Source organism: Wasmannia auropunctata, unplaced genomic scaffold (assembly GCF_000956235.1).
Source record: "Wasmannia auropunctata unplaced genomic scaffold, wasmannia.A_1.0 LD336085.1, whole genome shotgun sequence".
NCBI lineage: Eukaryota > Metazoa > Arthropoda > Insecta > Hymenoptera > Formicidae > Wasmannia > Wasmannia auropunctata.
In genome coordinates, this window is record NW_012026805.1 from 1357535 (window position 1) to 1429623 (window position 72089).

At 37.5% G+C, this 72089-nt stretch overlaps 3 protein-coding genes across 9 annotated transcripts in view; 1 reads left to right on the plus strand and 2 right to left on the minus strand.

Annotated features, from left to right (window-relative positions):
- Positions 1-3181, minus strand: part of LOC105448452 (putative fatty acyl-CoA reductase CG5065) — a 31146-nt gene extending 27965 nt beyond the window's left edge. The window contains exon 1 of the mRNA XM_011686997.1: positions 2884-3181. The gene's annotated coding sequence lies outside the window, so the exon portion shown is untranslated. The remainder of the gene's footprint in view (positions 1-2883) is intronic.
- A 6512-nt stretch (positions 3182-9693) lies between these two features.
- LOC105448454 (phospholipase D3-like) lies at positions 9694-22707 on the minus strand. Of its 3 annotated transcripts, none has more exons than XM_011686998.1 (11): positions 22439-22707; positions 13999-14235; positions 13077-13198; positions 12228-12570; positions 12021-12155; positions 11556-11747; positions 11321-11449; positions 11095-11234; positions 10720-10885; positions 10493-10634; positions 9694-10323 (listed from the first exon to the last, which is right to left on the minus strand). In XM_011686998.1, the coding sequence occupies exons 1-11, from the start codon at positions 22448-22450 to the stop codon at positions 10103-10105; spliced, it is 1839 nt and encodes a 612-aa protein (XP_011685300.1). In that variant the 5' UTR covers positions 22451-22707; the 3' UTR covers positions 9694-10102. The 3 variants fall into 3 exon arrangements, with proteins under 3 accessions (XP_011685300.1, XP_011685301.1, XP_011685302.1); XM_011686999.1 differs by lacking the exon at positions 22439-22707 and adding an exon at positions 19386-19663; XM_011687000.1 differs by lacking the exon at positions 22439-22707 and having other exon boundaries at positions 12228-12587; positions 13999-14075.
- Positions 22708-24847: 2140 nt separating this feature from the next.
- Positions 24848-47653, plus strand: LOC105448455. Of its 5 annotated transcripts, none has more exons than XM_011687001.1 (13): positions 24848-25504; positions 36016-36116; positions 39995-40124; positions 40231-40304; positions 40418-40678; positions 41217-41319; positions 43656-43786; positions 43881-44136; positions 44223-44290; positions 44375-44449; positions 44584-44838; positions 44935-45177; positions 45553-47653. In XM_011687001.1, exons 2-13 carry the CDS (start codon positions 36017-36019, stop codon positions 45678-45680), a joined length of 1824 nt encoding a protein of 607 aa, XP_011685303.1. In that variant the 5' UTR covers positions 24848-25504; position 36016; the 3' UTR covers positions 45681-47653. The 5 variants fall into 5 exon arrangements, with proteins under 5 accessions (XP_011685303.1, XP_011685307.1, XP_011685308.1 ...); XM_011687005.1 differs by lacking the exon at positions 24848-25504 and adding an exon at positions 25533-26078; XM_011687006.1 differs by lacking the exon at positions 24848-25504 and adding an exon at positions 29249-29288.
- The last annotated feature ends 24436 nt before the right edge of the window (positions 47654-72089 follow it).

A 72089-nucleotide genomic window follows, 5' to 3' on the forward strand; every position in this document is an offset into this window, starting at 1 on the left:
TGTAAGTATTAAAAAAGTTGATTAGTGATTAATTATTTATTTTTATTAAAAGCATTGGCAACAGTGCTTTTAATACTTAAAATAATTAAGCACAAACCAATTTTTAATATTTACAGTATTTAATTTTTCTAAAGATAAACTCATCCTCTACAATTATTTATATACCAAATGTTCCAAAATTCGCATAGTGGAATGCACAGTGCAATTCTCTGTGACAGAAGAGCAATTCTTTTTTCTGGTAAAATTACGCACAAGCAATTTTTTAATAAAAGCAATTAGAAACTAATGAACGAATGTTTATATAAGTGTGACGCGCGCTCGCTGACGCTGTTTTATTATGTATCTAAAAATTTTACGACTACCGTATGCTATTTAAAGATAGCTATTTGCTTGATATAATTTGCTTAATAAGAAAAAATATTCTAATCTTCTGATATCTTTAAAATAATAACTGAAAGTAGACGTGAATAGTCTTATCCAGCTTGCATGAGAAAGTCTTACTCACAGAACAAACATATATATATACAAATAGAAAGCTTGTATTTCGCCTTAAAACGTTTAATTAGCTCTTTCAATGTCGTAGACATCTTTAGAACATTGAAATAACATCTTGAATCTAATTGACTTATTTTACTTTTGACCTTGTTGCTTCAAATATATCAATTATAAAATTTTCTAGATTATTTTCGAGTTCTTGGCCAATAAAATAATAAATAATTCCTTTAAAAAGTAATTTTTCTAGAATTTATGAGTAATGTCAAACAATGAGGTTGTAAATGTAATATTAAACTGTAAGATTAAGTTAAAAATAATTAATAAATTTTTCACGGACTAAAACGCGCGTGTAAGACCCCCGTGCACATCCGCGTTGCTGCCCGTAATTATTATTTTTATTGCGCTTTGCTGCCTCGCAGTTCCAGCATCCCGTAATCTTCACATTAAGCCGCTCTATTAGAGCGTACCGGAACCGCCACAGGTGGTTCCCCGTTACGCGAAAAGTAACCGTTGTCGAATGACACGCCGAATAAAGAGAGGCTGTATCCAGGAGGCGGAGGAAAACGGGGGTGGCTGAAATGTGTACGTGACTGTGTGCAGGCTACGTGTCGAAAAAGATTCCAAAGATATGAAGCGAGAAAAAAATGTGGAGGATGCCAAAATTCGCCAGCGTGACTCTGCACGGACTACCGTTATCGATAACGCCACGATGAGATAATATTTATTACGAACTCACGTACGTAGCGCACGCGATTAGAGTCGTGCAACGTCGTTGGAAACGTTAAGTGCGCTAATTACATGCGCCTAACTCAAGATGTTATATTTGTAAATTCGTAGAAGTTACGAAATCAAAGAGGTTTTCCAACCGCTCGGGCGACAGTTAAACTGTCGATGCCGAATAATATACATTCCTCTTAATCCTAAGTTTCGTAAAAACAGTCGAACCTCGATAACTCGAACCTCTACAACTCGAAAACCTCTGAGACAAAAATTTTGTTCATTCCCTTCCGCTGCACTGCAGAAAATCTCTATAAATTGAAATAAAACGTATCTTAACTTGAATTATTTGTCAAATATTTAAATGTATTATTTTACCTCTGTAATTCGAATTTAAAGTAGCTAGACCTCTACAAGTCGAAGTTCACCTTTATAAGTCAAATTTCTATTGTCGCTGCCTCTACATAATTCAAAGTTGTTTAATCATGCAGAGTAATAGCCTGATATTTTGTTTTATGATTACATTTATTATATGTATGCAACAAATAATTTATTGTCAAATATTGATTTTTTTCCTTTAAAAGCCATTATAATCGGAAAATTGTAAACTCTCGTACAAAGCCTCCGTAAGTCGAATTTTAACTTTGTTTTACTCGAATATCGATAAGTCGTAAATTCTATAATTCGAAGGGTTTTTCTCTTCTCTTGAGATTCGAGTTATCGAGATTCGACTGTATATACCTATACGTATAAAATGTCAAAGCGAATTCTGTTTGCCAATTAATTCTATAACGTCTGCATTTAATACATTTGAAAAAAAAAGAATACTCGAATACATAACTCAGAGAAAAGAAGATAAACGACAACGAGAAAGGAAAGTGGATGCCGGACGTAAACGCGCGCGTGAAAGAGAGAAATCAAATACAAAAACTATGACAAATAAGTGGAATGGTACGATTTAATGGCAAATACTTTGTAACTCCCGTGTTTGTTTGGAAAGGAGAAACGGCATACTTATTTTGCAATTGATACCAAAAAGATATGCTGCAATAGCTCGATTTCCGTTCAGTACTTTTTTCCCTCGACTCATCGGTTTCGATCGACAAAAAGATACGTTGGGTTTTCCGTTCGATTTCACCAAAGGAAGAAAAGAAAAAGAAAAAGAGGAAGACTCTTTTAATTTACTTTAACCGACGTAAGTCTCGGTATTTAATGTCAAAGTTTTTTAAATTATAGAACATACCAGACTTGCGTATAAATAGAATCGGAATCACCGAAAATATAGATTAGATTTAAGTATAAAAGAACAAAATTTTTACGATAAAACACTTTACGTTCTAGCGGCGCAATATATTACTTTTGCGAGATTTATAATTTTTCTAATACATTCTAAAATTTAGCGAAGCGAGATAGCAAGACCTTATAAAATTGCGTCTGTTAAAGGGGTGCGTTTCAACGAGACTTACGCTGCCAAGATGAAGTTGCGTTTCAATCGCTGACGTCTTGCGCCGCGGAAATAGGGAAGTCGACTGGATAACTCAATCGAGGTAACGCGATTAAATGAAGCTATGACTAGGAGAAAAAAAACGCGTGTCGCGGATTCGCTGCGTCGACAGATGCCGCGAATACGTGTCTCGCATATCGAGCGCAATATGTTAATTTTACACTGACCTTATTGAATGCTGAGAGAGATGATCGAACTAAAAGAATCGGATTGCAGCGGCAATGACAGCGGACGAGTAGGCCAGGCAGGCAGGCAGGTAGAGGCAGGCACAGGCAGACAGCCAAGACGAGCGAACGCGCGCTGGCAGGTGCTCAGGCAAAATAGGCAGGCAATCAGGCGGACGTGAATACCGGTAGGTATATATGTAATAACTTTCTCCTCGCGCGCGTGGATCTCTATCGATCCTCTTTTCTGCCTCGGCGACTTTTCACGAGTAAAACAGCCCGCATTTTGTCACTCCGGTCGAGCCGACGCGCGCGAGGTCCCACTTTTCCCACCTCCGTCTTTTCGTACCCCTTCTTCAGTGGCACCTACATCCTACCTTCTGCTTATCTTCCTCCTCCGCCTTCACTACGTCAGCGTTCGTAATATGATAATAAAAAGAAAGGACGAAGAGATGTACGATATCCTCCCTGTTTAAAAGATCCGATAGAATTAGATAAGAAGAAATCTATGCAATTCTATCATGTTTCTGGTTTGTAAATATCAGATTGTTGTCTTTTTTCTCTATTTAGTATATAATTTAAAAGTCACTTTAAGTAATGGTTATCTTTGACCATATTTAATCGAAATTGATATTATTGTACAATATTTTTAGTTTATATATGATTATTATATAATATTTTAATTTTAGAGATTTTGTGTCTTTTATATATATAAATTATTTTAATATTTTTTATAAATATTATAAAATATGTAACAAATTATAATTTTCAGTTTGAATTAGATAACTCGATAAGTTGTATACAAAAACGTATACGTTCCAATTTGTATTTAAGTGTATTTAATGTTTAAGTAAGATATACTATTGAGAAACAATAGAAATAGATAACTTCTCTATAGTTTAAATGTGAGTCCGATAGAAACGATAATTTTAATATAAAACTTGATAAAATTTTAATAAAGTTTAAATCTATTTCTTTATCATTATCTATCGAATCTTTTAAGCAGGGTTAGCTACGATTTATTCGTCGCGAGCGCAAGCTCCTCGAGATTTAAAACGATACCCTAAAAAACGCGCGGAAACAGTCAAATGTTAAATTAGTTATTAATCAGTCGTAATAGTGTAGTTTCTCGGAAATGACCGAAGTAAAATCAGAATTGTCAAAGCTTTTATCGTTGTATCGTAAAGCAGATTGTATTCCAATGGTAATTTGTTTCGTTTAAAATTTGCAAGAATAATCTCGTGCATTAAATGAAAATTTTCCTAGAATATTTCCATTAACTCAGACGCAATTAGCTTATAATCTTTTATTAATGCACAAGGTGAAATTATCGGTTTGTTATTATGGCAAATGTAAATAACCTCATTTTTTCCTATACTAGCACTACAAACGCGCGCTTCGCGCGCGCTATTTAATATTTCTTACTATAATTTACAATTACATCAACCTCAATACACACAATGACACAGCCGCTTACACGAAGTAAACGCAGCGAGACAACCAATCAGCACCGCGGAAAAGCGACAACAAATAATTTCGAGAAATGCGAGTTATTGACTTTACATGCACTTTTTTAAATAGGAAGAGATATACTTCTGCATGGTAGTTAATTCTAACACTATTTATCATAATTATAAATAGCAAAATGAATGTATAAATAGTAGTCAGTATACATATGAATTGAGTAAATTCATATATATACTACGTAACGTAAAATTATATATTATAATTATATACAGTATATTGTCAATGGAGACTTTGTGTTTTAACGTTTGATGTCTACTAAGATAACTTTATCCATTAACATTAGGCGCGTATGATTTTGCAAAGAACAGATTTCGAATACTGACACAAAAATATATATAACTGCATTTTAAACGAGTCCTTCAAATCTATAATTGAAACTTTATTAACGATTAGAAAATAAAATAGGATTTTCAATAGAAATTAAATTTATCTCTATGAGATAAATCTCACGATACAATTCACTCATCTATTCCGAGTTAATTGTATCATGAGATTTATCTCATAAAGATAAATTTAATTTCTATTGAACAATCCTATTTTACTTTCTAATCGTTAATAAAATTTCAATTATAGATTTTAAGGACTTGCTCAAAATGCAAACAGTTATATATATTTTGTATCAGCATTCGAAATCTGTTCTTTGCAAAGTCATACGCCTAATGTTAATGGATAAAGTTATCCTTGTAGATATCAAACGTTAAAACACAAGGTCTCCATTGATAATATACTATATATAATTATAATATATAATTTTACGTTATAACATAGAGGCTTCCGCATTTTGATTACACTTATCTATCAAGAAAGACGATATTATAAAATTCAAATAATAAATATTTGAACTTTGGAAGAACACAGCCCCTGGAGGCTTGAATATCTTTAAAAGATAAATTTGATGGGGTATCCTCGGGAATCCCGGGATTAGTAGTCACTAATGTAGATGAAGCTTTGAATTCCCCGATAAAGAAGAAGGCACGGTTGCGTTACCGGTACCGCGATACCGGTTTCATGAACATTTTGACCGATTAATAACGGTTACCCGGACGTTGCGTCGTGGTAGGGATTGGACCCGTTCACGGGCCAACGTAAAAACATTCTCACACACATCAGAAGGTTCTCAGTAAGAACTAAGTGACCTAACTGCGGTTTCGAACTACCTGAGTCACATACTGTTTCTTGAGAAGATTATCGAGGATACGGAACAAAATAAAGAATAAAAATAAGTTTACTTGACATTTAATATTGTTAATTCAAATAACATTTTTACATACATTTCACGTGTCAATGCATCACTTGAATCATCGATAATTTTTCTTTTTCTTTGCTAAATTATATCATCTTTCTTCTCACTGTCTGTATTGTATGTGCTTGTAAAGATAGGAATTATAAAAATTATTTAATAAATTGATTTCTAAACATGTTAATGTCGAGAATTGCGCGTGGAATTTTATTTCGTTATGAATATCATAATTGTAAATTCTATGTTTTAAATAAAATATAAAAACGTAATTTATATACAAATTATTAAGTATTCTATATTTCTGCAAAAATTAGCTAAAGCAAAAGAAACGTAACAGAATAAATAAATAAAATATATTAACAAATATTTCAAAGAACATTGAAATGTTAATGCATCCTAGTTTAAATTATTTAATAATTTACATTGACAATCATCTGAATACAAAAACATACTTTCTTTTATTATAATTTAGTTAATTTTATAAAGATTTATTGAAAATTATTAACTTACAATATATGTTAATGATTTTTCATCGGTAAAGATAACGATAATATATCATCGCATCTCTCTATAGCTAAAAGTTTGTTTAAATTTAGAATCTTTTAAGCTAGAAATCACTTAGACATTTGCGTACTTGTTTTTTCTCTGAGTAGAATTTTTACTATATCGGAACTAATATTAGTTGTTATTTTTATAAATGCACAAGCATATGTATGCGAATAAACAAACATTTAAAATTTTTATACATATAAAAGAATTCTTTACTGTATATATGCGTATAGACATACAGAATCTTTCAATTCTAAACTGGAACAACGTTTTAATAATAGAATAATGCATATTCATGACTTCACTTCCTTTCAATGTTACACTTTCAATTACAATCACTTTTAATCACAATTGTAGCACACACTTTTAATTATTTTCTTTAAAACTATGTCATGAGTTTTTCAGACTCGAACACTGCAAATCCTAGTATATTTCATTTAAAGAAAAATGTCACGAAAACAAAGAGTCTGTTTTTGTTGTGCTATAGGAAAGATAGAATAGACATTACTTCTTACACTTTTTAAGGTGAGAAATCCAATAGTGCTAATGTTGAAATTACATCACATAACTGGAAATACAAGAAATTGAGATTGAATCTATAAAGCGCATAGTATCGCAGTCATTCATTATTTAAGAAAATCGCTACGCTAATATATGTATATTCATGACATACAGTATAAACGTCATCTGACATAAAAAATATAGAATATTTTATTATAATGCTGTATGTATTTGAACAAAAAGTGAGAAACTTTCCGTAAAGGAAAATTTTCATGCGCTTGCTCTAATGTATGTCTATATGATATAATCGCTAAGTGGAATAAATCGACTCGAACGTGTAACCGCATAAAAACACGCACGTCACGTTTTATCGATTTAAACTTAATTTTTTATATTCTTAGTACGTTTCCGATAACTTTAACTAGCACCACTGAATTTTTCTTATCATTTTTAAAAATAATAAGAAATAATATTTATTTTATTTGCCATGAGTAAAGCGAAAAAACAGATCATTCGCAACACTCTTTTTTAATTAGTAAATTTCATCCCTTATCAGAGTGGTGATATTTCTACTCTCTAGCGGCCGGTAGATTGGGAGAGTTATTAAATGTGTCATTTTTTTACGAAATTATATTAGACTTTTATGATTAATTTTCTTTCATTATCCTAAAAAATTTTTAACTTTTATCACTTTTCCATCAATGGAACGATATGTGTGTGCGAAAAAAGGAGAAGGGTGTGGGAATTCTTTTATATTAATTTATACAAAATTGTGGCAAAGCTATTAAAATACATCGTCATTTTTATACAATTACAGCTGCGTTCAAGGAGCGTGCTGTTGTTTCATCGTTAATTATACGTAAAACAAGGTCAAAATAGTGCCACAGCGCTATCAGTTTGAAAAATTAGTACTTGTGTCATCGTGTCTAATTAACGATAAAGAAAAAAATGTAGCTAAAAAATTGTAAAATGTGATGTTTCATGCTGCCCGAACGTAGCTTGTAAGACCAGTTTTTCAAGCAAGGCACAAATATAGCAAGAAAAAGATCTTTATGTATAATTTATATGTTCTTAATTGTTTGCGCGCGCAATCACAATAATATTTCATAAAGCAATTCTTTAATTATCGTTGTTTACAATTGATAATACGCAATGTAGCAGACTTACAATATATATTATAGTGTACACATTATAATGTCCCTTACATTTTTATAAGCTATAATAACCAATAATTTCAGTATACCTTAAATTCCTGTGAGTGTGTATATTCATGTGTGTAAAAGTCGATTAATTATCGTGAAATAATTCGACATATTTTTTTTTAATTTTGAAGGCGTAGATCGGTATGTGTATTATACATCTAGTTCGTCTTAAACCTATATCATTTTTTGCTTCATATCAATTCCAAAACATAATATGGAAGGTAAATCGCAGATTGTCACGATACTGACATTTCCGTCATTAATAGAAACTTTTAGTATCACTTAACGTTTGTATTACTCTTCTTACATTTCATTTAATTAGACATGCATTTTACATTTAATCGTAATGTATATATATAAGTACTGCTTATTGAGGTGCTTAAGATATAGTAAAAGTTTATTAGAGTTTCGACAATGTTATTAGTCTTTTTCCGTTTTATTTTATTTTTTTTTAGTGGCAGGAGAATTGAATGCAATATTAATAATTGTGCACGAAAATTAATACGCGGATACCACTCGATTAATGCTGCGTTCAGCAGAACAAAGGCGGTTCAGTAAACGCTTCTTGATTCTTTAATCTGATTGGTTCTTGCCTTCAGTTCTTCGCTAGATCTAACAATAAGTGTGGAAACCAATAGTAATGCTGCTTTGTCTGCTGAGCACAGCCGGACAAAGGCGATATTGTAGTAGTCATTTTACCTAAACACAAACCATCCACTTAACTATTTTTGCATTTTTTTTTCTCTTCTACACTTATCAAGACATCAATAATCAGGTCCCATTTTTTTTTTGCATATACTAGTAAGAAAGGCAACAACACAGGTAACAAACGGATAAGTTCTAGAGAAGTCACGGATTACATGGAAGAACGCAGAGTCGATGTATTTAAATTCTCGAATGTATAATAAAATCACCGTACTTATCGCAAAGACAATGCTCTTGTAAGGCACGTTTTGTCCGTCTCATTAAACAACATGCGTTTTTCGTTAAGCGATATCTGATACTTGCGAACGTAGCGGTAGCGCGATACGAATAAGATCGTGAGATAAAGAGAGATCAGTATAAAGGAAGAACTGATATCGCCTATTATTTTTAATCGACGGAACCTTTCTGAAGATTTTATCAAAGTGTGTCAGAAGAGACAAATTTTGAGGAGAGAATTCGGGAAAAATACTTAATTGCTAAGAAATGTGTAAAAATGCTATGTATTAAATAATTAAATGAAAAAATATATAAGCTTGATCAAATTCATTGCGAATGTTTTTGTAAACTAAATTCTGAGTTCATGATCAATATTGTAATAATTATTAAAAAATATTCATATAAAAGATAAAATATTAATTTACATGTCACTAGTTGTAACAAACTTAACGCCGTAATATTGTAGTTTACCCTGGTGAAAAAAATTTTTAAGAATTTTAAGACAACGTGAATAAATAAGTGTGAATGAATAAATAATAAATAAATACAAAAATAAAAACTATATTTTATCTTTTTTGCAATTTTTTTTCCAAAACGGAGTAAAAATAAATATATCTTTAAAGGACGTTTTTTTTTAGTTTATCGATCCCATACACGCTCCCGAAGTTTTAATATTTAAATTCAGGACACCTTATATAAAAATTCTAAAAATTAAAAAAAATTTTTACCAGGGTAGCGCTACAAAATATCATAGTTTAATTTCTTAAAATCACTAAATAGCTTGATATTATGCCACGTATACAACATATAAATCCGCACAAGTAGACAGCAACATATGTATATCTACAAAGAATGTTTCTAAAGCTCTGGGAATTGTGTATAAATCTTTTATTTTATTCATTACATTAATTTTTCGATATAGATTCCATTTATTATAGTTCTCCCTTATCCTAAATCACAAAATTTTTCTTCCATCTTCGAAAAATTTTTGACGAGTTTTATCCGTCGACTTATATAGCGATTCCCAGAAACATGAAAACTTTGGAAACATCCCTTGTACGTAACGATTAATCCAAATACTTCAATGATCTATTGTTTGCGCAAAATTGTAAGATGTATGAAAATTTTAGAAAATATTTACAAAAATTTAAAAGCGAAGAGAGCACACGGTTAGAATATAATAAAGAAGTATAATACATGAAATAATTTCAGTTGCTCCGTTGTCCATTGAAAATGGATTCTCCTCGTATAAATCAACATGATGAATGTTTCATGATTAAAATCATTCATTGTGTACGCGATTACCATAATTATTCATGTATATGTCATATGATAAATGTTGATGTAAATTTCTCGATAAATCCCATGAGTTTTCCCATGTCTCGTTTATATTTAGCGGAAAGGAATAATTGGAATACCAATCACGGTGGAAGATATTTTCCAGCTGCTGTCTTATGCTGTCGTTATTCTCATGTCCAACGCTTTCGAACACAGTGCCGATACCTGAAATAAACGTTCACGTTAAAATATTTTTGTAAGAAAAATATTTATGTATGATATGATTTTATATAATTTATTTATAAAAATAAAGTAACGCATAAGTTTTATTACTACTCTAATTTATTTTTTTTCTTATTTTATTTCCGCGAAAATCGATATTTGAATAACTTACCAGCCGTGTTAATGAAGTAATCACCCGACCAATTGCTCGTTCCGATATAAGCCGCCACATCAGTAACCATATATTTATTGTGATTTACTCTCGCGAACGGTATTTTGTCCCAGTGCCGATTGGAAGGTACGATAAACCTCCTCTATTAAAAATCCGATAATTTAACGTCATTAGAAAGGCATACGTGCTCATTTATACCAGAATAACCTTTACGGGAAAATACTCACCACTTCGATTTTGACTTTGGCGTAACTATTCGTCAAGTCTTGTAGTGATTTAAGAAAATACGATTCGGACGGTCTCGAGTGTTTCCACCAAGAAATCAAAAGACGCACTTCTACTTTACGCTCGATCGCCGCCGCCCTCAGAGCATTATCTATTATAGGCCAATATCTGTAAATATAAATATAAACAATACTTAAATTATTAGCAAAAAAAATAAAATAAAAGAAAATGTTATGTACATATAAAATATAACAGTTTATATTCTTATACATATCTATTTTACACTGTATTTTATATATGTATTAAGCATTAATTTATAAAACAATTATATTTACATTTGTGTATTTAAATAATATTTATATTTGTATTATACATACTTTATTTGTGGAGTGTATATCGTTAATGGGAAATAATCCATCACAGAGATGTAAATGAACTTTTCCGCTTTAGCAATACAGTGCATAATCGCGTCTAGATCGCTGCTTCTACCTTTCGGTGAAAACGGCGGAGGTGAACTCTGTAACATTTTAATATATATTTTTTCTACAATTAAAAAAGTTTATTTACACACACATATAACTCGTTTATTAAGACAATACTAACCGCGATAAATAATTTGTACTTATTATCCATGTACGTAAAATTCAAAGGATTATTTATATTTATCTTTGTGCTAAAGGAATCTGGCCATGTGGAAGGCACTTTACCATCTTCGCCTAACTTCCAATATACCTGTAAAATAAAGGAGGTCATCAATAATTGCATGAATTTTCAATTCAAAGATAGTAAACATAATTATTTACTGCACATTTCTATATAAATTTACTTCACAGCTTACATCGAATATTTTGGCGTAATCATTCGCTAAGCAGGAACAATTCAAGGCTATCAAGCCGAGTTCCTTTACTTGCGAAAGGGATCTCCAATCCATATTCGCCGAGCCAACATATACATGAGTACGATCGATCAGCCACAGTTTCGTGTGAAGTACACCGCCGCCCAACAACCCAGCGAAATTTAAGCTCCTTACCTGAATTCGAGTAAAAATACATTGTTTTCTTAAAAATTATGCACGGCAAAAAAACGATAAAACTGTATCATACTGTGTCGCGCAATAAATATTTAAAAAATAAATAAATGCTAATAAAAAATTAGTAACACTATAGGCAATGCTTTATCGCTAAATTGATAAATTTAAATATAAATACTAAATATAAAATTTATCTTACAATTCATACGATTATTTAGCGATAAAATGTAAATATTTTAACCTCGTCAAAATGCACACTATAATATATATTACCTGTGCGTTAGCCTTTTTGGCCAAAATTTGCGTGTCGACGTTCGGAGACAAGCGGGAGGGAAGATTCTGTGCGATTTTTAGCGCAATGTGTCTATCTCTCCCGGCTTCTAACAGCGACTGGAACACCTGTTCTCCCTGTAACAAGGCAATTTGTTAAACGGATAACGTCGAACGATTGAGTGTGCCCTACACTGCTACATTATTTACCATCTTAGCACTGTCGTCGGGAAACACATCGTCCCTTTTCATTGTCCAATATAGCGACGCGATCTCGATCGTGTCCTGCGCCATTCCGATGAGATCCATCCAAGAATCGTAGATTGACTCGTGCTGCGCCGTGTCATTGCTATAATCCAAGCCCACGGGTATAGATTCCACCAGGGATATACTGCAACGATCCATGCACGTCGATTCCCCATCTAACGCGGCGTTCAGCGGATACTTGTCCGCCGCATGATCCAACAGCGGCAAGAGTACGACCAGAACGATCAGAATTAGTATGATCGTTATTGGTATGCAACTGGGTCGGCACCAACCCTGCTTGCCCCACCTTTGACAGAAAATGATCTACGTTTACTGTAATCTAATCGCAATAACAATAGCGTCACAATTTTCTTGCACAATCAAAAATCTTTAAGGCTTAAATAGCTCCTTTAACGCATATTCCATTTTAATTTGTAAAAAATAACTACATTAAAAGCAATTATATTAAAAGCCAAGAGGAATAATAAGCTTCCCTTACATGGAATAATAATTTATTTATCAATCGAGAATACACCGAGCAAACACAGGTTATAACTACAATGTTGCAGCAATATTATGACGTTTCAGCTATATTGCAGAAATATTACAAGGTTGCTGTAATATTGTAATTATAATTTAATATATGTTTGCTGGGCAGCAATTCGAAAGATGGGGAATTTTTATTAAGTTATACTATTTTTACGTAATTGAGAAAATCATGGAAAATATTTACATTTCCTAAAAATTATTGATATCACAAATCTTTGCTTCTGATGTGTCTAATTTTCTAAATTAAAATATATGTATACGTACTTTGCATTCGTGAGAGGATCGTCCACGTCGGTTCTCAACATAAATCCGGTCTGGTCCCATAACTCTAGGTCATCATCACCTCCCGGGGAGTTCACATCCAGCCGTGCGTTTTCGGATACGGTCTGCAAAAAAGTATATCACGCGTGCTATTTTACGCACAGTTATGTTGCAAGCGCGTTACAATGTGTATAATATTATTGATTGACATACTTCATAAATATCTGCTTCAAGAAGCAATAAATACATAAAAAGGAAAAAAACGCTTCTTCCTAGTTCTTACCGCCATTTTTAAGCTGTCTGATTAAAAACGACGACATAAATTTTATCTCATTAATATGATAAGGAGCGCGCGGACTTTGCCATTCCGTTCAAACGGATCCGTGACGAGAGACTTAATCCGCTCGTGATTCATTAGGGAAATAAGCAAATTCGAAGATTTAATCGGGGATTTTTCTTTGACGACAAAGCAAGGAAGTAATCGAGAAGAAATTTTTATTACGTGACGTACGTCGCGTTTTTCTTTTCTAAAAGCCTTATGTCCACGATGCCAGAAATCGTTTTGATATTTTCACCGGAGAAGGAATTGATCATTATCGCATTAGTCAATCAACCAATTGCTCAAATATACGTGATTTAATCTGTACGCGTGTTAATTCTTTCTTTGTTCGACATCTCGGAACGATTTATAGCATTATGGATAGCAAAGCTTAAAATTAGAGAAGAAAATAGAAGCAGATTTATAAGTAAAATCCGTTTCAAGAGTCAATTAACTTGACTTGTTAATAAAATTATTAATAAAATTGTTAGATTTTATACACAACAGTGGGTTGAGTGGGTTATTGTTTTGAGCTCCCTTCGCACGACAGCAGTATAAATTTTAGACGTCTGAGCGCGACGAATACACAAGAGATTTGCAACTCACCGATAATTTGTGCTTGAGCCGCGGCGCCCTGTTCTTGCGATGCGGCAACAACACAACCACATCCTGGTCCTTGTCCCGACGCTCCGCGTACTTCGGATACGCTTTTGCGGCGGTCGCTCCCTTCGTCGACGACGATGTCGTCGGTGTGGTGGAGCCGCCGGCCGTGGAATACTTCGAATAGGCGATGTTATTCACATTATTGCTACCGCCGTAAGAAACGTTGTGCGTATTGTTCACCTTGGGCGGAAAGAAAACGATTTATTTTTATCGCTTATAACACACAGGCTATGTGCCGCGATCAATTGTTCGGAAAGAGGAAATTGAAAGCGATACTACTTTATAAAGCGAAGCTTATATAAACTTGAAATAATACATTTTACGTTGATATCGTTTTAATTTAATTTAAGGCAGAATCTTTTGCGCAAATCTTTAAAGTCAAATGTAAAGAAATGAAAAATCAAGGTGAATAATCGAAAATTCTCGTTGCAGATAAATCGATTTCGAATTCGTAATCTCGCAAGTGCGAAAAAGTGCGAGATACATCCCAATGATTTCTGCTGCGTCATGCGAGCATAATTAATTAAAGTTCTCTCAGTCTATCTGTTAGGAAGAAAAACAATCTAAAAATAGGAAAAGAATAACATACCTCTTAAAGAACAAAGACAAAAAAACTTAAAAAGAGGAATTCCCTCTTGAAGAAAGTAAACAGCGTAAAAGGAGGAATTCCTCCTAAAGAACAAAGTGCGTGAATAATGAGATATACGTCAGAATCGATAAGATTATAATACATGCCGCATCAGCTTATTCAAATGTTACTGTTACATACGTTTCATGATTCATGAACAATGTGAATCAAACATGAAAAGATGACGGGTTTGCCATGCGGTTTTACCGGTTCCCGAAATATACTGAATGCTGTAAATTTCACTTCTTTTTTTCATCTTATACAATAGACTGTATGATTTAACGTCAAGGATAACGATAAATTCAGTTTTGTCAGCAAATTTGTGCCAAATTTTAACGTTCTTTTTAGCATTACAATGCTTGCTCTTTTTTAGTTTCCTTTTTCAATTCTTTTTTAGTTTCAGTGCTATTTTCGATTCCCATAGTACATTAAATATCTTTAAAAAATAAGTAGTAAAATAAATATCTTAGGTTTTGTAATATCTGCAACAGATAATTTAAATGTCTTCAATATCATTTTAAATGTTATCTCCGATTCTATTGAATGCAATATTATTTTTTATCTTCAGTATTCGATATAGGGTACAGTGGGGTAATTTGAATAGTGGGGTAATTTGGATAACAGTAAGCATTTGCAAGAAAGTCAGGAAAATAGGAAATTTTAAGCTACATTTCATTATATCAATGTCTGATATAATAAAATGTATCTTAAAATCCCCTATTTTTCTGAAATTCTTGCAAATGCTTACTGTTATCCAAATTACCTCACTATTCAAATTACCCCGCTGTACCCTATTATTTCTCACAGTATTTTAAATAATATCTTAAAAAATAAATAGTAAAATAAATATCTTAGGTCCTCAATAAATAACTTAAAAATAGGTATTTATACCTATTGTTTTTAATATACATATATCATTTTATATATCATTAACTCCGATTCTGCTGGATAATATTCTATCGGGTAACATTTTGTCAAATACTTGACAATCATCGCAAACATCTCCACCTTTGATCTCCACGCACACAGAGATCGACTCACTTGCACGAGGATGTGACAGGCCTGCGATGCGATTTGAAACAGGCCGTCCTGCAAGTTATGACCGGTGTGCTCGGAACCCCCGCCGCCCCCGCCACCGCCGCCGCCGCCACCCATTCTCCGTCCGAAAAACGACATTTCGATTGCGCCCGACGCACATCCGCAATAACGGATAATCCCTCTAATGCGTCAAGGCCGTGGCGGCGAGCGACTCGTCGTCGATCGAACTCGCGTGCACGCGGAGGCCGGCGTCGCCGACGGCGTCGCTTCCGTTGTCCGACTTTTGCACCATGTTCGACATCCACATCGATATCTGTCGGCAGACAAGACAAGAGAAAATGTCATCCCCGTGCCTTTACGCCCATCGCCGGCACACACGTGCATATGCGTTATGCGCGGCGCGGCATTGATTCCGGCCGCGTTTAAAATTTAACGCGCGTGAGGGTCGAGATCAGACGTAATCAAAGTTTCCGTAATGCCTCTATACTGGCAGTAAAACGTTATATTACATATGGCGACGTGCTATTTTTATAGTTTGCTACCTTGTAAAGTTAGAACCAATTTAGAAACAGCCGAAGAGAAACAAAAGTTTTTATATAATAGTTTAGAATTTCATGTAGTGAACATATAGCGCCAATTTTTCTAATCAAGAAACGCTGGTCGGTTAATATATATATGTTTAAAAGTGCTTAAAATAATTAATATTCCGAGAAACAGCTTTCTCGAGGCTTTCAAAATACTTTTCGAGAAAAAACGGAACAACATTTTGTAACATATAATAATAGAAAGCAGGAAAAACTTTATACTTGTGTTAAAAATATCCACTCAAATGTTTGTTCAATTTTATGTTAAATTTTTTAACATATTAAGTATTAATTTAATATAATGATTTTATTAATTTAAATATTTTGTGTTAAACTGATATTTAACGTTTCTTATTGTTAAAATAACATACACAGTAAAAAATTATTTTGTATTTGTGTTAGAAACGACCCACTCAAGTCCTTGTTAAAATTTTGTGTTGACATTTTTAACATATTCGAGTTTTAATTTAATATAAGTAATTATACAGTTGGAAAATTTGTGTTAAATTTAACACATATATCCCAAACGGTCCACTTAAATTTTTGTATTAATTTAACATGAGTATTGATGTTACTTTCTAACATATTCATCTTGTGTCAAATTAACACAAAAATTTAAGTGGTCCGTTTGAAACATATGAAATGTGTTAAATTTAACACAAATTTTTCAACTGTATAATTTAGCAATAAATGAATAAATAATATAAAAATAATGTAATTTTAAAATGTAAATTATAAAATAAATGTATTTGTTAGTTTAATATATTATAAATGTTAATTTTACTGAAAAAATATGTTTCCACAAATTGTTTCCGAATCAAGTCAAAGTGTTAAATTATTTTTACTAATTTTTACATAATGTTTGTATTTCTTTTTGACGTGTTCATGTTGTATTAAATTAAAAGTTTAAAGGTAAACTGTTTGGTACATGTAAAATGTATTAAATTTAACACAAATTTTCCAGCTGTGTATAATATGTAAAATCAAAATTACAATCTAAAGTATCTGATTCTTAATTTTAAAATAATACAAATCAATAAAGGCAATAAGTCAACACGCAGGACTTGGCGCGTAAAAATTCTCTTTCTTATATCATTTTATTCATTATATTACATATTCTTTAACTTCTTCCTAAATCGTACGTTTCGGTCTTATTCGGGCTTTCTTCAGCGATAATAATTAAATAATTTCCGAATAACAGGCATCGCAATAGCTAAATAATTCCGCTAATAGTCGTCACTATTAGCGGAATTTTTAGTTATTTTATATTATTACCGTATATTTTCGTTTATATATTTATTTCAAAGGACGTAAAAAAATAAAATAAAAAATAACCAAATGATTTTTCTCCGGAAAGGATCTTTAGAGCTCGAGCAGATTTCTTTTGTTAGACTATTGAATTAGCGAGTCTCGTAAGGCTCAACGTAAAAGACACTCCCGTGTTTGCCGTCGCTGGTTTTTATTCCCGTCGTCGGGTTGCAAAGACTACGAGAACGGTCCCGGCGTTAATTTCGACAAATGGAACCGCTCTCGATTGTAACACGCTATGCTTGATTCAATTAGCCACACAACCCCCGCGGTCCGGGACGGTCCTACATTTCTCTCCCAGTCGAGTATCAAATCGTCGGCCGAAGAAACGGAGAAGCTCCTAATGTCCGCGACTCTATACGTACATCACGAACTGTGGCGTTGATCGATAATAAAACGATTAAGCGCCCCTTTGACTCACTCGCAAAATGTCCCGATGACTCGTCCCGCCGACGACGTTTAATTCGCGACCGATCGCGTTGAAACCTGCGGACGTATTGTTTTTTTCTATTCTATTTCCTATTTTATCAAGATCGATTTGATTGCGCGGTCTCCGTCGCCGAGACGACGACGGTGATCCATATCAGGAGGGCGCAAGGATGACAAACGCCTTTCCCAGCCAAGGAAGAAAACGATCGAAACGGTCTCGCATGCCACGGCGAGCACCTGCGCAGAGGACGTCCTCGTGGCCTCGATAACATTCCCGATTGATAAAAGGACACGATTAACCCATTTTCAATTTGTACTTTTGCGCTGCGAGGGATATTTACGTAGTCTTTACATTATTTTAAATGCGCACGACGGAATTTGGAAAAGAAAAGTAAAATTATTCATTTCTTCGAAAAATGATCCTATAATTATATTAACAATTTATATTATAAAATTACATTATATTATATATTATACTATTATATTAACAACAAATTTAAATATTAATATTATACATATAAAATTAATTTAAATATTAAAATTATATAAAATTATACTAATTAGTGTTCATTAATATATATATTAAGGGATAAGGGATAAATTATGTATAAATTATTTATAAAAATGAATAAATTATATACAAGAAGTTATTAATAAATAGAAAAAATTAATTATATTTATTGTATTAAAAGTGATCAATTCATAAAAGCTATATATATGCTGTATGCTTGAAATGTGTGAAGTGAACTGTTTTAAGCGATAAATGTCTTTTCATAAGAATGATTTGCATTCTGTGTTTATAAAAACGTACGTAGAGAAAGTTACAAAAAATAACAATGTATCATATACAGTATTATTGATACATACTGTCCAATCTTCACGTTACTTAAAAGTAATATGAAAGTGATAAAGCGATAAATAGATGCTTGCGTTATTCTGGTGATAATCTGATAATAAGCGTAAAGAATATATATACAAAAAAACAAAGATTTCAATAATTTGATACCTCCGGTATCAATCACGCGTGCATAAAAATACAAAATCATAAGCAATGCATTTCGAATTATATCAGCGACGTTCATCGGCATTTCAAATCGCAGAAAAAAATATCGGCTCGTGACGCCGCGCCGCGACAAACGGGATCCGCGATCCCATATGTTTCAGACGATCGGTGGCTGACGGCATCTCAATTCAATTTGCCCCGTAATCGCGATATTCTCCGTCTCCGGGTTACGTTTCCTCTGAAGCGACAAGCGAAGCGCCGATGCACGTGCCGTTAATTTAACGTGGCGTTACACGGAATATCGCTTCGTGCGTACTGCAGCGACGACGATATTATTTACCGAGCGCATCGACCGATCACGAGCCTCGGCCGAGCACGAGGAATCCAAGCGTGTAGTGGGAACGGGCGTGAAAAGACGACGACGACGACGGATATGCACTATGTAGAGACGAGATTATACATATATTACACGGGGTGAGAGAATTCGCGTGGCAAACGCGGGAATCGGCCAGGCGGCAAGAAACCGGGAGAGAGATCGGTCTCTCTCTCTTTCTCGCGCGCGCGCGCGTATGTCGCGAAACACTTTCGGTGGCGACTGCTCGTTCGATCTGTCATCGCGAAGGAAAACGTCCGCGGCGCGTGCATGCGCGCGGGGCATTCCTTCGGCGCCGCGGGTCAGGTCGGCCGGGACGAATATTCAGCGAAAGCGAGCGAAACGCTTCGTCGATACACGCGATATGCAAGTTACCTCTTCCCCGCCCTCCTCCTTTCCCCCCGGCTATCGATTACAGCCATCCGGAGACCCGCCGTCAGTGCACCCTCGCACACATGGTGTCCTCGTGCCCGAGATCCTCGCTGATAGCTAATTCTCCTTTCGCGGCCGTAAAAATTGGAGCACGTGCTAACGGCGCCCTATCCTCCTATATCCCTTCGAATTACAGACAGATTTTTACGCTCGACCTTTCGAAACATAAAGGTGGAATGTACAAAATTCATTGTTATTAGGTACAAGATACTGTCCGACGACCGAAACGTCAATATTTAGGGGAGAGTTGCCAAATGCGTACCGGTCTCATAAAGCATACCTCTTCAAAATTTTATAAAGTTCTACTTAATAAAAGCAACATTTAGTAACGAAAATATGAAGTAAATAAGAAATGTGTAAGATAGACAAAAAATGAACAGGTTACATCTTGTTTTGTTCATGCTATCAACATTTTAAAAAATGATTCTTTTATCGAAATCTTGTGTTTTTATTTATTTTCATTCATAAATTGAATAGTTTAGAAGGAGGTACTATTAATAAAACTCACAGGTACGATTTAGGCGACCGGTTTGTTGAATCGTTTTGACAACATATTGCAAAAAAACTTAGAAAAAAATTAATCTGCTATTATAGTAAAAGATTTAACATGTAATATTAGCTGCCTTGAACATCAAGCTACAATTTTCAACGTTTGTTTGCATTTTAAATAGTACCAAATGTAAAATATAACCAAAAATATCTTATAAGTGGTACGCATTCGGCAATTCTCCCCTATTTATTTTATGGCATGCTATACATACACATATCGTTAGTTATTTACTTATATTCTCCAAGGATATGTTCCTTTTTGCGTTGCTTTCCAGTTCATGCTATGAATAAAGCTTTGGAGACTGGCCCTCAGGCCAGAACAACAAATTATGATAATCAAAATGACGTTTCAAAAATTATAATAATGATAAAGGATAAATTATATATGTATAATGGATAATTAATAAATATAAAAAATTAATTATATATTTATATATTAAAACTGATAAATTCATAAAAGCTGTACGCCCGAGAAAGATGTTAAATGTATGTTAAATATTATATATACAATATATACAGTATAAAATATCTTTGTAACAATGATATTTGCAGTCTGTGTGTTTACAGATATATATGTTATTACAGAAAATAACAGTATTATATATTTGAATCGTATAACTCAAAAAGTGACTTTTAGTAATCATTTTAACGCTATTTTTATGACTTTTTGTTCTGCTTAGGGCCGTCGCACACATGTTCTCGATTTCGTGAATCATGCATATCTGTCCCAGAAATCCTCGAAAATTCCGCTTTTTCCCTCTTTCACTCCGCTCTCGATGTCCTTCAACTTTTTACTCTAGTTTCGACGAGGATTTTTAAAAAAATTGCCACAGCCGATAGACGCACTTCGTGCGCCGTCAGACTGCATCAAACACAATAGGATCGCCGTGTACGCAAAACGGCACGATCCGTTAGTTTTTCTCGTCCTATATTTTTTTTCGCAGTTTTTTCATTCCTCGTTCCTCATTCGCATAATACGTCTGGGTCGCGTCATTCCGAATAATGAATGTGAAAGCAAGCGTAACAACACTAAAAAGACCGGATCTCACCGGACTGGGACGGGAAGTTTGCAGGGAATACAGAACACGCAGGGAGAAGTGTATTTTATGAGCTGAAACAATTATACGCGGAGTACATGCTCGACTTTTTCTTTTTTTAGCTTTTTTTAGGATCTTTTACCTAGGCGGGGGGTTTCAGGGTTCTCTCCTTTGTTCGGGATTCCGATGAACGGACGCTGGAAAGTTTTCAAAAAAGGCAATATCGATTCCGTTTCCTACCTTTTCTAAAGTGTCTTCCGCGTGTAGCAAAATCGATTCTCTAAAGCTTCCCTTACTTCTAATTCGCAATCCTCGATCTTATCCTCGACCTGTAAACACATTTAAATCTTTCCCGCGTTTCGTAAAAAATGGAGGCTGCGCGGCGTGCTTTCTGAGAAGGCATTCTCTCCCTGACGAGATCAATTTAAGTCTGGCCTGAGATGGTCTTAAGATTTCATCTAACCAATGAAATAACCGTGCAGTTTCTCGAAATTCACATTCAAGACGGTTTTAAATACAAGACCACAAATACAACGCTTCAATTTTTGAATTTTCCACTGATTTTCATTGACAACTGATCCTCCTTCCAGTTTGCGTCATGAAAATTGGAGCACGTGCTCCAGTTATCACAGATCTGTTCATTGTAGCTGAACTCGAGTACACTCGTTGTACTTAAAATAAAATATATATATGTATATATATATATGTGTGTGTGTGTGTGTGTGTGTATACATATATATATATATTTTTGAAGTTTGGCAAAAGCAAGATAGAAAGTTTTAGTGCAGTTCAGAATAGCGACAAAGAACAGGTCTTGAGCCCATATCAGACTATTATACACATTGAAGCTTGAGGATCGTGAATTGGAGATTAGAATTGAAACCCGTTAAAACGAAATGGATTAAAATCAAAATAATCCGACAGGTCAAATTCTAATTTTCCAACTCGCAATTCTCGATCTCCAGTAGTGCATAGTCTAACACAGGCTTTATGTTATTCTACCTGCTCATTCATGATCAATTAACAGAGAGTCTTCGTTACTTCTTCTTTTCGCGTCGAATCCCGGGGTCGCGTCGGCGCGCCGCGTCTCTCTTCGCGTTCCTTTGCGTCGTTTCACGGATCCGAATGCGTCGTTGCTCACGAGGCCTCGTGTGCGCGAGAGGCGCGCGTGCACGGTGCGTATACGTACCGTCCACGTTGGGAGGCCCTCGTCGCGTGGCACTCGATCTGATCGACCGTTCCACTCGCGATAAACAACGCGATCGCTTATCGAGCACGCCGCGCCGTTCTGTACGCCACACGCCGCGCGGTTCGGTTCGATTCGATCGCACGAGTCGCGCACGAAAGCGGAGCGCGACGCGTATACACAGTAGTCGCCACAGTCGCGATGGCGTTACCGTGCCGTCGGAATCATCGGAGTAACCGGCTGTAACCGGCATCGTTAACGCTGATCGTACCGTCCGGCGTCGCCGCGTATATATCGACCGCGCATTCAATTTCGCACGGCCGGCGGAAAAATGAAACTTAACACTCGTATTGAACGTTACGCGAATCCTGTCCACTGAGTCGACGAGCTTATAATATTAAGTTGCTGATGTAGCACGCTGCGACGCGAAATGCGTCGCATCGATGACAAATGCAAGATTCGCTTCCACCCAGCTGATGCGACGATTAAATATTATTTTATAATTGGGAAATTTAACGTCGAATTTTATTAGGATTAATTAGATATTTTTTGGATTTTGAATTTTAGAATAATCTTTCAATAGAATTATTACTATTTTTACTTTTGCCCTCTGCTGGATTGACATCTTATACGAAACTATTGTCTCATAAAGTATTATACTTACGAAACGTTCGTTTAACTCGCGAGACGATCGATCAGATTCTTTTTTAACATTTAATAGAGTATTACAAAAAAAGACGTTTAGAGGTTTGAGCTGCCAAGTTTATAAACTACTATATGCAGCTTATAACTGTATCTAATAAATAGTTATTCTCGAAATTCATAGAATAAATAGGCAATAGCTTACATAAATAGCTCATGAATTGCTTTAGGACTATATCGGACTACGCATTGGAGATTGAAGATTGCGAACTAAAGATTATAGACTTCTCGATCAATTTGATAATTTTAATTTTACAAATAAATTTGAGAGCGCCTTCTACGATCATAGCTTTAATTTTATCTGTTTCGTTCTTAATCAGATAGTCGAATTCTAATTTTCAATTCGCAATCCTCAATCTCCAATGCGTAGTTTGATATAGGCTTAAATTTTCCAGAAAACACAAATTAATAGTAACATCATATGCTACATCAATAATCAATATATTATGTTTCCAACTGTTTGTCTGTTACGTACAACAAGTGTGACATTATATTTATATTGTGTGGAAAATTATATAATATTGATGTAACGCTATTGTTAATACATGTTAACTGGGTAATCTTTAAACAAAATTTGAACTTGAATTAAACTGCTGTAAGAATAGACTGTATACTGACTGTAAACTAGACTATATAATATATATATATAATAAAATCTGAGATCATTGTCGACGCATAATAATATTGTCTCTGTTTAATAAGATAAAGTAGATGACAAAGTACATCGGCATGAGCCTCCGTTTGATATACAAAGATGTAACACGAGAAGTTGTTTTCTGCAGCGATCGGATTCGAGGGGCTGCCTTTTCCGCTGTCGCCCTCTCGGGCGCGCGTGACGGACAGCGAAGTCCGAGACACCGGACGCGTCGGTACTTCGAAAACGACCCGGCTCCTTTAATTTATCGTTCCAATAAAGTACATCCCGTTTTGCCATTTTCGAAGCTGTGATTTAAGCGAAAGAACGAGCGCGACGTGAGCGCGCGATGCAATTAAAGCAGCGACAGTCGTTTCGCAAAAGAGTAAAAAAAAAAGAAAAAGTTTCTGTAAGACGAACGGGAGTCATAAAGCATAGAACAAAAGGAGTCCCGGGAAGATTCCTGCAGGGCGACAAAAGACGGGGGAGGAACGTTTCGCAAAAAAAGGCAAAGAGGCGGTCTCCTCCAGGATTGGCGAAAAAAAATTGCCTGGGACCTTGGGAGACGCACAGAAAGTCTCTCCTTCTTCCTCTGCTCCGTTTGATCGGCTCCGAAATAGGCAGCAAAACGTCGTAACTCAACCGGAGTCTCTTTCGAACCGTAGGTAGGAGCGGTAGGAGCGTACGGTACAATCGCCGTTTCGTCGCGACATCTAGCGGTACGGTTCTCCTGCCACCCCTCCCCTTCCCTGCGTCCGCCGTACGTACGTTCGGAGCACGTCGTACGCCGCCATTGTTAACCCTGCCTGGCTGTACCGCCGCGCCGCCGCCGTGCCGCCGCCACTCCACTCCGCCGCCGCCGTCGCCGGAGACGACGTCAACGACGACGACGACGACGACGCACGGGCGTAACGTCGTGGTGTGTGTCACCGAACCCGTTCGCGTCCCTCTCGCGCCCGAGAATCTCCGCCGGACGCAGGCCGTCGCGGGATCGCGACAGGCGTTCCCCTCCCCCCTGGCCCGTGCCCCCGCGTGTACGTGCGTGTCTGATTTGTCCTCCGTGTGTGCGTGTGCGTGCGTGTGTTGTGTGCCTGGTGTGTCGGTCGCGCTCCTCGCCGTTCGCCGCATTCGCGAGATCGCCTCGTTACGGTCCCGTGCACACCTCGACGCCCGTCCGAGGAACACCTTGTCGGGAGGGCGGGAGCGAGACGAAAGAGCAGGCCGAAACGAAAAGAGAGGCCGGAGACGGACGGACAGAGAGAGAGAGAGAGAGACAGGGGAAGGGAAAAGAGAAGGAAAGAGGGAGACAGAAGCGCCCTGGCCGCTCGCGAAGGATCGTCCTGCACGACGTTCCCTCCTGTCACTTTCGTGCCGAGGCCGATACGGATCGCGCGGCGGCGTCGTCCCGACCGATGCCCCGTCGACGGATTCAGCCCGATAGCGGTCGTCGTGCGGCCGTGCTGTGCGTTCGTTGTTAGTGCATCATGTGATTGCTTCCACGGGGTACTGTCTTCGCCACGGTGACGGATACTCAGCCAGCGTGAAGGTTAGTCAGGCGCCAGTGTGTTTTTCGTTCCTTCTCGCGGTCCTCGCGATCCTCGATCGCGGACTCGTCCGCGCGCGCCTTCCGTTCCCTCAGGAAGTCGAGAGATCAAAGCCTGTTCGCGAGCGATCGCGTCGATCAGCCTCCGTGTCTGCGTGGCTGACCATCCTTTCCTCGATCGTTGTCCCTCTCGTACATTCCTTTCCCGTCCTAACTGCGTTTTCCTGCCCTTTTTTTTTGCAATAACACTAAAACGGTCATGCGACGGTGCGTCTTTAAAAGAGGACACAAAAGGAGAAAGTCCAGTTAGTAGGGTTATATTTTTCGGAATGTGTTTTTTGTCGGTCCTTCTCCACGTGATAACTTCAGTTGCAGCGTCGACAGGAGTAAAAAAAAAAAGGATTAGGGATACCTTTCGCAGGTACGGGTCAGCCCTGACTTAGCAGATTCGCAAAACCGCTACAGTCCTGCCTGTAACGTAGGACAATGAAAGAAAGTTCGGCTGGACCAAGAATCACCCTTTAGTGTGAATTCAATCGTTGTTTGTGGCACATCGCACAGTGATTTTGGAATGCAGGTTTCTCTAGAAAGGCTTTACATTATCCACAAGGCTTTGTATTATTCAATTTGTGTTATTAATGTTTGTAGTACATAAATTAGTATTATTGTTGAAAATAATGGGGAAATAATTCCTAAACAGCTGCTAACAAATAATTTATCGGTATCGCAATATTTTTAAATACATTTCGGGTGATATTGAGCGAAACGTTGGCGCAGTTAATTTCACAATAAGAGAAATATATAATAACCACGTTTTATTGTTATATAAGTAAAGTTCATTTAACTTCAGTTAATTAATAACTGTGTAAATTCCCTTTGCATTTACATTTTCTGCCATTGTGAATGAAACGAGTATATATTCTAATGTGTCACGGATTTTTCACAGTTCACCTTACAGAGTCTTCGGTCAATTTAGAGTTGATGTTTTTATAAGAAAATTTTTATAAGAAAAATCAAAACATGAATAATAAGATAACGGAAAAATCTAAGAAATTAGAGATTGAAAAAGAAGAAAAATTGAAAAAGAAAGAATTTAATTTATAGAAATAAAAACGGATGACAAAATCTTATTTGTTTTTACTTCAACGAAATTGTATTACGTGGTTTTGTTAAAAAGATATTTAATGAATATTAAAATGTTCTGAGAAAAATAATCTAATCAATTCTTCACTGAAGACGAAGCGAAGTTTTTCAAATTTTAGAATAAAAAGTACGAAAATTAGGAAGGAAAAATTCTAGGCACGTATAGAGAACGCGTCTAAACAGAATAAAACTGATAAAAAAACACCTAATTAATTTTATTGACTAGTAAATCTGCTTTTTTCATCGGCACACATTTTACACTTTTTATCCTTAACTTTCTTTCTGCGACACACACCTTCGTATCTTGGACGAAAGAAAGGTATTAAATCGTAACTAAGAAGAGCAGATTTAATGTCGTAAAGTACAGGCGTCCCATGGGGTTGATCAGCTGTATCGATCGCTTTGATTGGCTATTCAATCGTGCCAGCGATATCCTCTTCTCCCCTATTACACACAATCCACCTCATCGTACAATCGCAACTATAATAAAGATACAGAGGAGAGATTAAAGGCCTAACCAACGTCCGTGCAACCGGCTCGACTCCGCGGTTGCCTTTTGTCCTGTTTCGGGTAGTAGTCCACGACGGTTTTCCCTTCCCGACCTGTTCCTGAGTCATTCTCAGGGTACCCGGAGGTACCTGAGCTCGCTGAGCAGCTTCGTTCTGCGAGGCGGGGTATCTTTTTTTTACATTTTTTTTATTGCAGATGAATTATGACTAATTTTCTGATGCGGGCGTAATGTATATCGCACTGTATGTAGGTCTTTGGATTTAAATATCTTATATGTATAAGACCTGATATACCTGCTTTTTTTTGCTAGCAATTAGTATGCGATTTTTCTAGCGAACTAACAGCTAAAAAATATAATTCTGTAAATTATGTATGTATTTTTTTTAAGGTAATTACACTGTTAAATCTATAATTTCAAATTTAACATTATTTAAATCGCCACTGTTCCTACTTAATATATAATTATTTTTAAATAAAGTGGAATTTAACTTAAATTTTAACTGTTTTAAATTATTGAACTCCATTGTTTTAATTAATAATAACTATTTATTAAGTCGGAGCAGTGGCGATTTAAATAACATTAAATTTGACACTAGATTTAACAGTGTAGAATAGTTAAAAAAATACAATTTATAGAACTATATTTTTTTAGCTGCTAGTTTTTTAATTTGCTAGAAGATAAGTTCGCGTCTTCTTCAGTGAAAAATTGATTAGATTATTTTTCTCAGAGCACTTCAATATTCATTAAATATCTTTGTAACAAAACCATATAATATAATTTCGTTAAAATAAAAAGAAATAAGATTTTGTAATCCGTTTTTACTTTTATAAATTAATTCTTTCTTAAGAGAACAAAAAAGCATCGTGGCTTATAAATCAGGTTTAATCAGGATATCATCAGCGTGACTTTTCACAAAATTTGTTGTTAGCATCGTCGATTATATATCTGCGACATATTGTCGCAGTTAATCGTTACACGGCGGCGGTGAAAAATTTCTTTTTATACAAGCGTAATTCAGCCAAAGTTGACACCCCTAAGTACGAATTTTAACAAAATTTATATGGCATTAGATTGTCCAATATTTGTCCATATTTGTCCAATAATAATAATTTTTTGTTCACTCTTGGAAAAAATAAAAAAAAATTTTTTTAACCTAAGCACCCCTAAGTGCGTTTTTTTTTTAAATTACATACGGGATTTGATTGTCCACAATTTGTCCGCATTTGTCCATCAATAATCGTTTTTTGTTTATCTTGCTACAAAAAATTATAAACAAATAAAAAATTAGAGCAATAATCTTTTCTAAGAGTGGACAAAAAATTATTATTGGACAAATATGGACAAATAATGAACAATCTAATGCCATATAGATTTTGTCAAAATTCGCACTTAGGAGCGCCAACTTCACGCAGCTGCGTAATTCGTTAAATATTTTCCTAACGACGCATTCCATTCTCCCTTCGCCAAAAGCTCGTTACATATTATAATTGCTCGTTATTACATGCTATAACTATCATTTATTATTGCGATTATTATTTGATTTAATTAATTAATTCATATTATAATTTCTGTCACCGACATTTGAATTATCTAATTAGTTAAATTGCATCGTAATTATTATTTCTATATCAATAATCGCGAATGTGTGTACTTTTGCGATGGCAATTTCGATAAAATGCGCGACCGACGCGAATGGCGCACGCTACATAAAATTTTGAATGTCAAAGGTCATCATCGATCGCGCCCTAATTGAAATCTAATGCGACCGTGACTGGGGGAAGCCCATTTGATATGATAAATGATCATCGCTGCTATATTCCTAGAATCGAAAGCTCGATTTGTACGTGCGATATATCGGGGCAGTAAAGGGCGCGCATTAATGGCAGCGAGACTGTACGGGCCGCGAACGATTTTAATGAAGCGGTAACGCTCGCCTTTTCGAGGAACCACCTCGTTCGTCATCTGCCTCTCACATACACAACTCTCTCGGAGCTCGCTGCCGCCGCCGCCGATCTCGAGTCACGGCCACTGAATCACGACCCGTGATAAAGAAGGGAGCGAACGGATGAAATTCCACCTGAGATAATCTCGTGAGCATTGCGTCAGTAAGAAACTGGAGCGGCCCGTCTGGAGGTTTATTTACTTTACCCTTTATTTATTCAGCGCTCGGCCGCGGCAACCTTAGAGATCAATAACCGGATCGCATTTAAGATAAATATAATAGCTCACACCGAGTCTCGCCGAACGGGCGAGGAGAACCCGAGAGAGATCTGCGATATATGCCCGTGCTCGCACATCGCGGAACTGCGTCTCGAAATGATCTGCGTAACGTACATTATCGTCGTATTACGTAACATCCATTTTTGCGACGAGATGCGCACTAATTCGAGACATTCTCTCGCGGATATAAAACGGATATTAAAGATTTACAATTACTGCCCGATATAGTATATCGAATATCACACATTTGTAACGCTTTTAATTATAAGCTGATAATGACTTAATGCTTTTAATCGTAAAGTGATAATTCTAACTTACGATACGTTCGTATCGAGTCGTTAAAGATGTAGCGCGGGCGAATATCACACATTTGTAACGCTTTTAATTATAAGCTGATAATGACTTAATGCTTTCAATCGTAAACTGATAATTCTAATGTACTTACAGTACATTCGTGTCAAGTCGTTCAACCGTCAAAGATTAACGCGGGCTTATTGATCATTATATTGTCTTCTGTAATCGATGAAAATAGCTTTACTTTCGAAAAATCCATCTACATCACTGTACCGAGAAAAAATGTTTCGGGTATATATACGAATGAGAAGTACATACGAAATGCACGCCAAATGCATACAATTCCAATCGTACCAATCAGAATTTTTATTATCGTAATTGAATTTCTGGCTTTTGCTCGGGCTTTTGTATACCTATTGATTGTGAGATGAAAGGTAGGTAATAGCTACCAAATGTATTTTGTTTAGTATATTGGTGCAACATTTGATAAATATCATCAAACATAATAATAGTAAATATTACCAAACACAACCGATCGTTTGGTAATAATTATTAAATTATATTAAATGATTAATATTTAAAATAAAATTAGCGTTTAGTTGATTTTGATTATATCAACATTTGCTTAAAATTATTTCACCAAAGCTGCAGCAATTTCATTTAAACTTGATGATTATTAAGACTTTTCTCAGATAGTTAGAACATTCGATAGATTTTATTACAGATATCTAATTTGTACGTTTCTGATTGAATCTATCGGATTTCCAATTTATGCAAAACCAGATTTTTTTTCCTCCGTGTTTATTACGTTGTAGAATAACATTCGGGGAAGGGTGATATTATAGATTTGTCCGTCTGTAAATAAGTCACTCGCGCGTTGTTAACACAAGTGCTCAATCATGCTGATAGCACAAGTTGAATAACTATGGTTAGCGATTCGTTGTCCCTTTCGGAATTATAGTTCCCACCTGCAATACAGGTTCCTCCCACCGCTATCGAATGTCGTTTCAGCCGTGGAGGCGCTTTAGGACGGGCAAGAATAATGGCGATTGCCTTCGATGTTGAGACACCGGTAGTTACGGAATAATTCAATACCGAAAGGACATTATTCTAATTTAAAGAGTTTCGCGAACTGGAACTTTTGAGATAATGAACAGCAGAAGGACACCGTTTTCCGATAGACATTAAGTAAATGTCATCTTAACGAAAATTAAATTTTTTTTTCCTTTTTTTTTTCGAGACTCGTTTTGTTCAAATATTTGACGAACTTATTTCTGAAAGCATCTGAGTCCAATATCTTTCTTCTCCTCGGAATACCAACGATGATTTCTTCATTTTTTTTTTTACGAAATAAATTGAATTAAGTTGTCGCGGTAAACAAAGCTCTCGAAATGTATTTATCGATTTCTTTTTATCGGTTTGAAGAGTAGAGAGAAGTTAGTGGAGAGAAACGCGAAGATGCGGAGAGATGCAAGTCTCCAAGCGTCGCGAGATCGAAAACTTTCGGCTTCCGGCCGAAATGGAACGTCGCGGGATATGTCGACCGATTGTTGCGCGAGGAAAACGCAGCGCGCAAAACGCGCGCGTTCAAATGTGGGCCAACGATGACGCCTGCGACGATGCGTCCCGAAGCAGCAACGACGGGAACGGCGAAGGAAGAGCATTTCCTCGTTCGTGTCGCATCACCGCCGCCGTATAACAAAGCAGAGCGGTACACGTGTACCTTGTTAAATAATGCAACCGCCGTTCTTTCCATTCACGTGGCGATACGTACGTGGTCGTCGCGCCTCGCGGGCCTCTAGCGCCTCGCCGCCGCGCCGCGTCGGGATGCTTATCGCTCCTATAGCCGACGGATCGCCCGCCGCGACTCCGTTCCCATTCCGGCGCGATCGACACGGCCGGTGGTGCGCTTTTAGCGTTTTTTTCCCCGTCGCATCGCATCGTTCCCCCTTTTCCGCGCTCTGCATTTTCGCTTCCGGATCCACGAAAAGGGATACCCATGACGAGAGGCGCCTCGCGAGTGTCTCGGTTGCCCTCGTCTCGGTCATCCATGACGAGATAGCGCGATTTACAAAGCCGACCATCCTCGCTGCCGAACGTAAGATAAATCTTCAATCCCCCTCGTGGAATCGGCGCGCGATCGGAACGCGGACAGGAAATGTGCGGATTTAACGATGTGTTTGTGGTTTTTTTACGGGACAGTTCTTCTACTGTGCTAGATCCTCTTGGAGTGTAGTGCATATGTAGCTGTATACACATATATATTGCAACGAAAGTGTGATAAATTGTGGTGTTTCTACAAAATTATCGGACCACGTCTTGGGACGACGAAAATTTAGATCGAGAAATAAAGATCGAGCACGCAGGTGATTTTTAAGGCAATTAATTAGCGCGTAATTATTTTTCCTTGCGCTTACCTTCGCGAAATTACGAGTTACTGCACGAAGGTCTCAGATTTATCAGCTTCTCATCTCGAGAGTGTTTTCGTACGGTGCGGCGGGCGGGACGTTTAATCCGCAAGTCACCGTGAGCGCGGGATTTGGTTGTTCTCGTTCCAACGTATTGATCTCTTACCCGGCAATTGATTAAGTTTCGATACCCATGGGCATGTATGTACAGCGTGACGTAGTCAGCTTTACCGGACGACGCGGACGGACGTAAGAGGGAGGAGATTTCCCAAACCGTGGAAACGAAAACAATTACACGGCGGAAATGTATGCGCGTCCCCGCACGCGACACATGTCTCTTTAATTCACGGAAAGCGACTGGTCGTCCCGTTTTTCGAGATATCGATTTTATCGAGCACATGATTCATTTACGATAGCAGTGATGTAGCACGTTGCGCAGCGACGACGTGTCTCTCTTTCTTTACGTGTGTCGTGAATGTCGTGATGTCGTCAATTTTTTCGGTGTCGGAATAACCGACGTTACTCCATGAATTTGAAAGTAGATCCAGACATGGTACACAAAGAATTTTATCGCAAGAATTCTGGTGGGGAATAAACGAACGTTGTCCTTATTCCACGGCATCGATTTAATCATCAAGCGAATCGTATCCCGGCGAATTTGGTGAAATGAATTAAGTACGAGTGCGAAATAATTCAGAAGATCGAGCGACGCTATTGAGAGAAATCAATATATTAAACACTGACAATGAGTTTATTAATCGCGCGCGCGCAGTAACTTTAATTATCCCCCTTGGAGCACTTGCTTTTAATAAATCTATTTGACTGTTTTTTTCCTCTATCTGTCCATCAACTCGGGACATTACTTATTCTGCTAGATTTATATCTATTTATACGATTTTTTGTTTTGTCGTGTAAGTATTTTGTCGTATCGTTTATATTTCTTTTTTTGTTATTATCTTACTGCAAATTAATGTTGTTTTATTGTTATGTATACTGTCTATAAAATCTTTTTAGTTTCCCTTCTTTCTTTCCTTAAAGCATTTGCTCCGAGGTAAATAAACCTAATCTACTTATCTTATCTGTTCTATACATCGGGTTATCTATCACCTTCTCCCATCCCCCACCGTTCGGTGCTCCGTGTTTTATCGTCACGAAGACACGTGGTTCGTGCTACTTATACGTGCCGATCTACTTTTAATATTCACATGATGTCACTCGCGGCTATTACCACGTCGGATCACTTCTCATTTCTTAAATATTTTATTTTAATATCGCATTTTATTGCACATCATATAATGTTCCCTCCCGTTAAATTTCATATATAATAATAACTTGTAAAACAAGTAATTGAAAAAGATCCTGGTATATCACATCCTTGCATGCTTCAAAAGTGACATTCAAAATATTTAGATTTACTTTGAAGCAAATGCTTTAACAGAACCACGACTGACTATGCCATTTTTTACATTTTTCTTTCCTACTATCGTTGACTGTAGTTATGCGTAGACTGAATTAGTATTGATAAAAATGCAGTATTTAGTTACCACTTTGTCCACTTATCAAAAAATCAAAAGAATAATATGGGTTATAAATAATCGCCGCGATTTTAGTGAAGGAAAGAAAGATGGAAAATTACAAAATATTACATAGACAATATATAACAGCAAAACAATATTGAATCACAATGATAATAAAAAGATAAATAAATATAAATTAATGACAAACTAATTATATAACAAAACAAAAAATCGTAAAAACTAAAAAGAGAATGTAAATCTAGCAGAATAATGTCCTGAATTGATAGACAGATAGATAAAAAAAAAACTGTTAAATAGTAAACTTAAAAAACGTGATTTTAAAGTTATTCCCATAATTGAGTTAGGTAAACATTGTTCCATCAATCATCAAAAGTGAACTAACTTGACTAAACTGAATTAACTAACTTAACTTTAACTTCTATCTCAACTTTCCTTTCTCCATGGAAAGATATCAAAATCATCACAATTCAAAAAGAATAATTTTTTTAAAGATTATAAAATGAAATTACAAAAATGATATTTTATCATGTCACTAAAAGTATGTTCTTTTTTTTTTGTCGATATTAGTTGATTAGTCAATAATTTTCAAGTTAAAAAGCAGTTTTTCCTCTTTTTCGAAAAATTTAATCTTTTGAATTATGTCACTTTTGAAACAAAAGTACAACATTTGATGAAATATTAAACAAATATTAAGCAAAAATAAGAAATTACAAGTACTTGTTTTACAATTATTTAGTAATAACATTTACAATCCGTTTAAGGCTCCTAACCATTCAGTTTGTGACGTCAGAAGCGAGAAAACGCATAATAAGAATTTTTGCAAGATACAAAATGTTTTTCAATAAAACAACACTTGCAATCAATAGAACAGACTAAAGTACGTTAAAATACTGTCCTTTTATTTCGTTAATCAATAAATAACTGTACAAATTGTGCCGAATTGAATTGTACCGAAAACGAAATAAGCTATATATTCACAGTTACGATAACTGTCAAATTGATATATAAAATAAATATGATTTAATTCCCCTTCTCGAAACAAAACGAGAATTTTCAGTATATTTTTTTATAAGTGTTCTACCGATTGCAAATACTGTTTTATTGAAACATATTTCTTTTTTAATATATTTTGCAAAAATTTTTATTATGTGTTAACTCGCTTTTAATGTCACAATCTGAGATGGAAAATATAATAATAAGTGACTAGGTGCTTTAAATCGAACGCTTTCGTGAACGAATTCTTCATGGCGAATAAAAAAAAGCAATCGATTGAATTAAATAGATTGAATAAATTGCAACATAAGACTATATGATTTTACGATGTTACATAGCGATAATGGGTTCGAATTTGAATATGTTGATATATTAAATATTAAATGTAAACAAGTCTCAAATATATAAAATAGAAACAAGTTGCCAATGACATAAGTCTCCTAAAATAATATCTCCTTATTTCTCAAAAATTAAACGTTGCATTTTAATTCTGATAAAAAGAGCATAATATGTTTAGATGACTAAATAAGTGAAAACCCATAATTTACTGTTTTGTGATTTTTTTTATATAAAAAGCAACTAAAAACGAATTCTATAAATGCGAAAATTAAATTCTTACAATTTTTTTCTGCAAATTGTGTAATTTAAATAATATTGGGTATATTATTGATAATCGTATAATAATAATATAATCGATAACAATCGATTGTTTTATATTTGTAGCTTCCTGAAAATTTTTAATTTATGTTTTTCTCTTTCTTATTTTTCTTATAATCCGGTTTTATATTTAAGACAGACCTAAGGACAGACATAAGCTAATCCTAATCTTTACGTACTGTCGCGTTATTTGTGTCAAACAGTCCTATCAAAGCTGAAGGCATTCCTGTAGAAAACCCTCTCCCCCCTCTCCCCCTCCTCAAAAACTGTTGCTTTACATGTTTGCGTCTTGTGGAAAAACAAAATATACATATAAATTAATAAAAAAAATGTTTTATTTGGACTGAAAAGATTCTAGAAATTCTCATACGTTAACTTGTAAATTTTGTAACTAACTCCTGTGAAAGAAAAAAAAATAGAAATATGTGGCATTACTACCTGCTATGTCAGTTTTGGGGCTCATTTTGTCAGACGCTTATTTTTGCTTATCTTATACGAAAAGGTAAAGTGTTACAAAATTTCGAACAATATTATAAGAAACTGTTGTACCATTCGATAGACTTTCTATTATAGACTGTCATTATTACGATTATATTCGCAAAGGACTTCTTCTTTAAGAACCAAAAATAATACTCCTGGACAAGTGCCTGGACAAGCTAGCCGCCCCGCGTTAGAAATTCATGCACAAACCGCCGTACATAATTCAAACGCTAATGTATAATAAAATGCGTGCGTATGTGTGTTTTTCAGGATGCAGGAACTGGCATTCCCGCGCCGAAAAGGGATCCTCGCCCCGGTATCGGTGTTGGTGCTGCTGATACTACCATTGGTCGATTTACCCTCAGCAAACGGTGAGTCACCTACGAATGCCGGGCCGGCAGTTTGTATGCGTGCTGCAAGAGAGTACATACGTATTATACACGTATTATACACGTATACGTACGTGCGATCGCCGTACGAGCGCGCGTATATATGACGCGCCGCTCACCGTATCTTCGATAATGCGCGAACAATGCGGGAACGGCGAATAATTACGTCTATTCGTCCGTACGAGCGCCCTTGAATGCCACTTCACCTCGCTTCTTCGCCTTGCATACCGCCGCGACGTATCGTGATGTTTACTTGTCACCTTAAAGAACGTTAAAGATCCCCCCTGTGTGTAAAGATTTGTTGCAACGACGTGTTAAGTGCGCGGCGTTATCGAGCGAAGTCACCGCGCGAGAGTAGTCAGCGCGATAGTATGTATCAGTATCAGTTGTTCACGTTGCTCTGAGGACTGCTATTAAGGGGATGACATCTATTTTACTACCTACTTTTTTTTATCTCTCTCTTTTAGAGCTGCATACACGTGTACTAGGGAGGAGAGACGCGCACGAATCTAAAAACCCTCGGTGAAAATCGGGGAAGTTATTTGGACAATTACGGACTCTGTACACCGAAACAAATTCAAATTAACTCGGAATTTGAACGCTTTATTGCTTATATTTTTATTGCCTTTTTGAGATGATAAAAAAATATATGAAATATTAATCATTGGAATGTGTTTTTATTAATTTCGCTGCGTAAAAATGTCATGGGAAACGTCCGCGGTATTCACAGAGATAAACGCGTTTGACGAAGTATTTTCTGTTTAAGAGCGATTTATTTATTCCCTATCGAAATTCAATTCGACATTTTGAAATGGACGGCGGTCCTCTCTGTCCATTTCATCAGCTCGTGAAATTTTAATATCAAACTGCGGGATAATCGCGTTTTAAGACTTTAAGGAGTGACGTTGTTTTGAGACTGATCGAAATAGGTTTGCGTTATTTATGTATCTTCCTCATTGTATATACCCTCGAGAAGAGCAACGCGCAATAAACACCCCCCTTTATCTTAATAAACATGTCGCAGCTCAAGAATGCGTCTCTCGAGATATGTGTACAACGTACTCGTTAAGAGGTAGTCATCTCGGTTTTCACAAAGAAACCGTCGCCACGTGCATGAGAAGTCGAGAAGTGCATTTAACACATTTTATAAAAGGAATATATATTTAAATAGCGGACTTGGACACTCCATTTCCGCTACGAGGAAGCCCATTCGTCATGTTTCCCCGCGGTTAAGTCGTCTTCTTGGGTTTCCACGTGTTCTCGCGCGCTTCCATCCGATTTCGGTGCACTTCGCGGAGCGCGGAGAGACTTCGTGCGCTCTCTCTTTCTCTCTCTCTCGTTCGCGCCGCGACGCAACATACTCTCGCGCTCGTTAGCTCGTTAACGAGTGGTCTCTCCCCCCCCCCCTCTCCCGCTTTTCTTCAGCTTCGCGCCTTGCCTGGGGCGGGCCTCTCTCAAAAAGAGCTGTTAAAGAGCGGAGAAGCGCGAGACGCACAAAACCGCTGCCGCCTGTCGAGCGGCTGTCCGCGCGCCTGCGATATCTGTCGCCGCTTCTTCTCGTCGCCGAAGACGATCGCGACGGAGACAGAAAGAGAGAGAGAGAGAGAGAGAGAGGGAAATGAGAGGGAAAGACGCCACCCCCTCTTCTCCCTCTCTCGAGCCACGTCGAGATAAATGATGTTCCTTCGACGAAAGATGCGTGTCTAAAACGGTCGACGTGCGCTCCTCCTCGCCCTAGCCTCCTTTTCGCTTCGTGCCAGCAGTTCCAGCAACTGCTTTGCTGGCTGCTCGGTTTGCGCGCGCGGTACGCACGTGCGCGCGTACCGCTTAGCATACAAGGTGTCCGAGAACCCCCCGCTCGGAATCGGAGCTAAAGCGCTCAGAGGGGGAGAGGGAAGGAGAATAACTTCCGAGCTAGGGGATGCGATAACTTCCGAGTTACAAGCGAACAAGCGTGAGTCTCGTGTAGCCACTTCGCGGCCCTTCGCCGCTCGAACGGAGGGATCGGATCAGTAATCCGGCAATCGGTTCAATGTTTATTTGAACGTTCGACGAAACGATCTCGTTACTCTTTCCTGACGTCTCTGGAACACTTTAGAACTCTAATTAGAGATGACTTATGTCGACCGCTATCGGGTATAATGGCCTCCCACGAAACATCCCCCGCGGGAAACACCGGCCTCCATTTTCGTCGACGTGCCCGTCATTAATATTAAAGGCTGGATCGGTTCTGGGACACCCCGTAGACGCTGTCGCGTGTGTATCCCATTTCCCTTTGCGCACTTCCCCCCCCCTCCCTCCATCCGCCTTCCCTTCTTCGTTTCCTCCACCCTCTCTTCCCGGCTATTTCTGACGTTCGCCGTCGCTCGCGCCGCGCCGCCGAGCAAGCAACCACCCCGAAATGTACGCACGTTCGATCGAAACGCACTAAACATCTCGAGCTCGCGTTCAAATACACGTACGCATGTCGAACGCGCGTTTCGGACCTTAACCCTTCGTCCAAGGGCGTTTATCGCTCCCAACTCGTGGGACCGCGGTCTATAAAAATATTTTATGAGGATCCCCCAGTACGCGAACGACTTAATAAATTTCATTTTATAAAATTGACATTAACGTTGACGTCACATTTATATTTCACGTTTGAAGCTGCATATGATCGATCTCCATAATTTATCATAACCATGCTGGTCGCCTTGTGTTTATCATTTTGTTCATTTTGCCAGAATATTCTGGAAAATAAAGATCGGGTTCTATCGAGACGAAACGGTCCCAACGGATTGAGGCGCTTGAAACGCTTAATGGTATGTTCCTTTGCCATTTATAACTCTCGAGAACGAGGGCATTCGATCATCTGCACACCGTGTCTGCTCCATTCCGCCTCATGCGCGTCTGAAAACTTTCCGCTAGAGCATTCTCGTCCTGTCTGGCAACTTTTCACTAGAACTCGCTAAATAGCGTCGCTTGGCGGCCGGTGTGACTAAGATAAACAGGCGACGAAGGCTGGGAAAATGACGGGTAACGCGGCCCGCGTGTCGTTAATTTTTTTTTTTTTTTTTTTCCCCTCTAACTCGCGCGTTCCGAGCATTGCTCGTCGCTTCGCCACGCACACGCGACGCGACGCGACGCTGCGCGCAGTTCCCCTTTCTTCATTCTGACTCTCTCACGCCCCGACCGCAGTAATCGTGTTGTATTGGGCCCGATAGCAATTTTCTAATCGTCCGCGCCTCTTAATGAAAGCCCCGTCCACGTGGAGCCTCTTAATTCTCCCAATCAAGCGAGCCTTCGCTTTCGGATACTTCACCTGAATGAATGTAGACTTTGATTTAAAAAGAAATCTTCCTTCGTCGAAGAAGAATCCTTTTAATGAATGAGCGTACTGTTCTTATAAATTATGTTATAACTATAATAGAACAAAATATAAAATTCGAAGTGAGACCTCTATCTTCAAACTTCCCCTATATTAATAATTCAGATATATCCACTCAAGATATTTACACTGTAATATATACAATATTATATAATATTTTTGGACAATCATTAACTTAGATAATATAAAACTTCTTTTTTTAATTTTTATTCGATTAATTCTGAATTTTAGTCTAATAAAATTTTAATATACAAGATTTATTTCAGAAGGATTATTTCTTTAAACATGAAATGTTTTTTTATAAGAAATTTCTTCACGAAGAAAAAATATAATTTTGATTTTTAATTTATTTATTGCATTGAAGAATTTATCATCAAAATTGAGAATGATTGATATAATTCATCATTGAACATCGATCATAGGAATTATTGGCTAGGATATGTTGGAATTCATCATTGTTGTAAGGTGTATTAAGAAGTTTCTCATGTTTCAGGAGCTTGTGAGTTTCCATCGAATTGGTCGGGAGAATGGTATCTGTATGGCAAGAACGGAGTCTTCATAAACACGACCGTTCTCGGGGATCGAACATGCGTCGAAAGAACGGACGACAAATACGTCGTCTAGTAAGTATCATTTAAATCAACAGAAATATTGAATCACCATATGGTCGCGCGTTTCCACCTGCGAAATGATTCGATTTGCACCTACCAATGAACGTTTTGCTTGTAGTTTCAGCGGCGAAAACTGTTATCACTGTATGATCATCAACGGGCGCCATGAGAACGTTATTCAGTATCGCGAAGGTACGTCCATTCTGAATTCACTGATATTAGATATAAAGCTTTAAAGTGCGATTCACGGGAAGAGATTTCATTAAGAAAAAAAAAACACTGACCCGCGACAATCGTTTCCCCAGGCGGCTGGTGCAGCCAGGAGCGAACGAGTTTGGAAGAGATGTGCGCGATGATTACCTCGGACGATCCGCTCATTTCGATGTTCCGCGCGAACTCGAAACCGATATCTTGCCCATTCAACGGGGCATCGTTCACATTCACGTACAATCGGGGTTCCGGCGAGTGTGCCATGCCTATAAGCCTCGCGGAGAAGTGTACTGACGAGAGCAAGCTCCTCCTCAAATACCAGGCCTGCCCGGATGTCACGGGGACCGAGAGTAACAGTAAGTCGATCGTTGCAAAAATATTGTCCGCGTATTGGGTTTACCGTAATAACTTGGTTTATCTTAATTTAACATTACACCGTACTTCTACAGCACGCGTGTGAAATACTTCAACTTATGTTGCGAGCAATGTTTGTAATTAATGTTACTGTTATCTAGAGTTCAATAGAATCAAGTAAAGATATGTGTATTGTAAAAGTAACCGGTAGAATATAATTATAATTTACAATTAATTTCTTTAATTTTTTTTAATTTCTATTATTTTCTTATTTTAATTTTTTTTAATTTTAATATTTTCAATATTTTGTAATTTTAATTTAATTTTTTTTACATTTCTATGATTTGGCTGGAGATTTTTAAAACATATTTTAGTTTTATGCAATAGAACGCAATAACATTTTTATAATGCTCTACTAACAATAAGATAATTCATAAAATCTGTAATTAAACGTTCGAAATATATATTTTATAATAACTCAAATTTTTTTTTTTAAATAAAATATACATATAAAGTTTTTGTACATTTTATTACTTACAGCCGAGGAACTACAATGCCTTGCCAGTTGGAACGACGGTCGAAATAAGTATTTGGTGGGAACCTTGAAAGAGAGGAACGCACTGGGTGATGCTAAAATCTACAGGTGAAACATGTTATTTTAATTCCACGTAACGTATTACCCAAGGTCCGTGACGGCAGTGGCTTTTGTTACGATTTTGTCGCGGTATACTTATGTACCGTGCGCATCAAAGTTTGCTTATTTATCTCCATTGCACCTGTACGCCAGATGTTCATGTATTGCGGTTTAAACATGTCATATTTCGTGGCGCATTGTTTACGGTGTGAAAAGACTAGCCGGACTTGGTAAGGTGAAAAGATGGTTAACCGCTCATTTGTCATCTTTCACGTAGCCATCATTATCATTATTATAGCTTTCCGTTTTCTCCATGAAGCGTATATAGAGATATAGATATTTATTACTTTAGTTTACACATTGCCAAGAAAGGACTTGGTTTACAAAAAACACTTAACCTCACATCCATCCATACCTTATTATAGCGCAGTGTATGTATCGCATGCTACTAGTTCATCAAATCCTCCATCCTATTTTTACTCCTAACTCTTAATCGCCTTTTATTTTTTGTTTATATTTCCTCTTTTACCTACTTTTTTCGATCCTTATTTATATACAATCCATTTGCTACTTTATTCTATACCTAATTTCTATTACAAATCTATTTCCTTATCACAGTCCACGTTATCACATATCTTTACTATACCTATATTCATTTCCTTATTATTACACACTTCCTGCACTACCTCACCTTCATCTCCTAACCATTCTTTTCTCATCTTCAGTTCTCTATCTCTCTCCTTCCATAATCTCTTTAATATATTTGCTTTTTTTTATCTAAATTCTCATCCCAGATCCTTTTCCTAATCGTCTCTCTTTCTTTGCCTAACTCGTCGAACCATTATCTTGTTCTTTGACAATTTGTTAAATAATGTTTAATAGAATCGTTCTCTTCGTCGCAAAAAATGCATAGTTTATACCTTTCCTCTAGCCAATATTTATTTGCCTCTTCGAAATTATCGCATCTTAGCTTGACTAGCGCTCTTACACCTTCCCTTAAGCTTGTTCTCTCTAAATTTTCTTTCCTTAAATAATTTGGTCCCCTTTCCTCTGTTCTTATCTCCATATATATCTCTGATTATAACTTGTCTGTTGAATCCTCCCTTCCTCCTTTGTATTTCTCTTTCCTTTTCTATTATCTCCGTTTCTATGTTCCCATTTCCCTCTCTTACACTCTCTAAGTCTTCCAGACCATTCCTATTGTAATATTCTTCTCTTTCCCTACTATATTTGTCCTCTCCCTTATGTCTTTATCCTTCCAACAATTCTTCATCAAATTCTCCTCCCCCATTTTCAATATCCTATTCTTCTGTTCTCTATCTTGTACCTCATTGCCCTGATATCCCATCCTATTCTACGTTTTTCCATTCCTAGCTCCCTTGTTATCAGATATCTAGGTGTGCTTAAAGTCCAACCTAAATAACCATCTCACATAATCCATCATTATTTTTTTCTAAACTCTCTTTTTCCTTCCATCCCCATATTTCCATTCCATACGATATCACACTTTGCACTAAATATTTAAACAGGATCCACCTTCTTGCAAAATCGTTCCTACACATTCTTTCCCCCAATCCCCACACCTTCCTAATAGCTATTCTCCCTTTCCTACATAACTCCTTGATGTGATCCGTATAATCTCCTCTCCTATTAAAGACAAATCCTAAATATTTGAACTCCTGTAACTTCTCTATGTTTTTATTTCCCTATTTCCAAATCTCCTTATTATTCTCTTATTATTCTCCTTATTATTCTCTCTCCTACCTTTTTTTGAAAACTAACACTTTCGTTTTCTCCGTACATAATACTAGTTTTCTCTTACCTAGGAACCTCTTAAAAATATCTAACATATCCGTTAAAGTCTCTATTTTTTGCCACCATCACAATATCGTCTGCATATCGCTAAACTCCACACTTATTTTTCCAATCTCTATTCCTCCTGTATCACTTCTCATAAATTTCTCTTCTATTTCCGCCAGATACAAATTAAATAAGAGTGGATTTATCACGCACCCTTGCCGCACTCCTTTCCTCGTCCAAAAACTTTCTATTAACCCTTGATTTGTTCTTATTATCACCTCTGTCTCTTCATATATCCTTTCCACATTTTTGACCAGACTCTCTCTCTCACTCCATTCCTTCTCATGATGTCCCACAGGATACCTTTGTCCACGTTGTCAAACGCCGCCTTCAAATCCGTTCATGAAGCGTATATATACACAGATGTACTCGTATGTACGCCGATAGAAACGCGGCCACTATATAACGCGAACGAGGAAAGTAAGGAGAATATTTTTTGAAAAATTCGAGATCATTGTCGTTTAATGACGTTTCCCATCCGATAGGTGTTTCCTGTACGAAGAAAAGTCTCATCATCAGGGGAAGATGATTTATTTACTTGCGCAGTCCGGCGACTCGACTTGCAACGGCCTAACCACAGTTTCCGAGGGTTCACCCACCATAAAACTTATTAAAGGTAATTGTGCGAACGAGATAAAAATGTCTTTCAGGATCAATAAAAAAAATGATTGTGCCATTTTCTTCTTCTGCGTTATTCCTTTTGTTAACAGTCGACAAAGAGCACAGTAGGTGCAAATATCCGGCCTGGGTAACTCAACACCATGACTGGCACTCTCTCAATGGTACGAGGAGCTATCACTTTACGAACAAGAACGCCACGCTGAGAGTGAAGATGCAAGCGCAGAACACCGACGGCGAAACCGTCCATGAGGAAAAAATCGTTTGTCATAATCTGGAGAAGTCATACCCGAACGACAACATGCAAGGGAATAAAGTGAAATTGGTTGCACACGTCACCAGCGGCTGGTGAGTGATTTCTCAATTCTACCGCGGCTTTTAATTGTACATCACGGTTGTTCGAATTTGCTAATCTTTCTTACTTGTGATTGCAGCGATATTGGTTACGTTTGCATGATATTCCACAAAAGGGACAGTCATATCATCGAGATACAGCAGTCAGGTGAGCGCACTTTAGTATGCGGCATTAGAAAAAACCAGCATTGCGCAATGCATACGAAATGGTTTTTTTCATCTTTTATTGCAGATCAAAAAGCGATTATGCCAGACGAAGCGTGCTCAATCTCGGATCCCTCCACGATGCCGTATACGACCTTAATAAGTAAGTGGCTAATCCATGTTACGTCGTCGCTCATAAATATTGATACAGGAAACCTGTGCAGCTTCGTTATGGTATCGCGGTTTAGTGGGCGAGCAGCAAAACGTATGCAAATCACGTCTATTTTCGTTCTACAGCCACGTTCTTGCATCAGAGAAGATGTCCTAATTCAGGACGTTACGAGATTCTGGATTTTGCCCCGTCGCACGCGTTGTCGGCCGTCGTGTCGAGACGGCAGCAACGTAGCGAGCAGTCAAGAATGACCAAGAGGCGGACTTGGCCGGAGAACATCGACGACGTGGAATGCAGAAGTACGGACGTTCAAGTAGGCTGCACCTCGCCGGATCAAGCCGAAATAACAATCGGCAATACGTGCGAACATGAGAAGATTGGTAAGTACGAATGGAATATTTGTTTCTTTTTCATAATTCATAAGAAAAGAAGATATGCGAGGAACAAGAGAAAAACTAAGGACTATATTTTGGCAGCCTATTCTTGTCACGGCAGCTGGGAAGAGAAAGGAATGTGGTATACGATAGCGTCGCAACGGAATTCCGAAATTCCCGGCGGTCCGGGACAAACGTTTTGTTTTTCCATGCTTCTCGAAGGCGTGAGAGACCGAGGCGGTAGGCAGAAGCAGCAGGAAAAAGAGTTATGGCTGTCGAGGCCATCGCGTACTTGTCGCGAAAGAGACGCCAAGGATGAATGGACGTACAGACTGTCCAATCAAGGTAATTACAAAGATATTTTTATGCAATTAAAAATAATCGAAAAATTACATTTTCACGTTAAGAAAATTGATATTAGGAGAATTTATCTCGTTACCGAAATTTGTAACAGATGTTAGATGCAATTTGACAAAAGTAATGTCAGACGTTTAGTATTTCAAAAATTAATTAGATGATATACAATTTAAGTAATGATAAGTATTTAAAAATAACCGAACGGTATCGTACTAGAATAATTTATTCCTTAAAACAGCGAGATAATTACGAGATACTTTATCATCATTCGCCCTAGTTTCAGGATGTGTTACACTATGTTGGGGCTTAAAGGCATTCTAAGCAAGCACGGTATAAATATTCAACATTTGCATTCTGTTGCAGGAGTTTGCGAGGACGTGATGAAGGCTTCAAACGCGGCGTCTGCTCCGTCGTTGTCCCAGCTTCTCTTTATCTTACATATAGCAGCTTACGCCGCTATTAATACGCTATGCGTATTACTCTCGAGATGATCTGCAGCTATTATGTAAGACTGTCAAAGTACTGTAATTTCCAGCACGAATTCTCAGGTATTGCGTGTTTCTGGAAGTGTATATAGCTCAAGCAGTTTGATAGCGATTGACCGATCGACGAGCTGTCAATGCGTTAGTAAGAGTGGAAATGTGCAGCTATATTAATTGCAGCCGACAATATTAATTTCCGTTTCGTTGCCTAATTACGTAAATCGGTGATTACGATTGTTCGCCATTGAAAAACAAAGCGATTTATACACGTTCGCCAAAAATTATTTTTTTATACATACAATATTTATTGCAATTTATCGCAGACTAGTATTCTAAACGAGTGACCAAACTCTAGACTACTAGTGTTTCTGATACAACGTTCTCAGATAGCAAAATGCCAGCTGTATGCCAGCAATTGCCAGTTGTAAACATAATTTTAGAGTAGATTTCTATCTACTTTAAGCTTGATTTCTATCTCATTACGACTTGCTAGCCATAATATAACAACAAAAGTGCAGCAGGAATGGTAGGACCTTGACATGATGTCTAATGCAAAGCCTTTTTTTCTTATATTTCTACCGATATTAAAGAAACAATAGACTTACACTCGACTGTTGCTGGAGTTCTACTAATATTATATGCAACATATAGTTGGCAATACATGCTGTAAGCAGATTTGGCTATCTGAGTTTATTAGCCATGTACTGCCTGAATTGTTGATTAATTACTCACAATAGTTCTCAATATGTTGATAATTTTTTATTGCTCATACATTTTTCATTTCTATGCGAAAGAGAACCGAGATGATGTTGCATATTCAGGACTAGGCAAAGACACCGTAGATATGTATTTCAAATACAAAAAATATTCTGTGAAAACTATATATATATATATATTTCAAATATAAAATACTGTTGAAATGTGGTTAAAAAGATACAAATGATATTCTTGAAAGAAATTTGCTTCAGGATGTAAGGTAACGAAATAGTATCTCGTATTTCAAACATTTACGCCACACGTGTATTTGTAGTATTCCAAATACGTGTATATGGGAGCAACCGGGAGTATCAATTTACGCAAGACCCTCGACAGAAAATTTTTGTTGCATATTACATATCGACTCTCTCGAGACGGCAACTAGGGAGCGATCGATTAAGCCTATTTAGAACTTGATCGGTTCAACCGTTATCGAGATCCGATAATCTCGAATAAACTCGCTGACTCACATATAGATATACACGGCTTAGTCTTGGGGAGTTTATACTTGACATCCAAGACACTACCGTGTCCTCTGACTTCTGTAATTCTCGGCATTGCCCTCGCCTCATAAGACCAGTTGTTTCCAGATCAAAAGCTACAAACGTTTGAATCTCCATTCAACTTATTCACATGTCGATCTTCTCTTCTATGCTCTATGCTTTATTATTATCCTGTGATGAATTATTATCTTGTGGGGTATCCAGTGAATACCCTTTCGTTGAAGATAATGCCTGTTAAGTATCTAACGTGCAACGTTTCATGCAGTCAAGCTTTCACGTGACTGTACAAAGGTTTCGTCTTTCACACACTGAATCCTTCGTACTTTACGTAACACACGTATTTGGAATACTATCTAGTCCTGATATAATACTTCTGAAATTACAAAGATGTAATTTACGGGACAGCCTCGAATCACGACCACTTCAGAGTATTTTATACTCGAAGACTCATGTACATTATTAAGTACCATCGCGCTACTGTAAATACGACCAGGGTATAAGTAATCGAGATTTCAATTGGATTATTTTCGAGTAAAGATTGGGAGATATTGCTATAATTATTAATGTAATTAACAGTTCGACAGGTTGAATTCATACTCGGATCTAACGTAATACGTAGAACATAGGTTTTATCTTTTAGCTAGTATATACAAGTTGTACATAATACAATTGAGATATTGTATAAAGACTGTTTCTAAAAGAGTATAACACTTATACCGCTCACGATATTGCATTTTGTCACTGAAAGTGCGTGTGTTTTCAAGGATATTCCCGAGATCGGCCTCGCAATAGGAGATCCGCGAGAATACGACACTCGTGCTACGCTATTGCTGTATAAGTATTCGTGAACCAAAACAAAATTCAAAGAAAAAAGATTAGTAGATTGTAAAAAAAAACATCTTGGGTCGACTTCTAAAATTGATGATATGAATATAAAATCAGAGACGGAACTACATGGAAAAATTTAAGGCTTCTGTTAATTTCTATTGTGTCAAGACTTAAGCAACAATGCCTTGTTAATCTTTTGAAATTGCGAACAAGAAAGAAACAAGTTTCTCTTGACACTTTCTTCAAAAATTATTAACTCTCGATTCCGAAATTAATAATTTTGAAAATTAATAATACTAGTGATATTTTTTTAGAGGAAATTTGAGACAAAACGTATTATTACGTTCAACCTATTGTGTAACATTGTACATCAGTTAATGGCATTAATTATCAATCAAATTTCGATGGGCCTAATGCAAAGGTGGGCGAGTGTGGTATGCATCTGCGGACGCATTTAAGACTACTAGTTGCGCGTGAGTAGTGCTTTTGCATCTCTAGCATAGAGTTAGTGGATGTTGCAATAGATCGATAACGCATCTCGTTATCCCCGATCGTCATCGATGATATACACAGTTCGATCACAGCACGTCATGCATCGAATTTGGATATGAGTGCCGCATTGGCGCCGTTTCGGTCTAATATACACGCTGAATATGTATATCACGCGATGAGGGGACAATTTCTTCTGGACAATTCCGGGTGATACATTTCTTTTCGGCAGCCGTTGTTTTACGCGCGCGATCTTTCTGTGCGCGCTGTACAAATACTGGCGGTTGAAACTTGCGTACTTCGCATGCTTTTTTTCTTCTACATTTTTCATGAATTAAGGATAGCATAACGACTAATGAAGATACTTACGAGCCGACGATAAATTATATACCGTGTTAATCGGTTGACTCCGAGTAACGTTATTTGTATCCACCATCGTATCTCTACATTCCGTATAACGTATTTCAATATGCAGACTCGGATGGTGCAAGAACTTCATCGCGAGGATGCGCTTTATTTGATGTTTCGGAACATTCACTTTTGTGACGTAGTTAGATATTATTAAAATGCCATAAATTTTTTTATTCCCAACGCTTCGGTCGGAATAACATGGCTAAAGCGATAGAGATTAGCCCTCTAAGGACGGCATTGTTTTTTCATTAAAAAAAAAACAATTTTCTTTAACTAATTTTACTCAAAAATAATTCGTAAGTGGAGAAATATATGACCTGTCGAAATATACTCTATCAATGTACATCGATATACAGTGAGGGACAAAAGTTCCGGAACGGCAGATTATTTCAGAAAGTTGATCAGGAGACGCAGTAGCTCCCGCCAAGTATATTTTTTTGTTACACGACGGTCAGGAAATATTTTTGGTTTAATAGAAAAATGTTTCAAATAAAAATTGTAGGATTTAAGAAAATCTATTAGCTGGTGATGTTTATTAGAGCTTTGGTTGACCTTGAAAAACACACTTAAGGTCCACATAAAAATCTTAAATGGAAACCCCCATTTTTCGTTACATATTCTTGTAGCTGACGTCGAGACGCTTTTCAAAACACTATATTAAAGTTATTTTTTTAAATAAATATCACCTAATAATAATATGAACTAATAGATTTTCTTAAACCCTACCATTTTTGTTTGAAACATTTTTCCATAAAATCAATATTTTCTGAAATAATTAGCCATTCCGGAACTTTTACCCCCTGTATCTCAGCATATAATCTTTTTGGCGGTGAAAAGCACTATCCCACAGACATGAAATATTTTTTATGAATCATTTTTTTGGAATATTTAAATTAAATATTTTAGAAATATTTCGTACATTTGTAAAACATTTTAAAATATTACATTAAAATATTTTACAAAAATATTCTAGAAATATTGTACAAATATTGTAAGAAATATTTCTATTGAATTTCAAGAAATATTTCAAAAACTCTGGTTTTCTTTATTTATTCGCTATTTATATTTCAGAAATATTTTATGAAAAATTCTGAAATATTTTAAATTTTGCAATGAAATATTTCGGAAATATTTTTCTGAAATATTTCATGCGATGTGGAATATTATTTCAATGTTCAATGCTACATTTCCATTTTCAATTCTTATCTAATGTACACAGATCTCAAATTTACCGCGAATTTCATATTAAAGTAAACGTTACAAATATGCAACATACTCGTCCCTTGAGGGTAAAATCTTTAAAAACGCTAGTCCGTTTGCATTTGGCCTTCAACGAATGTTAGCGCTAACGCTGATTAAAGCTAAACGGTCAACCTCCTAGAAGCGTGAGTGGCAAAAGCATTCAAGAGAGCATCAATTAGAGCGCATCCCGAGACCGCGTACGTCCACGAAATTTGTACCAGTTTGAGTAACAAGTAGAGATATAATAGCGTAATAAGCCTACATGATATCACGAACGGGGAAGGGAAATCGAGAATATACGGTCCATCACGCGAACCTCAATAGTTTTATATTTTTCTTAAACGACACCGAAATATGTACATATACAAAGTTTTATTGATTATACATTATGTGTGTGTATATATGCATGCATGTGTATTGTATATATATATGCGCACACACAAACACGTACTTGCATACATTATGCCACGTGCTCGCGTAATTAAGGGAACCGATAGGGCAGCGTGTAGAGGAACATGTATCTTACGCGGACGCACGTTCTATTACTACATCTTAGTCGGATCTACATCCATTAACTCTGTGATATCCATCACATCTAGGCGCAAATGTGACAGCCAAAAGAAAAAAGAGAAAGAGAGAAAAGAAACGAACGAAGCTGAGCTCTAAAGGCATTTTTTTACTGTATATATCATATATTTTCTAAATAATGGACTGTTCCGGAATTCAGGAGATTTGTTGACGAGCGAAAGTGTATGGATTCGAATTATTAAATGTTTGAGCATTTAAAATAACGAAGACAGATTCTTATTTTTGTACAGATAGGACGACCTGTCGCGATATCCTACCCTCCCCCGCACACACACACACACACACACACACACACACACACACGCACACGCACACACTTAACACACACACACGGAAACTTTCACACGCTAAGCGAAAAAACGTAGTCGTATACATAATACGGAATATATATTTTACGTAAGTTTTGTAATTATCGCATTATATATAGATGTATCCTTAGCGTTCATCTCCGAGAAAGCAGGATACAAATCTCTAAACCTTTAGACGCCTAGTTCATTGCCATTACTTTTTTTTTTGTCGTCATTACCGATATATTATCAGCGTATTACTAGCGTTCTTATACATTTACGTGTAAAGTGATACACTTGTACAATTTACATTGTACAATTATATCGTTTTACACGCTACTCTGACGACGAGATCTTAATTAGTAGCGACGTAGTGCAGGCCTTGTTACTTTACGCGCGATCGAATGGCGAAACAGAAACGACAACCGATGCCTTATACAATTTCTAATGCCTTATGCGGATCACACAAAAGTACGAAACGGTCGGTTTACTTTCCATCCCAGAGCGTCTCTCCGTGCACGATTTCCTTTGGCAAAATTCGGCTGCTACACACGTGCGTATATATTGACGAATTTAAATTGTCACTCGCCCCTCCCCTCCTCGCCTACGGCGTGAATCACGCCGATAGTCGCGTATTCCCCGTGTAGTCGTGTACACGGCTATATTGAATTCCGGAAACAGATATTATCCACGATGTAACTTTAATACTTCTAAAAGTAAGCTGTAACTTATTAAGGCGTGGAAACGAATAACTGCGTGATGATGGCGCGAAACACTCGCGCGAAAGACGGATGCGCGAAAAGAGAGAGAGAGAGAGAGAGAGAGTGAGAATGAAAGAGAGGGAGAGAGAGAAAATGGGGGAGAAAGATATGAGTCGACAGAAACGATAACTCACCGAGTTTTGTACATCCACATGCGCACACGTATATTTTGTTTATTGCTGTGATGAATTACATTATAAATATTAGCGTGTAAGGCGGTTTGTGAATGCGGCTTTTCTTGCCATTTCTAATATAATTGCAAGCATTAGTCACACTCCCCGTTCGGATGTAAGCCTCTTAAAAAAACCGTACGGATATGGAAAACGACGACCTATTTATCCTCGATGTATTTAATTGTACGATATTTACACGACGGCATCCTTTGTAAAGCGCCTTGGATAAACGAAATCGTCCAGAAGGCGACTCGTCGCAACGACAATTTCGTACGGAAAAAAAGGAAGGAAAGAAAGGAGAGAGAGAGAGAGAGAGAGAGAGAGAGATGGGAAAGAGAGAGGTAGAGAAGATATCCGATTTATTTTGCTACGCGCGTGCGGAATTATGCGAGAACAAACTACACCGAGATATTGTTTATCCTCGCGCGAAACTGACACGGTACTTACTCAACGACGCTAATATAACAGGGAGACTTTTCTTAATAAATAAAAAGATTATTGCCAACACCTGTGTCGACGTAAGCCCTCAACTTCCCTGCCTTTGCTGCCTTTTTCCTTTGACGCCTCCTTCTAACTTTAACTTTGCGTAATCGATAGCGTTGCACGTCATATAATCGTTACCACCAAATCATCTCTCATCGAATACAGTTTTATAATTAGTATCACAAAACGCGCTTGAGATATGTATTAAATTATTAAAGGTCGGCGTCGGCCATGTCGGTCGCCCCTGTCAATGTCTAATCCTCCGTTTTTGTTAGGTTTCTCTAGTGATTTTCTCAACGTCAGTTAGAATGAGATTAATTCGGATCGTACTTGAGTGCAATTTTGAACGACGCCAAGGATTCGCGCTATACTTTATATCAGCGTAAGTTACTAATTGCTTTTTTACCAGCAACTAGCGTGCTGATCTTGTAGCGAACTAACTTGTAGAAAACTAACAGCTGAAAAAAACAAATTTCTTTAAAATATATTTTTATGTATTTAAAAATATACATGTAATTCTGTAATTATTTTTTACAATTATCTTTGCAATAAGTTCGTAGTATTTTAATAAGATGTGCTTATTAGCATATTTAATTTATGTGCAGTATATTCTATCTTCAGTTTATGATTAGTTGAAAGTCCGACATTAATCGGCGCACAGTTTAAATGACTGAGAATGTATATTTAAAATTTATATAAAAAATATATTAAAATTTATTTAAAATTTATATAAAAAAATATATTAAGCACCAAAATTCAGCCTAATCGTTGAAGGTGCTCTCATATCTAATTATATATTTTCAACCGCTAGTCTTCTGAAAAAATATATAATTGATAGAATAATATTTTTTTTGCTGCTGCTTTTCTAGTTCGCTAAAAGACTAGCATGTTAACTGCTAGTAAAAAAAGCACCGTATAAATGAAGCCTAAGAAAACTTCAGAGAAACAAGCGTCATTCATGTTTGCGTATCTCTGACGTGAGTAATTTGCAAGAAATAAGGAATAAACCAGAAATAATTGGAGGCAACTTACAACGGAAGGATGTGGAACGCAAGTATAATGGAATTAAGTATAATATATATTATATAAAAAAAGGTATATATTTATATCTCGCGCATTTTAATGGGGGCTAATTTTTGCACAGGCTGATTTATTTCGCGAAAGAAATAGTAACTCATTCGGCCGATCTCGGCACGTAACGGCGATTCGCGTGACTGCAGCGAATTCATTTTCTTCGCGCATGCAAGATTCCGGATGATTTAAAGTCTGCCGGTTTAGCGACTACAACAATGTCGGTTAGTGTTAACCCCGATAAATTAAACTTTCTTTAAGATAAGTTACGAAGCGGAGATATATGATTTCATAATTAACTGATTTACAACCGTTGAGGAAAAATCGGGGGTTTCGCGAATTTTTCATTGATTAATCTAGCTTGCGAGGTAAAGTTATTACAATTGTTCATTCTCTCCATCTATACGATCTTAATCGTGATTGATTACATTTCTTTTTATCGACACTCACACCGCTCATAAGTTTTCGAGTACCCTTAAAAATAAAATAAATATTTACGTAATTTTCTTGCGTAATTTTTTATACTTTAGCATAATTTAATCTTTTTTAACTACAAATTAAAAACAGTAATATTAATTTGATATGTTGCCCGGAAAATTTACAACTTTTTTCATTGAAAAATCTTCCTGAATAAACGGATAAGAAAATGGGTCCAAGGACCGTCTTTAAACTCTGATAATTATGTTTTCAAAGTGCCTGAAAAAACATATCATTAAGCACGCTTGAAAAATTAATTAACAAAATGCTCAGAATATAGGCTTTAAGGCTGCAATAAAAATAAAAAAAGAATTTTTTTATAAAAAAAAATTATAAATTTTTTTAAGTAGTTGAGTATACTAATCCGTGATAAATGTTTTTGTTATTTTACAGTTAAAAAGGATTAAATTATTGTAGTTATGTTGCCAGAATAAAAAAAATACGCAAGAATGTGTGTTTTATTTTTAAGAACGGGAATTTATAAACAGTAATATACTTGTTGATATTGACTTGAATAATTACAATAATAATGGCCGATGAAACGAATAAGCTAAGATTTTCAATCTTATTAAACTTCTGATTTATTCAATATATAATATATATTACTAAAAAAGCATATTCTATATGCATATTCTATATAGAAAATTTTAACCTTGATTATTTTAATCGCCAAAATGTATTTATGAACTAATTTTAAGGGAAGACATTTCAAAAATAATATATTTCACATGAAGGAAAAGTTAGATTCACGATTGGACATCGCTGGAGCGAAAGATTCAGAGAAGTGGACAGAACACACGTAATTCTTCTTATCCTCTTCGTGACTTCGTTCAATCGTAGAAGTGGTAATACCCTCGGGAGTTAAATCCCATCGCAAGAACCGTGATCGACGTACCGAGCGAATTTTGTGGAACAGCATCTTCGTACAACATTATCGATATTTGTAAGTGATCTTATTTAAAAAAAAAAATATTAAACATACAAAATTGTAATTGTATGTAACAATTTAAGAAAAATAGAGAATAAGAAAGTGGATTACGAGCTACCAATTGCATTCGAAACGGATCCCTTACGATTATCAGACGTGTATAATTATCAACGATTTAAAGCACCGACAAGCGGTGATATTCTGTCGCCAGCGGAAGATACGGAATAACTTCTGCCTCCCCGGGGACGTGCGACTGATAGCCGCGGCGGCGGCGGCGTCTCGGCGGGACGTGGTTGTTCCTCGAACGCGGCGCGGCGCGGCGCGGGCGGCGGGATCCTTATCGGCCCCCGTAAAAGCACCGATAAACATGCGCCGAGCAGAACGGCTGGTGCACCCCGCGATAGGGCGTAGGGCCGCGCGCACACTGGCCTAGTCGAAGGCAGGCACCACGTGCTGCCGCTACCAGACGTATAATCGATAGTGCACTGCGCTCTACTGTGCCACCGGCGGTCAATCAACCCTCGCGCGGCGTTCGGGGCCGGCCGGACGTGATGCGCTCCGACGCGACGTAAGGTGTGTTTCCGAGGAAAACGCGGTCATCGGCCCGAATCCCATCCCCGTCCGGTTGTACGGAAATGACGGACGTGTGTGTGGTGCCCGTCCGTCCGCACGTCGCATCGGCTCGCTCGTAAGTTCATTCTCCGGAGACACGAGAGAGAGAGCGCACCGCGAGGCCGCGCGATCGCCCGCTGCATCCGCGTACATCCGATGTATCGTCCCTTTGCTTTTTACTTCGTCTCTCCTCCCCCCCCCCTCATCCAACCCCGACGTCTTCCTCCTCGCGCAGTTATTTGGATTTACGGTTCGTTAAACTTGTCGCGCTCATCGCGCAAAATCTCAGCCGTGATTTGACGTAAACGCGGTCCAAGGAGCGACCTTTTCCCTCGCTACAATTTGGAGATTAGCATAACTGCAGTCATCGATGTTAGATACCGTGGGCTCGAAGTGAAATTTCTCTTGAACGTAAATGGCGAAGTTCGAGGGCTAGTGAGGATTTTTATTTCGCGGCGTATCTACGTAAAACGAGACTTGAAATTGTCATTAAAGCCGACGTTAACCTCATTAGAGATTCATTAGAGTTTCTCGTTAACATGTGGAAATGAAACATTAACATGGTGTATCATCGGCTACAGATCTGTATTGTACTTAGTGCGTGTTGGAAAGAAGCTCGCCGGATCTTTCGAAATGAGGGCAACTTGGAGAAACTTGATCGTTGAGGGCTTTCATTTCGAGCAGTGCTCGAAGGTGCCTTTGCAAAACGAGACCTTCCTCGAAGTTGTCATCAAGAGGGCAACATTCAATTCATTAAAGATTCTCATTAAAATGTGGAGATGGAACGCTATGGGTGTTACTGTAGCCTGCAGCCTATATGTATATTGTAGTTCGCATTAGAAAGGGAATTACTACGGTTAATTAAGCTAAGCCGTGCCGCTGCTCTGCCGGCCCGTAATTACTGGGCTGGCACTCGGGTGACACTTTCCTTGTTTCGAGCAATTTCGAGCAATCGGGTGGGCGCGCTTATCACGAGCCGAAGATACATGACACCGTCACAATGTTTCCCAACGATCGTCCAACTGTTGCAATTAGTGCGACTAACGCGACACGAAACGATCGCGCTCGTAGAAGCGGCTGTTACCGAACGATCCTCCTGACCGTTTCTACATATATTTTTCAGATTAATATTACATTTCTTGCGTAAAAGATAGGATTCTGAAATTTTTGACTTTTCAATAATTACCCTCCGTCCTTTGTACTGATGAAATTTTTGATTTTCCACTACTTTCTTTATTTTCATAATAATTTATTCGCTTAGTCCTTTTAATGCGTAAAAAAACGTTGGTATTTCTCTAGTATTAAAGCACCCAGACGTTCGTGACTGAATATTTCTAACGCAAAAACATTCACTTGGCGATCGTAATCAGAAACCTCCTGTGTCATCGCTATCTCGATAATTTTCGTAAAATCAAAAGCGCTTCGCAGTAGATCGTGATGCAGCACTTTCTTCAGATTTAAATTCGCTTTACGGGCGTAGCAACAGTAACGAATTGAAGTAACAAATTGAGTAATATGATTCGACTCGCTCCGAGCGACTCAGTAGGTCGTATTACGTCGATGCGCGCGACGCAGTTCAAAGAAAAGAGTTGCACAAAGTTATCTCGCAGCGCGGCGAGGTAACCGCGCGGTTCTCTCGGCCGAGAGAACAGTTGCCACGGGGTGGCGTCGCATTTCCAGCGATTTATTGCTCGCGTTTAAACTTTAACTAACGGTCAAGGTAACGCGAATATTGCATACACGTGTACATATATTAACTTTTGTTTAACGCAATTGAGTCGGTAGTCTCAAAAAAGACGCGGCACAATTCGCGATATTAAATTATCTGCAATATCGCTAAGAAAGTAGTTCATGAATGTTACATACCGGGAGAACCACGAAAATCAAATGTCACGAGCGATTTTTATCGATTTCCCAAAAGGTAATAAGATTCCTGGTTCACTTTTTTAAACTAGTGATTATTTTATTATTTATACGCGTATCGATGTAATTTATAATATTGGAAAACGATAAAACTTTCCGTTCTGTTAATATGCGATATGTATTTTTTATTCAATTACTCCCTTATTGTTTCTTCTATTTCGATATGTATATTGTAATAAACTATGTAAATCGTATAAATTATAAATAATTTAAAGTCAATCCTTGAATAATAACTCAATTTTCGAAGGAGAAACGTTTTTTTTTAAGAATAATTTCTTTGTGAGAATCAGGCGCCTAATTCTTTTTATCTTATCTTTTATTAATTTATTATGGTAATTTCGTTTTTGTTGAAAGGTATGAAAAGTATGAGAATAGTCGGGGATAATCGCTTTGTCTAAGGTTCACAACTGGTTCAAAGGTAATAATTTATTTCCAAGCTACACTTCTATTTCTATGCAGAAACGTAAAGCTCCTTTGGGGTGCTCCTGCGAAGCTAAATCTCCGAAACGCACGTTCATGCTTCTCAAACCTAACGTCAAACACGCGTAGCGTTCATCTCTTTGAAGTTCCTTAGTAATTTACATCGATATAAGTAAGATTAACGCGAGTCTCTTCGTTTAAAATTGCATTAAATACGATCCAAATTAATTTTACAGTCGAATGTTAATGTTAGGAAAGTCAATGAAGAACCTTAATAAACGGAAAATTAGATATTGACAGGTTGATCAACACAGTCAATCTTTAACGTTTAATATACGCTACTCGTTCATAAATTTCCGGACACTCTTAAAAATAAAATAAAACACATATTCTTTCGTAATTCTTGCATAATATTTTTTTATTTTGGCAACATAAAAATATTTTGATTTTTTTTTTATCTCCAAAATAAAACTATAAAAACATCTGTCACACACTGATATATTACTTGGAAAAAACTTACAATTTTTTCTTATTAAGAAATCTCCCTTTTGCTTTTTTATTGCAGCCCTACGTATTTTCGGCATTCCGTTAATTAATTTTTCAAGAGTGTACCTATAATGATATTTTTCTCCAGGCACTTTGGAGACGCTACTAATTTACTATGGGTAATGGTCCGTGGACCCACTTTTCTTAAACGTCTATCATTCAGGGAGATTTTTTTAATATAAAAAAAATTGTAAGTTTTCCAAGCAATATTTCAAGTCGTAGTACATATTTTTGTCATTTTATAATTAAAAAGGATTAAATTATATCGGAATGAGAAAGTCACTCAAGAATATATGTTTTATTGCATTTTTAAGAATTTATAAACGGTAATTAATGTATCTCAAAGATTTTGTATTACTAATTATCGGGCTGTATTTGACGGAGAATAACTCGACGACGTTTTTGTCTCGCAGAAAACCATATATCCGTTTTATAGATGCGGCGGTAATTTACAATCCTTCCTCAATCGTGCAATAAATACATATTCAGTCGTAATTGCGTGTATACGCATGTACTGTAAATCAATTAATAAAAGTAGTTTTATATCGCATTATGAAGGGATAACGGCGAAATACATTGGGAAAACGTCACGTGTGTCCAATTAAGGACTTTATCAATCTCTCGGGTTAAATGTGGGTCGCGCGCGCGCGCGCGCTCGCATCCACACACACACACACACACACACACACACACACACACACACACCACCACCACCACCACCACACACACACACACACACACACACACACACACACACACATTTCGCGAGTCGGCGCGTACTTTTCGACGCATCGAGCGGCGGATCAAAACAGCGGCGCGGTGCCCGATGTAGGGCAGAACCGTCACGGGGTGAACGGCACAAGCTCGCTCTCCCCCTCGCGCTTGGTAAGACATCGCGCATCTGCGCAAACGTCGCGAGCGGTTTGCCGGCGAAGCTCAATAATTTGCTGCTAACGCAGCGAAACTTGTCCCTTCCTCCTTTCCTGCTCTCCCCGCTGCCGCCGCTGCTGATGCCGAACCGATCCGAGATTGCTGCAAGACGTATACGAGCCGATCGCGGCCATTAAGTCGTCGCTCAAGCAACAAAGTCGATTAACCTTCGGACGGGGAAACTTACATGTGTTTAACACACGACGCTATTAATACCGACCGACCGCCCCGGTGTGCAACCTATATACCTTTGGAGATTTTCTGCCCCCCTTACATCATTGTTAATAGTTCGGGTCAGTACAGTTAATTGCGATGTACCCTATGTTTACTGACGAGCGGTCTAATGTTCTTTTGACGTGTGCGACGTTTTTATTTGTACACGACTGATCTTTAATAACGTCTGTGAAAACGGTCGCTTCTAATGATTGCCTTTAATAATAGCTCGATTTCTCTTTCTCCACTCTCTCTTTCTCTCCGCTATCTTTTTCGTTATTTATCTTTCCTCTTTACGGTGTCCGCTTCTTTATGTTGAGTGCCTCGAAAGAACTTATGAGCCACAATTTTACTCCACTCTGACGCGTAGTCTTAGACAGCGATCGTCTGTTAACTTTAAAAGCCGCAGAGTCGCTCATTTCTGTCTCTCTGTCTGTGATCCATTTAATCCATTCTATCAAATCCATATATTTCGAGGATTAATCGGCCTCGGGAAAACTCGCGAGTTCGCGGTCTCATCGATTGCGGTTTGTACAAACACCGAGCAGCGCCGAACTGTGCGAATATAGTGTCGATTCGCCTCGCCCTTCGATCGGAGCGTAACAGGCTGAAATAATTCCTGCACGAGGAACGCGCGGCCCAGAGATATGAACCAGCGGCGCGATATCGCTATATCTGATCCGGGGAGAGAACTAAGTCCGAGATAATTGTGTATTCCGTCGGAAAATGCTGTTGTAAACACACGTGCGCGCGCGAGCGCGATATCGAGACGCTCGAATGTAAGGCGGCGGGAAGAAACTTGCGGGAGGGAGCTTCTCACCGCTGCGTCTCTATCGGGGGATGTATATTAAGCTTATAGGGTATATACGTGTGTTCTCTCGATGGGAAAGTGAGTCGCGGCACCGCTCGCAGAGGCACCGCCCGTGGCGGCGGTATCTCAGCTGGGTTAATCAGCCGGTCGATCGTATTTTGCCATACGCGATACGGCGGCACGCATGATCGGCACGGTAGACGGAAAAAAAAATAATAATAATAAGTAAGGGGCCGCGCGCACGAAAGGAGGAATTATCGGTGGTCTATCGATCGAGCGGATAATTATACGCGGTCGCGATGTTAAGAATCCCTCAGAGACATAATAATACCTAATACGTACGTTATTGCGCTGCCGATACGGCACGGCACGGCTATAGGACGAAGCAATGTCATCCGGTGGCGGATTTAAGAAACGTCGAGCGCACCTCCTCCGCCCACGAGTGCAAGCAAAAAGTCATTGAACGGAAGGAATGAATAAATGAAAGAGACGGCCTCGTTGATATTTCTTCTCCAATTATTATAGCGGAATAATATAAATGTATTTCAGGTATCGATTTATCTGTTGCTCTTACGCAATAGACACACTAAAAGAGTTACAACAATGATAGCGGGTAATTTTGATTACCAATTATTAAAAATGTAAGGGAAGGAGGGGGGGGGGGCAAATAGTGTCACTTTAAATTTCTCCTTTTTCCCGCGTCTATTTTACCACTACTCATTAATTGAAAGACAGTTCTCAAGCATCTAATCTCATCTTTTAAAAAAGCAGTAAAAATCAAAAACCAATATAGCTATCGGAGAAGTTTAAAATTTTGCATTCGTGAAATAAAGTAAAACCTGGATCTTTTTTTGATATTTGAAGTTATATATTTTCTTAATTGCTGAATCGTTGAATGAAATCTAATCTATTATATGTCATACAGTACCTTTTCCTCTATTTTGATATAATTTCTATGCTTGTATATTAATTTTATTTTTCTCCGTAAAATTTTAAAGGAAAAAATAGCTTCTGGGACAAATAATGACAATTGTTAGTTGTTAAATAAAGTCAAAAAGCTTTTTTAATATTTAAATATGATTTTTCTAATTCATTTGGGATAATATGAGATTAGACACAAGGCAAAATCCAGAATAAATGTGATTTTCAATAAGAAATACTAGCAAATAATGTTACTACTATTATTTATCAATAAATAAAAATTTACATACGGCAGAGTATAGATATTAATATAAATTGACTTATCTAATCAAAATGTTAAAAAAAGATCGATTAAGAGTTAAGAATTATGCATTTTGTAATCCCATAGGGTGTCACTATTTACCAATAGGGTGGTGCAAATAGTGACAAATGTAGATTTCAGTTTTTATAAAAATTTAGCCTGTATACATGACTTATGGAAACTTTAATTAAGTTTTTTGTATATTTGAAAGTAGAAAGTACTCTTTTAGTGAAAAATCATACCTTGTAAACTGGAAATTAGCTTGTAGGGAAGAGAGGAAAAAATCCGTCACTATTTACTCCTCCCCCTTCCCTTACTTTACATATCCTTGTAAATGAAGTTGCAATTTACAAATAAAATTGTTTTTCTTTAGTAATTAATTTGTAAAAGTATAAATAAGTTATTTACAATTGAAGTTAAGTTTATAGAAATATTTACGTAATAAAACTTCAATTTTCATTAACAGCTTTGAATTTTAAATTTATCGCAAGTGAATGACGAACAAATTACGTACAATTTTTCTTAAGTTTTTATTATCAATATACATACATACGTACGAACGTAAAAATACAAATGTGTAATATGTGTAATATCATCATTATGTTATATAATATTACAAAAATTTGTACAGTTACATAAAAATTATATATATATTATATAAAAATTATTAAAATTTTGTATATTAATTTCTACTTATAATATGAATCGTCTAATTTTTACACACATATCATGTAATTTTATTGCAATTTTACAATTTGAAAATGATATAAAATAGGATACAATGTTACAGAAAAAGTAACTATTATGCAAATATAACTGCATGTTATTGAGTGATATCCTCCCCCGTGACACGCACGATGCTTTGACGAATAAATTGTTTTATTTATTCAGTTGTTTGACGCGCATCCGGCGTGTGCACGACTATTGTAAAATCCGCTACTGAATGTCATCCCCCGGCTTACACGCAGAAAATATTGAAAGAAGAAAAATATTGCGCGCGTTCACGTACAGATGTTTGGACGGCTTTCTCGCGAAGGCTTTCATAAAAGCATAAAGGGAACAAAACTTGTCCTCTGTAGCACAAGCCCGCGTGAAATAAACTTTCATACTTTCCCCTTCCTAATTCTTCTTCGCCTCCTCCCTCCTTCTCCGCACGAAAAAAATGCGAAATGATTCTATTCGATGCGACACGTTTTTTCCCTCATTTATTTTCAAGATATCAACTCTCGCTTTGTTTAGGCGCCAAGTTAGTAAACGCGTTCTCGTGGAGAGCCCAACTTTCATTTTTATACATTTTTTTCGGTTTTCCCTCCCCGCGTCGTGTAATTACGCCAATTTATCGCCGACCCGCAAAACAAACTCGTGAAATATTCACATCTTTCGTGTTGATTTTTTTCTACCCACACGCAGGCACGCGCACGCTCGTGCATGTGTTACGAGTGTATATATATGTACATACCAAATAACGAAATACGCGCTACGTTTTACGTCCCACTTCCACGTCTCTCTACGTTTAAAGACAGGAAGTTGTTCTAAGCTTCTCGGTCAGTCACCTTTACCCCGAATAGAGCTGCGCTGTCGATAGATGACAATACGAAATCACACACATCTAACTTGCGCCGCGAATTCAACGCTCGCTCGCGAGCTTTCATCCCGAAGCTCGTTGGCCCCGAAAAGAATATGCTGCGCTTAAAGAGAATAGGGTCGCTGCATCAGTCAATGAATGAGAAATTCACGATTCATGTTATGAATTATATTGCGTGTACAAAAAAGAGGAAATAACAATATCACTTAATACTAATTATTTATTCATTCTTTGAAAAAAAATGTCACATGTTATCCTTAAAAAATAAGAAAAAAATTACAGTTTTGATTTAAAAAGTGAAAAAAACGCAAAAATATCAATAAACGACCAGTGAAATTCAATTAATGATTAATAAATGATCAGCGTATAACAAGTTTTCTTTTAAAGGAAAAAAATGTTTGTATATTTTTAGTAAATATACATGTTTAATTAATTAAATACTTCTTTTAGCATATTCCATTTTGCTTATAGTAAATTTCTACTGTAGATTCATATTCAATAAAAATTTTTTTTACTTTATATTATTACATTTTTTCATATAAAAAAATTTAATAAAAATGTAATCGTTAAAATTGAAATAAAAATTAAATCTCAAAAATATTAATTAATTTACAATTTGCTATTTTAAAATCTTATTATTTTAATATTTTTCTTAAACAATCATTCACTAGTAATTGCTCAGCGACTAAGCGCAGTGACCTCGTTACATTAAACTGATCGTTACATTAAATTTCTACCGGCAACCAGTAATCGCTCGTGTGCGAATTGTATATCTTTATTGAAATGTTTTTCCTAGAAAAATACCCCCCGAAAATGCATCGTTCTCTTTACCAGCGCCTATCGCGTTCGCTTATTTACACTCATCTGACGCCAGCGAAATTTTATTTTATCTTCGCTACGTACACCGTTAATGTACCGCAGACGCGATTCAGCAATGAATTGGGACATCTATTTTAATCTTTTCTTATTGTTACTCATAATATTTAATTGGAGATACTTGGGGAGAGCCCAATTTGGAAAGTCAATTTGAAAGTATCTTCTATTAATCCTCTTCCACCTGGACTTGGCGGGAAGTTTACTTTTTCTATCTACATCGAACCGCCACTACCGCAGACCGGGAGAATTGAAAAATTAACTATACAAGACACCGAAATCGGTCATTGTATCTCCTCCCGTTTAAGAGTTAAAGCGGATAGTGCCGAAATCATTGTCTCACCGTTCTACACCGTTAAGAGGGTACAATGTGGAACGTCGAACGCGGCTACTGGTTTTATCGCGACGCGTACACCCTCCTTTCCTTCCGATCGCGTATCGCGATCTCCGTTATCTTTCGGCAAGATATTAGGACGCAAAATCGAAACGGCGAATCGACCGAAGGGGGATGGCACGGGCGCGGGGAAGGCGAGGGTGAGGTGGCGAGCGAGAGACAGAGAGAGAGTGATAGAGAGGGTGGGAGAGACAGACGGAGGCAGCAACAACAACAGCGGGGGTTTAACTTTAACCCGCGCGCAAGGTGGAAGAGGCGGAGGAAGAGAGAGAGAGATAGAGAGACGGCGGAGGTGGTGGAGGTTGCGAAGCGCAGGCGTTCGCACGCTCCTGCGCATCGTTACCGTTGCTGCTGTATACCGCGATGCGACAGTCATACGTGAAGCGCGAGAGCGGGAGGTGCTCTCTTCCCTCTCTCACCCTCAGAGTCTCTCAGTATCGTTTCCTTCTGCAGGGAAGCTTTTAGGTATTGCGTGCACAAGCCCGCGCGTCACGGATTCGACGGATCGTTTTCACGGATCTGCACGATCGTTTCGCGTGTCGCACCCTCCCGCTCCCCCCTTGGCCCCCGCCCCCTGCGACCCCTGCCCCCTAATAGCCCGCATGAGCGTTTAGCAGATTTACCCCCCGCGCTCGTGCATTTGCATGTGCATGTGCATAAACCCCCTCACCCCTGTACACGTGTATACATATACGTGTGCGCGCGCGCGTTTCGTGTGAACGCTCGTTCCGCGACCAACGCTCCGCGGGTTCGTCGCGGTCGAACTCGAACCTCGGTCACCTCTGCGACGTTTCGCGCGAACGTTCTCTAGCCCGGCGAAAGCGCCAAGACATTTCTCGGCCGTCCTCGGCGGTGCGTCAGGGTGAAATTTTGATTTTTCGATCCCGTCGCGGGAGAGCCGAGGCGGATAGACGCGCGCGATCGCCGTAAACCGCGCGCGATTTGACGCGCGGTGGGCGCGAAGAAACGTGCGACCTGCGGAGGTGCCTGAGAAAGAAAGAGAGAGAGAGAGAGAGAGAGAGTGAGAAATCGCGTGGCGATTCTCCTTACGGAGCCACCTTGCGATGAGGGTTGTTGCTTCCCGGTGAGCTGTGACGTCGCTGTGAGGCGAAACGGGTTCAGCGGCGCGTTCCCCTCGTCGCTCGGCGACGGTGTCGCGTACACCGGTCGGTGCACCGTCCGACGACGCATGCAGTCGAGGGGATGTGCATCGCAACGAATGCCGCGAATGACGGTCTCTCGGCCGTCACGACGGACCGACGCGTTTGTTAAGAACTGGATTGAAACTGGTAGAGAAGGTAGGAATACAAGATAGAGCGAGGAAGGAGAGGTAGCAACTTCGATGGTGTCGTCGTCGTAGGAGACTTGAGGCGCTTGACCGCAAAAGTGGCCTAACCGAGATTCGGTTTCCTATCTTAAAGCGTTAATGGTTTCGTAAGTTAATAACTTAAAGTAGGAAACCGAGTCTTGGCAGTTAAGCCACTTTCGCGGTAAGCGCCTCATTTTAGCGTCTCTCCGGAAAATTTCCACGCATGTGCGACGACCAGCGTAACTTACGTCCGTGTTAAGAATACTATTGGAGAAATACATTCATAGGGATGTAAATTGTATATTCACGTTGTATTTATGGTACTGTGCGCTAAAAGACGTAAATTATGTAGATCACCTGTTTCTCTCGCTGTTTATATAGTACCAGTGAAATTTAATCAGAACCACGTGAAATATCTCATATTTCTACCTTTTTTCCATAATCTCGTATGAGGGTTCACGGATTTTCGAGGGCTAAACGCACAGGGGAACAGTCCTAATGCGCTCCTTCGTGACAATTGGACCGCGAGGAGCGGGATTCCTAAAGCTAAAATCCGCTATTTCGAAAATTGATCTCGCCGCGGTTACATCGGTTTCAATTCCCGGTTACTAACCGCGTGAGCAGCTTGTTGTCGAACGCGGTCTGGCCGATCGAATGTAGGTCGGCACGAGGGGAGACGTGCCCTCGGCGCGGCGGCGGCGGCGGTGGCGGCGATCCCTCGGCGAAGCCGAGTTTCAAGCTTCGTCACGATTGCGTTTCGCCCCCCTTTTCGTTCTGGGTCTCCGGGAATCCGGACCGGACGTCCAATTTCTTCCGAATTCGAAGCGAGAATGCCGCACCGTACGAACGCATTGTACGTGTTCGGCATGTCGAGCGCGAGTCCGACCATTTCTTCCCCGACGAAGTCGAACCGATCTTGCGAACTTAAAATTAGACACGCGCTTGAACCGAATGGACCGGTGCCGGGATCCTCTTCCGATCACGTCGGGCGATTTTCGAGAAAGTCGAAAACTCCGTAATACTTATGTGAAAACGGAATTGCTCGTTTCGCATATAGGTGCGCTAAATCAGATCGAGTCGATATTGTAAATGCGACACGAGAATATTTTTCAACGACGAGAATTCAGTGAATTTGAAAGCTATGATGTTATTAAATAATCGCGAAAACAATGGAAGACGTTGCGATGTCGTTTTTTTTTCGATGTTATAATTATTCTTCTAGTATTAACTTTTTCTTATCGATTTTAAGAGCATTGTTAAAAGTTCTTTATCTTTTAACGCTCCAATAAATGCATATAAATACTTAACCCATTTTATTTTTCACACGCAATTCTTAAAATGTGTTAGTCAAAAATCTATAATCTTTAAATAATCTCTAAATCTCCTAAAGAAGATTGGAAGAAGAGAAAAAAAACTCGTTTTTTTAAATGATTTTGCTCGTGAATTCATGTTTACAACATTTACTCATAAGTTATGCATACCATTTGAATGATCGCTTTAGATATTTGAATAGAAATTTGAGCACAAAGGAAGGTCAATTTTGATCGATCGTCACATTGTCATTATCCATTTTAACGTCAGACAGACACGAAAATAACGAAAAAGAGACGAAATCTGTACAAAATGAAAATAATGTATGAATTAACGTACTTTTAAAGCGATTCATTAATTGGAGTAATCGAATCTGACGCATATCTTTTCGCTTTTTCCCTCTTCTTCGTTTCTCTCTTTTTCTCTCTCTCTCTCTCTCTTTCTCGCTTTCCTATTTGCGTTTCCGATTATACTTGCTTTAATGCAAACGCATTTGACGTCCAATTTATATGCAATGCATTTCTGTTTGACGCTCCGAAAAGGATTCACTTCGCAGAACATAATAATATCTCCGTCGCCTCTGTTTCCTGCCCCGATAAATATCTCCCTCAATTCTCGCTCATTCTCTAATATACATTTCTCTTCCTTGCTCTCTTGACTCCCTCTTTGCTTTAATAGAGATTCTTCTTTAAGTTTTCTCTCTCTCTCGATCCCTCCCTCTCATTCTCTTCCGTCGCAATGCGATTAAATGCATTTGAACTTCAAACCATCGCGCAACCATCCGACGTAGTGCAACCTCTGTAACCTGAATTAATTAACAACAAAAGTACGTTCGTGATATTCAAGGTGTTTGAATGGTTGAATTCTGATACTTAAATGTATGAATGAAAACGTACAATGTATTAGTAAAGTTTGATTTACACGATACTTTTTCATTAGCAACTAGCAAACTAGTAAATTAGCAATTAAAAAAATTACTTTCATAAATTCTTTTTAGAAAACTAGTAGCTGAAAAAATATATTCCATAAATATATAAAATATTTTCCATATATAAAATATATTTCATAAATAATATCTTTTAGTTGTTAGTTTTCTAAAAGAAATTATAAAATTATATTTAAAAAATATAATTTTCTATCATTTTTTTAAAGACTTATTTTTTAGAAAACTAGCAGTTTTAAAAAATTAAATTCTGGAAATATATTTTTTATATTTCGTAGCGACTAGTTTTTTCTTTAAAAAATGTATAGAGCAGCTAAAAAAGGGATTTTATATTAAAATATTTTTTAGCTGCTAGTTTTCTAAAAAAAAAGATTGTAAAATTAAAATTCGATTTTTAAACTAATGTTTAAAAAAATTATAGTTATATTTAAAAAAGTAATGTTCTATAAATTTTATAAGAAACTAATTAAAAAATAAAATTCTATAATATAAATTATATTTTTTAGCTGCTAATTTTTTTTCTAAAAAAAATTTGTAGATTTACATTTTTTAATTGTTAGTTTTCTAACTGCTAGTAACTAGTAAAAAAGTATCGTATAAATCAAATCTAAGCAAAGCATTTATAATGAGGAAAAATGTTATCAAAATTAAAGACAAAAGTTAATATATACAAAGATATCCGATATACATATAGTTCATGATTTTTAGTACTTATGATACATTTATATATGTCCGTAAAGAGCTTGTGCAAGAGAAAGAAAGAGAGAGAAAGAGAGACTTGCATCTGTGAAATATAGCATGTACTTTTCACTGTGAAAACTGGAAACTTATGTGTAACATCCCTCTGTCACTTTTAAAGTTACACGTCTGCCTGCAAGTGAATAGTCCGCGCGAGTCAAATATCAAGAGTGACTTGCACCGTACGTACGTAGTGTTACATCCGGAGTGTCAATCCGCCTAAGTGTATTCATCTCAATCACGTTGTAAACTCACTGTCACAGTTAGACATACAAAAACTGTCGCACGAAATATGTTTACAGCCGGTGTGCGCCTCGTACACCTTCAGCTTTCGCCATTTTCACGCACCGCATCACCGTGAACCAAAATTTTAATTTAGACATTTACACTTGTTCGGGAGGTAGGGAAACATTTTCGCGCTCGCCGAAGTAAACAGAAGAACTCTCGGGAAATGGATTACGTGCCGCGCAAATTGTCTCGGGAAAAACTGTGTTCTTTCAAGATAAGATTCGCGATATCGATCGGCACACGTGATGTGGGTCAGTGAAACTACTCAACAATTCGATTGCAAGATAAATTGTCCAAATCTCAATAGCAAATCCCACCTTTCAGAATACTCGGGCAATTTCAACGTCATCTGAGACCTGCTTTACAGCAAATTTCGAGATCGAGATAAAGAAACGATGTGTTATATTTAGCATTTGAAACAAGACGGCCCCCGACAATCTCCGTTCTCATCTACGAACGTCTTCGAAATTATGGAACCTAGGCACGTACGTATCCAGTTCGCGTAGGCGTGAAACAAGCTCTATATTCGTGAAAGAGTTCCGACTACCAATGAGTTCGTATTATTTGGGAGGAGGGAGAGGGGACGGGGGTTTATGTATGCCGTATTTACGTTTCGATGATAGGCGAGCGGAGTATTAAAGGTCGTTGCATTAACGATCCGTCTGTCGGATGCGCGAGTAGAGGAAGAATCGAAGCCGCGAAAGAGTCATAACCCGTTTCAATGACAACGAATCACTGACTCGCGGGGACGTGCGTGCTATTGCGTTTTTGCCGGGTGACCCCAATTAACGGGAATGGTTCTTTCGCGCCACCGTATTTCGCCATACATTACGGTGGTGTTTACGCTGGTAACGCTGGTGCGGAGCAACTGCGCGAATCACCGTGGCAATTTTCATTCTTTAGCGCCGATAAATTAAAGTTAGTTGAAATTAACTGGGAGCTAAAGTTTTGGGGACAATGGAAAAGAGAAGAGGGGAGGGACAAATTTTAAAAAGTTTGAAGAAGAATGAGCTGAAGTCTGTCGTTGCAACGCTTCACTTTAAATATGGACTCGTGCGCACGTGTAAAGTGAGCCGCGCATATTGTTGACTTATTCTACTTACGCCGGGAATTCTTCGGGCTTAACTTTATCCAACGTGGCTACGGAGGCTACGTCTAATAGCGGCTACATTTAATTTCTAGCAGAATTAGACTCGGCTAAGCAAATACCCTTCTCCTTCTATTTACATTAAAGATAATAACTACGCTACGATCTGAAAAAGATACAGCAAATTACCGAGTCAAGCTTAATTTGCGTTAATTAAGATTAATTAATGTTACGACTTCAGACCTGACATTGTCATTTATTATGTACGCGATTTCGTGTAACGCATTACTGTTTGACGTATAGGAAACGAATTAAAACCGATTTCATTTCAACATATGTAATTTAACTTCTCGTATTATAGAAAAACGCAGAAAAAAATAAATGTCACACGCCCAGCGTCGTCACGCTCCTGTTATTACATTTACGTATTATACGAATAAACGTAGAGATCATTTTTGCCCGTCTCCAGCAACGCGATCCGTTAGTACGATTGTACCAATTTCAGTCCTCCTCCACACCAATCCGGAACAGGCGTTTCAGTTTGTTATAAGAAATCTTCATTTTTCCTCGGTACCAATCATCGCGCTTGAGCACCATGCTTCTCCTCCATGAGGAGGATTGCCTCGCGTTACACACCTCAGTTCAACGTAGCGAAAACATTTGATCGTCCAAGTCGTCGGCGCCAATGTGCACCGAGTTTTCCACCTGGCCGTGTTCTCTGGCCGATAGAGAGAGATAAAGATCATTATCCAAAGAAGGGGAGAGAAAAAGAAAGAGAGAGAGAGAGAGAGAGAGAGAGAGAGAGAATTGGATAAAGTTTCTTCTTTGTGACGTGAGAACGCCGAACAGTTGGGAACGAAGGGGGCACGGAGAGAAAGAGGCACCCTCCTCTTCTCCCTCCCCCTCTTTATGTAGGTTAACCAGGTCGATCGGCCTACGTTCCCTCGTAGCATATCCTGCATCACCTCGACCTCCCCCCTATTCATCGTCGTAACTTCTCTTGTACACCCTCTCTCTCATCCCCGTTGTTGCTTCCTAACTAATGGTGGATTTATCGATGTGCGATATAAACGCTAGTTTAGGTCCCGGACAAACCGTTGTGATAATTTATTGACATTTTATCGATTTGTTGTAATAATTATTATAATAATCGATAAGACATAAATAAATTACAATATTTAATATAATAACAATAATACCAGTTATAATTAGTATTATTGTTATTATATATTAATATTGTAATGTAATATATTGTCATTTATACTATTACTTTTAAAGTATATTACGTTAAAGTTTTAATATAGTTTATACATGTTCTCTAGCTAATGATAATTTATACATATACATGTATATAAATTGACTGATATCATAAATACGTAATATTAAATATTTATCAAAATTAATTTTCTATTGATATTTAATTATTTAAATGTTCCATCAACTTTTTAAATCAATTTAATAAACTTTCCATAAAATATTTTGTTTTATCGCCAAAATATTTTGCAGCAAAATATTTGCTGCAAAAAAAAGCTTTATTTTTAGGATGATTTATATCGACATTTATATTTACCATAAATTTATGCACATTTGTTTTCACAAATTTATATTTAGACATATATTAATCCATAGTCATATGTTTATTTTGACTTCTCAGACAGATTTTGTTAAAGATCATTTTCTAGAAATTCAAAATTTACTTGGAAATTACCTTAATTGCAAACAAGCGTGAGAGAATTAATTAATTAATTTTTAAACAAAGGCAATTCTGCTAAAAAACAATTAGTATTGTCTACATTGTCTGCAAAGTCTACATTGTTTAATAACAGCTTGGAAAAAACCTTTTAAAATTGAAAAGGTCACGTCCAGTTACATATTATATGCCTTCACAATACGTTGGATGGCGTTGCGGTTATTATCGCGACTGATGCTGCAATCCTGGTTTGAAATACTGCATGTAAAATACAATCAAATCCTCTATTTAAATGGTCGCCATAAATCATCATTAGATAATTAGTTTAACGTGATATCGATTTCTTTTCTCTCTACGTCAATAACAGTGCATACGCGATATTTGGTTTATAGATTTTCGCGAAGTTAATCGAAACTCCCAGGTCAATCCAAACGTGTTAGAGATGATGTGTCTCTCGGTACCCCCTAAGCCTCCCAAAATCGCCCTCTGCCACCCGGCGACCTAATCGCTCTCGACTTCCACATCA

What these genes read in the sequence shown, in the direction of transcription:
- LOC105448454 (XM_011686998.1), bottom strand. An exon ending in AGTACAAATTATTTATCGCG is followed by an intron (nt 11,235 to 11,320) that starts GTTAGTATTGTC and finishes AAAATGTTACAG; the next exon opens with AGTTCACCTCCGCCGTTTTC. An exon ending in CCAAAGTCAAAATCGAAGTG is followed by an intron (nt 10,635 to 10,719) that starts GTGAGTATTTTC and finishes GATTTTTAATAG; the next exon opens with AGGAGGTTTATCGTACCTTC.
- LOC105448455 (XM_011687001.1), top strand. Translation starts at nt 36,017, where the DNA reads ATGCAGGAACTGGCATTCCCGCGCCGAAAAGGGATCCTCGCCCCGGTA. An exon ending in CACCATAAAACTTATTAAAG is followed by an intron (nt 43,787 to 43,880) that starts GTAATTGTGCGA and finishes TTTTGTTAACAG; the next exon opens with TCGACAAAGAGCACAGTAGG. An exon ending in GCACACGTCACCAGCGGCTG is followed by an intron (nt 44,137 to 44,222) that starts GTGAGTGATTTC and finishes TTGTGATTGCAG; the next exon opens with CGATATTGGTTACGTTTGCA.